We start from the raw sequence: 72,089 nt of genomic DNA, 5'->3' as shown, positions 1-72,089 counted from the left end.
AGTGCTGACAGATTCTACCTTTTGAAGCCTCATCATTTATGCATTCTAGTATAGCGTGACCACAACGAATAAACACTTTTTTTTTGTATCTGTTGAACGTGACAATGTATTTGTTGCGGTTGTTAAAAATGACCAGGATCACCTTTCAACATGCTACTGCATCACGAGTTGACTTTAAGGTTCCTTAGTCCTCATCTATCAGTATGAGTGATCACCTGCTTGTGTGCTGAATTAGCAGCAGCTACTGACGCACGCCATTGACTGATATTGATCAAAACAGCTCACTTTAGGTATAAAATGCCTTGTAGAAACACTTAAATCACGGGCGCTCATGCAGAAAAACGCCAGGGCAAGGGCGCTTTGCAAATTTTGGAGTTACATTTGTTAAACATGCTAACAATCGATCAAGTTTGCATTTTCAAGTTAATTCGATAAACTGTTATATTGCGGTTTACTATTCACACTTTGAGCGCCATTGACGTGAAAGGACGTCAATGAAAATCCTATTAAGGTGCACCATCGACGTAAATTGACGTCAACATTTCTTTTTTTTTTAAATGGAAAAAGCATGAGAAAAGTTGTGGCCAGCTCTGTCTTGATCTGACTGGGAAATTTAAAAATAAATAAAAAAATAAAAAACCTGAATCAATCTTTTAAAAAAATAATCGCTGGTATTAAAAAGACGTAAAGGTAATAGCGCACTTAGTTGAAAAAATTTTGGGGTGGCCAATGGCCCTGGATCCCACCAGACGAGAATTGAAAAATTATTACAATGAATCAACATCAAATTTACAATTATTACTATGAATCATTTTTATTCAGTGTATTGAAGAGAAATTTTTAATGTTTAGTCATCTTAGATAATTGCATATTAACCCTTGGGGAAAGTTTTGACCCAACTCTGGATTTTTTTATGTTTTTGATGCATGATATCAAAGGAAAAGCATACAAAAAACACCAAGAGGCTAAAATATTGCATAGATGATTCAAATACGATGATATCCCTTCTAAATGCTTGCAAACGGTTAGTCGAGAGGTGCACACTTCAGGTGTCAAATTTAGCCCATGTCAGGCTCATTTACTGCCATTCAAAATTGGAAATGCCAATTTTGGACATACTGAAAACACAATGTTTTATCATGCATTAACAAAAAGGTTTTCTTGGTTGTAGTAGCACCCATTTTTTAAATAGCAGACCATGAACAATACCTGAAAAATAAATAGTGTGCTGTAAATGGCCTGGACACCACTGCAAAATGGGACTGAACTTTGTTGTGAGAAATTGTGAAGAAAAAAAAAAAAAAACAGTTGTTAAATAATACAATTTTTTTTTCCAAAAGTGAAAAAATGTAACTCTCACTATCTTATTAGTTTGTGTGTATTTTCGTTGTTTGAAGGAACAAGAAAGCAAAGAATCCAAGTACACACTGGCCCCACTTCTTCACAAACGCACAGAGTGACTTCACCAAGAAAAGAATGCATCCAATACAAATCAAATGATTCAGTTTAAGTGCATTTTGCTCCTCCTATTCATCAGCTGGCGCGGTCGAAATGTCTGATACTGCTGTGCGATGCACATTGAAGGCACAGGCTAGCATTGACCCGGCGTAGGCGTCCATTTCACGCCTGCCCAGTTCAGGGGCTAATGGGTGCAGTTAGCATCTCACAAGTGGGCTAGCTTAATGATCGAACACCATTAATTCCACTGTGAATCATTATGTATCCAAATGACTGATTCGGAGTCAAATTGAGCATGTTTTAATGGCTTGATGGGGAGAAAATGCAACCTTTACCCATATGCGGTATTTTGACCATTTTGGGTCATTTTCTTCCATTCCATCTTTGCAGTATTTTAGCCAGGGGATGTCACACTCCTCGGAATGTGATCATTTAAATGGCCGTTGCCATGTTGAACTTTGACATGTTGTCACCATCTGGGTGAAATTTCAGCTTCCTAGTGTCTTCTCTCAATGTTTATGTAAAATTCGCTTGATGTGGGGATCAAAGGATTGGACAAAATACTCCAGAAATTAATTTCTGGGATGGTATATTTTGTCATTTCATTTTGGAATCGATTGAAAAATAATCAGCACTGGTTTATGTTCCTCTGAGATTTTTTTGTACCCAGCATTTTTGGATGTATCACTGAAGGGGATCCAAAATCCAGTTCTCATCAACACAAGGTTTGGATTCAGGCACTAATCAGTGAGAGAATGTTTCCTTCTAAAGGTAATTGAGCCGTGGCGCTGTGCCGTGTGGCATTTAGGATATTTCGGCTTGATTTAACGTGCATTTGAGTTTTTCACATAATCATGTCATTTAGCTCTCATTTTCTTTCTAAACTGTCATTGACAGTGGGGTTATTATTTTTGAAATTGTTGTTTGATTAGACTATATGAATTTATTTAAGATGATCTAAGACGTTTAGAACGTGCTATTTGAGAGAATTACAGCAACCATGCTGACTCGTTTTCGGCCATTTTATGAACTCAAAAAACCTATTCGATTAGTGAATGTTGTAAGTGTGTCGTTTTATTCGTGTCCTATTTCATGCTTCGAAGAAATGACTTGGGTGCAACGTCTGTGTAATATAGATCGCTCCACTTACATTTCTTGTCAGCATTTTTTTGTGCTATCTACCTACCTATGCAATAAAAAAAAAAGTAATAAATACTCACTGACATCTTTTGGTACATGTACAATTTGCACTTTGGTTTGTTTCCCGGAATATTATTACTACTTAAACACCACCAAGTGGAACCCATACTTTTTATATATATATATATATATATATATATATATATATATATATATATATATATATATATATATATATATTAGGTGCTTTCAGTGCTCACGAAATGGTTTGCACCGTTGCCCGTGCACAGGAGTGTTTGATGATATTTACGTGTTCCGTGGACCAAGCCTGCGGACATGTGGATGCGGAAAGGTCACATTACTGGCGGAAAAGGTTTTGAAATAATTTATCTTGGTCTCGTTTTCATGTCACAAAAAGCTGGCATTTGAACAGTGGTGGGTAGACTTTTTCTATCCGCTGTATACATTACCTAAGCAAAGCACAAACGCACGAGTCAAGAGGTTATGTTTTGAACACCGCCGCTTTCATGGTTAGCTCATTAGTTTGGAGTGTGCAAAAACCACAGTTGTAATTTTTATAAAACTTTCATGAGGGTAGGCTAAGCTATTTTTTTTAATTAGATGTTTAAATTCCATTATAGTTTTTTTTTGTGAAAGAATTTGTCATATCTTACTGAGATGCATGCTGTTCATTTGTGTTTGTTTTGTCTCAGCAAGACAACAAAGTTAATTGCATTCAAAACAAACATGAGAAATCATTAGAAAGGTCAAGATGTCCTCTGATGAGCACACTGGGACCTAGTAGGGTAGCTGCAATGAGTCAAAAGAACCAAAAATGTCCATATGACATAAATCACATTTAAGTATTCTCACGTATATGTTCAAATGTGTTTTAAGTACTTCTAAAATAATAAAAAATGCAAATATGTCTGAATGTACTTACCGTATTTTCCGTACTAGAAGGCGCAACTAAAAGCCTTATTTTTTTTAAAAAGCTGATGGAGCGCCTTATAATCAGGTGCGCCTTATATATGGATCAATATTGAGATTGGGATCCGTAAATGGGGAATGAAGTGATAAAGTAAACTTTACCTGTTTCTTTTGTGTGTTTACACAAGGTTGCTCATATTGACCTTGAGTTATTATGCTATTGAGAGTTTAGAGTTATTATTTGAATTATTATTGTTATTACTTTGAGTATTATTATATTGTTCTTGAAAAGTTTGAAAATATGTCAATTGAGGGTGCGCCTTATATTCTGGTGCGCCTTATATATGCAAAAAGTTTTACAATATGTCATATGTCGGTGTGCTTTATAGTGCGGAAAATACGGTAGTCCTTATCCTGTCACCGTTGGTAACAGTTTGTCACCTCATCTGGTTGAAATTGCCGTAAACATCGGAGCAAGTATAATCACAGTCTAAAAAGGCATCAATCAGGTATTATTGTTAATACTTTATTACTATATTGTGATTGAAAATGTTTGAAAATATGTCATTAATTGAGGGTACGCCTTATAGTGCGGAAAATACAGTCATCTTAAAAGTTAAAATGTAGCTCATTTTTCATACATCCAAGCGCAATGGTATGTTTGAATGTATTTTTGAATACGCTTGAAAATACTTGCAAATACGTTTGAACATATAGCCATAAGCTAAATGCTCATTTTTTCTGTAATGCTACAAGGTATGCTTGTCAACACGGTTTTTATCGTTTATTCTCGGTCGTAGTTGCAAGTTCTTTGCAAACATAGTTATATGGATGTACAAATTAATTTGTCAGTGAAAAAAGCAAGGTTACTCCACATTCAGAGCCTTCGTAGTCATACATGATTTTTTTGGGTTTTTTTCTATTTCGCTGAGAAATCATGCTGCGCAAACCGCAGCGATCACGTAAGCCGCTTCTCATCTTCGTGTCAAAACAAATCCCCGGCATGCAACAGGCTTCCCCCCCTGTCGGGGCAACAACCTTGAACAAAAACGCACCACGGAATTCCTCGATCAATTCAGCCGCGGCCTCTCGTGGATATTTCCCGGTTTGTTACAACGGCGCCATGTGCTAGTCTGAGCCCGAGCCCGCAGGATTCTGCGAGTACATTGATGCGAACGCATGTCCTCTAAGATGACAGGGATGGCACGGTGCCTCGCCCGTCAGACCCGGCGCCGCATTCCAATGGCTGTTAATTGAGCACCTGCCCATCATCTCATCCCTGATTGATGACATAATTAGAAACGGCCTGTTTGATGGAGAAGCCTGGCAAACTCTTCTGTCTGTTGGCCCTTGCGAGGTTGTGAAGCCCAGGCAGGCCCCAGGAGATTCGCTCTGTCACTAACCTTGCTTTAGCATGCGGAGGAGCGCGCCTGCATGCGCCTTCTGTTCGTGTGTGTGTGTGCATACGGAACGCTCCGGCCCTCCCCTCCTGAACAATGAACATAGTTTCAAGCTTGGGGAAGCTGATTAAATTAAAGTGCCTCGCAGGCAATCATGCCAAGGTCAAAGAGATGCTGCGCAGACCGCTTCTGGCACCAACTTTCCTCGCCGTGTTGAGACATTTATCAGCAGATGTGTGTGGTTCAAGCTAAGCGGCGACTGAGTGGCCGAGAAAGACGCGCGATTGAATTGTCATTGTTAATTTCGTTACTTGCGTTTCAGCAAGAAAATTAACTTTCAGCAATGGCTGACGTATTTGTTTTTCGCTTCTCATTTAGCAATGATACACACATATGCACACAAACACACACGCGCATTAAGTACATTTCCATCCATCCGTTTTCTACAGCCGCTTATGCTCCCTAGGGTAGCTAGCTTACTGGTGCTTATCCCAGCTGTCAACGGGCAGTAGGCGGAGTCACCCTGAACTCGTTGGCAGCCAATTGCAGGACAAACAACCCTTCATGCACCCAATCACACCTAAGGATGATTTATTATGTCCAATTCACCTACCGTGCATGTATTTGAAATGTGAGAGGAAGTGGAAGTGCTGCAGTGCACACGGGCATGGGGAGAACATGCAAATGCCACACAGGGACACTTTTGTAATTCTTTCAGACTAGATAAGTGTGGTAGAATGATATCTAGATAAGCGAATGTGCAAGACAACTACTAGTAGCTACCTTGGAATTCCACAGGCAAATAGCAATCATGAGGAGGCAACTAATATCCATTCATTCATCCATTTTTTTTATAGCCGCTTAACTGGACTTGGGTTGCAGGCTTGCTGGTGCCTATGGTCAAATATCATGGTCAAATTATAATTGAAAAAACAGGCCAATTTTTAAAGTCTACTACTCAGATGAATTATTGCTGAAACTTTTTGTTATTAATCCTGCAATGCACTTCATGGAATGAAACCTTCTCTAAACAACACTGAGCAGTCATCAAGTGGGATTTAAAACTAATTCAAAAACAGACTGCTAAGAATGTGGGAAAAACACATGACATTTTTGATTAAATAGAAACCCAGTGCATTAAACAGATTCCTCCTTGATGTCTCGCTGGTTGTAGCATTTTGAAAGGCCAAAACTAACAAGGTTACAGAATGTTGTGAGTACAGAGACACTAATTTCGGGTCTGATGAGTCCAGATGGAAATTGTGGCCAGAGTATATCAAACACTGCTATGGATGGTGTATGCCAGATAAAACACAGCATGTTGGAAACATTGCGTGTGCTGTTGTTGGGATGATTCCATATTGCAGGCAAGCCTGAGGAGATTCTGGGAAAAGGGAGTTGTATCCATTCAGCAACATACAGACCAATGAAGTTGAGCAAGTATTTACCGCAGAGGTTAAGGAGAAGATAAACATGAACGCTGAAACAGTACAGCAGCCTTCAAGAGAGATTAAAGGCAGAATTTATGGAAAAAAATGACACATTTTTTTGACTAACAAGAGCTTTGGGATTATCCAGTTATGGGATTACTTCAATTCCATGTATGTAATTTTAAAATCTTGAAATTGATGGTGAGTTGGTTAATCTTGAGCAAAGGACGGAGCTAGTTGGGAGATGGACCAATCAACAGCTGTTTTTGTTGCTCTGGGATGGATTCTCTGTTGGATTACCTCAAGCCTGAGCGCCATCACCCGCTTTGCGTCTGAACATCATCGGTGTACGCAGCATATGCTTAATTGGCAGTTTGAGTCTCCACTGGCTTGTCTGTGTTCCAAGTCATTAACATGTAATGTGCACTCAGGACACGGGCCCCAGAAGAAATAGTCTTTCCTGCATAACATTTAAACAGCTTTGGGCCACAGTTTTCCCAGCTGTGAGACAAAGGGCTTCTGCTTTGTGTCTAAGGGGTACCCCTCTCTGGTTTTGCCCAATCAACTGTCACCACCTTTTTACCATCGGCCCTTTCCTCAGCGCCATCTCTTAGGCTCTTGTTCCCGTACAAACCGCCCCTGTTTTTTGTCTTTGCTGCTTCGAGCAAAGCAGAGAGCGAGAGAGAGAGAGTGATTGGAGATGGAAAACAGGCGGCCAAATGTTGCTAACTGCTTGTATAACATACAGTAGCTGTTTCATTCAACGTCAGCCTTACCCGTTAGCATAAAGTGCCTCAGATAAGGCGTTCATCTTCTGTGATGCACTCATGTTAGCATACTATAGCACATAGGTTTCTCAAAAGGGGGTATGGGTAATCCTGGGGGCACTTGAAGGAGCTCCAGGAGCGTACCTGAGATTTGAAATCAAACAAACATTCAAAGATCCTTTAAAAAAAAAATACTGAATTAAATGTTCAGGAAAATAAAAGTTCAAAAAACAAATTTCATGTTCAGTAAGTTAGTCAATTTCATTATTTAAAAAACCTAGATTCTCCCCATACTAGAATGGTTTGACCCAATTTGTCATATGCCGCCACTCGTTACCTGTCAAGTTAATGATTTATTTTTGTGAACAGATCTTGACTGTAATCCAAATAGAGGATGCTTTCTGTTGAATATTTTTCCGTGGACAAATATTTATACACAATAATGTTATTAGGGAAAATAGGTCAGTTGTTTATTTGATTGATAATTTTATGCGGACAACTATTTATTCAGAATAATTTCTTTTTGGTAACAAATCTCTTCTATGATCAAAATAGGGCACTTGATGTTGGTTATTCTTTGTGGACCAATACAGATAAAGTTGGAAGAATTCTAAAGTTTAATAAATCAGACACTTATGGCATGTTTTAAGTATTAGGGCTCACAAGTGAATTTGTTTTTGGAACAGAGCGCTCTAACTTCGTAAGGTACTTGGATTTGTTTAATGTACATAGCGGAGGTTTATCATTTGGTCCTTTATAGGTCAGCAGAAGGATTTTAAAATCAATTCTAAACTTTACGGGAAGCCAGTAGGGCTGCGGCATTTTGGACCAGTTGGAGATTCTTTAATGAGCAGCTTGCTAAGAGAGCAGTGCAGTCATCGAACCTACAAGTCTGCAAGTCACAAACACGTTTTTCAGAATCAGCTAATGATGAGAAGTTTAGGCTAGAAATTTCGGCTATGAGATCACGGATGTGAAACTCATGAGCCCAACTAAAATCTGTTTCGAAATGTTGGTTATGAAGATTCCACTGAGAAGATCCACCTTAATTATCCATTTTTCTGCTTCATTAGAGTGTTGGCATTTCAAGTCTCAATTTACAAGCTCTCTAAGATGGGCCACTCGTAAAATATGTGCCCAGTGAAAGTCCATGAATATTTAACTGATGAGTAAAAAAAAAAAAGAATCGTTGAAAGCCCGTGCTATCACAGGCTCTCCAGTGTTGTTACGGACATGGAGGTGATGACCCTGAGAATCTCTACGCTCCTGTTCAAAGCTGGCTCTAACATGTGCACTGGGTTATTCAAATACAAGTACGTGATACACACAAGATATTAGAATGCCTCTAATGCCTTTGGGTGAAACAATGTGATTGAACTTCTAAGTTCGACGTTCACAAGAGTAGTTTGTTGAAAAATATACTATGCTGTTTTACATGTATCCCGAAGACACTCACTATTTTCAAGTTGTTTTTAAATTGACCAGACATTCAACCTTAAGTATTCATGTATATGTTTTTTTCAATTTTTTTCAGGCGGTTGACGAAAGGAAGGTCTTATGATGATTTAAGCACCAAAGTAATCAATTATCAAGGCAATCAAATACGTATTTGAAACTACATATGTGAAATTAATTGCCTTTGTCGTTGATCACTCAAAATAATCAATGATTGATGAATGTGCATTTGATAACTCGAAATAATGACTTTTGTAATCAAGTACTAGAAGTGATTGATTACTTTAGGCAATCAAAAACTAAAGTAATTGATGACAGTGTATATAGCTGCTTAAGTAATCAATTACTTGAAAAACGTTTTTGATTACCTTAACACTTCAACACCTAAAATAATCAATTACTCGCCCTAATTGTTTGGTTTTTTTTTTAGTAATATTCCCGTGTGTGGACACAGATGGACTCGGACGTTGGTTCAGCCGGCTCGCTTCTTGTTTTGAAAAAAAAATGCCGTGACAACCTCAGCAAACACAAGCTGCTAGGATGTCCTCCAATGAGCACTCTAAGACTTAGTGTGTAGCTCAAATGAGTCAAAATATGGAGACAAAACCAGAATGTCCATTACAGAGGACACAATAATGAATAGGCTATCTCAGTGATAGCAACCTTGCCCTTATCATTTCGATGTTACCAGCGCGCCAGATGCGATTTTTGAAAAATGTTCTCAAAGGCCCGTAAGAAGCCATTTTCAGGTCGTTCCTGGTCACCTGCTTCACCTTCTTGCTTTCGCTATTCATCAGCATCTTCATTCATTATAGGTCTTGCCCAGGCGGTGAGTCTTGCCCAAGGTCACAGCTGCTTCTGTCCCAACAGGAATTGTGACTCCTCTGACCCACTGGCTCAACATATGGTGGCGTGGCCAAACTCTGGAGGTCCAGGGACAGCAAGTTAAACTTTAATCTGGCCCATTTCCAGGGAATTTGCTCCAAGTCTCCCCTGTCAGGAGGCACTTTAATTAGTGAATAAGCAACTCATTTTCTTTGCTCCATGAAATACTTCCACGCTTTTTTTTTTTAAAAGAATACCTTGCAGCTACAGCCTTGGATTTATTCCAAAGTTATTTTGAGCTGCCTTTATCTCTTTGCACATGCATAAACATTTACCAGACATCTCATGCAACTTGCCTTTATGAAAAATGAGTATTTTGCCATTCTGGAAATCCACAAACTGTTTGTAGGTGCAAAAATGATTTTTAGCAAGTAAGGCTGAAGAGGTGCTATTATTTTGAAATTATAATACTTTTGGACCACATTTCACTTAATATTCTAAAAAGTCATAACTATTATTGAACATTGATTTCATTTAAACTATCCCTATCCCAGCTGTCTTTGAGCAGCAGGTGGGGTACACCCTGAGCCCCTCGCCAGCCAATCACAGGACACACAGAGTCAAACGAGCATTCACGCTCACAAACAGACCCAAGCGTAATTTGGAGTGTCCAATATACCTACCATTGTAAGAGGAAACTGGAGCACCTAGAGAAAACCGATGCAGGCATGGGGAGAACATGCAGACTCCACAAGGAAGGCAGAAGCTGGAATTGAACACACGACCTCTACTCCTGAGGCGGCTGTGCTAACCAGCAATTCAACATGCTATTCCACAAGTTTTATATATTGTTTTAATGCTGATGACAATGATGGGAAATCCAGGTCCAGAAAGTTAAAATCCTGCCATATTTTGGCTTTTGCCTAAGATGCTTGTAATCAAACGGTAGCTTTTGAGTAGAAGCATCTGTGTCTCATCTCAAAAGCTTTCCAAAAACAACTTTAAAACGTTTGTAACTATCAAATGTGAGTCCAAGTCCAAACAAATGTGTTTGTTTGGACATTTTAAATGGAAACAGTTTGGTGCGTTTATTATGTTAACACCTGTAAATGGCTTCCCGGTTTCTAAGTGTTTCAGGCAGTTATACAACAGCCTTCAGAGTAAAAGTCATTTTGTCACCAATTAAATCTAAGTACAGCTGGTGACTCATTTTTTACACATTGTAAAAGGCAAAATAGTGTTTTGGAGGCAGGTTGGGCGGAATCCAAATACAAATTTCACACACTTTGCAAAAATTAATACATTAGGGCAGTCAAATGAGAGGACTTATTGAAGCTTTATAAAGTGAAATCAACTTTCCAAATCTAACTTCAACAGCGCACAGACAGACAAAATGGGGATATACCTTTTCTGAGAGAAAAACACGCCTATTAGTACAAGTGTTTTTTTTGTTTTTTTCAGGAAAAAAGAGAAACATTTTGAATAATCCAAGAAAGCTTTTACAGCATTACAACATTCATACATAGGTCAGATGCTGGCTATTGACCCTTATTTTGCAATTACCAAAAAACTTGAATGGTTTGAGAACACTAATATATATATATATATATATATATATATATATGTGTGTGTGTGTGGCCAGGTAAGAATTACGTAAGACCGTGCACACACTTCATTTTATGTGGGCTTTATTCCCCGACTGCACACGGAATATGCACAGCATTAATTTACAAACACCGAGATTAGATTTATTACCAAATAGACAACAGTAGTGGCTTGCTGAACAAAGAAAAAAAACACAAAACAATTCAAGCCACTGAGCTTCAATGGTCACATGTATGACAAACAAATTGAACTGTTGAATACTTACTTAATATTTTCTCCAATGTTCACGGGTGCACTCAGAAGGCGACGGACAATCTCCCCTCTGAACAGTATGAACGGTGACACGTTAACTTTACACAAACCAACTGCGACTCTACACGACATTTTACGGTTTGAAATGACTTACGCTGCGCCGCGGCATACACCCACGCTCAGTAGCAAAACAGTAAACCTCTCCAGACCAGCTTCCACTGTAAAAACGTCATTTCCATAACATTCTATTTTCAAAGATTCGTCGTCTTATTGAACCTATTGTAATTGACTGTATTTGTTACCTGAAATTCTATCGAGGCACGATTGGAATCACGAGACGGAACGTCCACTTAACGTGATGCCTCCAAGACCTTCAGTCTTCGCGGGTATTTTACTCTACTTCCTGGCCTGGGTCTCATGCGCGCTACTCGTTCTCGCGGTATTTCCGTGACCGCTGTTCCCAAAGGGACAGCACCCCCTCTATTAGGCAGAGATGCTGGCTAACGGTAAAACTAAGTACTTGCACATTTGACCAAGAGTGTACTTGAAACATTTTAAACATTAATGTTGAATAAAAAAAATTAAAATAACCCCCCGCCCCACTAAAAAAAACATAACCCTTAATTGTTGAAATAGTCAATGGATCGTGACTAGAAATACACATAGTTAGCATTGCTTGCAAATGTTTTTTTTTCTTCTCCTAAACATCTTTACCATGTAAACTAGCTTTCGAAAAACCCATCGTACAATAATTGATGTATTTCAAGTAAGAAGCAAGTAAAAATCAAGGAACTCTATTCATTTAATTACGCTCCAGGAACTTTTAGCCGTTAGAGTCTAACAGAAAAGCTACTATTCATTTTTATGCAAATTGAGAGCAAGGTGATAGCGAATTGATTGACTTAATGTTCGTGGCATTTGCCTTCGGCGGCAAATGGACGCAAAAATGCGGCGACCCCGTCCTGACATCCATTAGCCCGCCGATGAAAATAGCGGCCGAGGACTCACCTGTGTTCTCCTTGTAATTAAAAGCTTCTCAGCCCGCTAAAAGACGTGACTAACAACAGAGCTGATCTTTGAAAGCAACCACTTCGCTGTTTAGTCTGCCAGATGTCGACGGTTGAGATTGTTGAATAGCATTGCGTCTTTTGATGACTTTCCCCTCCGCGTTAAAGATAAAGATAAAACCATATCGTCTTTGAGCTAACACCTGTTCACGGGATATTTCAAAAGAAGAAAATTCTCATTTGGCGACTCGGCGCGATACGGAATATGGCAAACATAGATGTTCTCGCTTGTAGATCAAACAGAACCCTCATTATGTTGAAGATAAAAAAAGTGTGCTGGCATTGCTACAGAACTAACAGATGTGCCGCTCATGATCAATTCAATCTTCGCCCGGAACGATTTAACCATCACTAAATTATAAGAGGACGCGTCCCTTTGAGAGATTACACTTGAAGTTTGGGGAAGTGAGCATGGTAATGTAAAACACAAAAAATCGTCGATACAGTGGATCCCTGGAGTTGCGGCGTCCCTGACGATTTTTTCACGTTACGAAGTGGAATACGAAGTTTTTTTGTTCCCTCTATACAGCATTTTTGCCGATTTACGGCAACAACAACTGTCATGACCTGTGGGGTTTATGTTGTTTTGCCTCCCTCTTCAGGCTTACAAGACCAACCCCAGAATGGATTAGTTTCTTATGCATCACATCTCATTAATTAGTTTTCTTATTTGCCTCCTGCTCACCCAGCAAATACTGGTTGAAACCATACTGAAAAGACATTACATGTGTACGTCCCAAAAAAAACATCCCAATTAATAAAAAGACATCTTTAAAAATACATCCTACACACACTAATTTCAGTCGAAAGTGAGGTGACGTTATCTTTTTCAAGTGGCTCAAAAAAAATGCCATTAACACAAATTCACTAAAAAGATTGTTTTTTTTGTTGAACTCAGAATTATCCTTACTTTGGCATTAACATTTCATAACAACATAACATAACATCTCCTTGTTAAATCTGAAAAATCTTTAGCAAATTTTGAAGAATATTTAAACCACATTGGATAAACACAGCTTCATTTTCAGCTAATTTTAGAAAAAAAAAACACTGGATGGACTTAAACACCACAAAAAGCACAAATTTTGGACGAAATTTGGCTGATTTTAATAACTAGCTAGCTAGCTAGCTAGCTAGCTAGCTAGCTAGCTAGATAGATAGATAGATAGATAGATAGATAGATAGATAGATAGATAGATAGATAGATAGATAGATAGATTTTATTATGATTTTTTTACATTGGGACATTTTCAGTAATTGGGGCATTAAACCAATGTTTTGATTGTAAACACAATTTAACAAAATTCATTATTAAATACTGCAAGACTTTTTTTTTTTCTTTTATATGATGAAAAGAGGCTTACTGTTGGATTTAGTTGTGCCATAAGAGTATAATGCTAGCGTGGCTTGGATTTTCTCCAGCTTTGTGCTAAAATTTAGCGGCTACACTAATATGTTTCTAGTATCCTCGGGCATAATTCTGGAACCCAAATTTAGCAGTCTGACCCATTAATTTCCAGGCATAAACAAGCACAGAAAATAATTTAAAAAAAATGGCATTTTACATGAATTACTGCGCAAATATATATATTGTCGTGAATGCTTCTCGGAATAAAACGGGAGTGAGCACTTAAATCCAATGGCTCTTTTATTTTCAAAAAAAAATAACAGGAAAAAAAAAACCTTCACTTAAGTATGTACAGTTTGTGCAAAAACATTTAAAGGTTTCAAGGACTTTACATTGTAAGTTCAACCTCAAGGCACGTACATGGAACAACATCAACATTTCATTATGAAAACAGAAATTCTTAACTTTGGTTCCGAACAAACGTCTCGTCTTCTAAACGTGATCAGTCGCCATTTTACATGCAGTGTAAATTTCGCGCCTTTTCTCAATGCTTTGTATCACAACTACTGGGTGGAGCATTTGCTGCCAAAACATCCTTTTAAAATGAACATGAATGAAAACTAATGAAGGTACCACATGCACATTTGTGTTACTTACTGAAAAATATCCGCGAGGAAAAAAATTTGGAAGCGTGGTTGCAAAAAAAAAAAAACAAAAAAAATACTCAACAGCACAAACCGACAGCGGGAGTCAGTTTGCATTCCATTTGGTTGAATTCCATCAGTCTCAGCATTATGTTAAACGCTTTAACCACATATTAAATGAGGAGTAATGCAAAACAACCACTGAAACGCTTTCCCGGCCCGGTTGACTTATTAACCGCACCGTGTACGAAGATCTGGATGAAAAGTCTCATTAGTTGCTGTTGTTCCCATTGGCACCATTTTGTGCTTTCATTCGGGCATTCTTCTCGCTGTCTCATCTGCAGTTTTTTTTCTCCATATACTCCTACCTAATCATTCCATCCTGCTTAAAAAATATAAGGCAAATATTTGTATGATGTCTCTGCGGGGGGAAAACAAAACAAAAAAAAAAAACGACGCGGAAATGGTCAGCGGGTGCAGCATGTAGAGCGCAATGAACTCTTGTTTCAGTGCTTAGTCAGCTATGTTTTACGATTGTAAAAGCAGGGCAGGTCAAGGAACACTCTTCTGGGTGTGCTGATATGTTATTAGTAGAAAAAGTCCAACATAAAGTGGAGATGCTCTGATAACCACAGAAGAAACTGGTGAAAATAAAGCAAGTCATCTAAATGTGGTTTGTGCTAGTTTAAATTTGTTGCGTAGGAATTTGCTATGAACAAATACTCTATATTTTTAATTGTGTGAGTATAAATACCATTAGTATCGAGTCGATATCGATTTTGGTATCGGACGCTTCCAATACTATCTAACTATCTAAAATATTTTGGGTATTCGTCCTATCAATAACATGTTTATTTTTTCAAATAAACTCTTGAAATTCCTACAAGTAGCATGATAACATACATTAAAAAATAAAAAAGAGGAATATGGCGGAATGGAACTGAAGCAGGACTACACTCAGATAAACCTGAAACCAAAAATATGTAAAAATAATTCAACTGTTTTCTAAAACAGTATGAAATGACACAGCACCGAACATACGAATGATTGTAGCCGTAGCACATTTGCCTGAAATTACATAAATAAATGTTAAGGATCCATACTAATTCCTTGGTATCAATGTGATACCGATATCAAATTTGGTATCGACTGATACTTGGATCGATCTGAATAGGCAGATTATGGGCAACTGATCCTAGTACTGACAGCGTTTTCAAACTAGAAATTACAAATGGGTTTTGCACGCATTAGCTAACGTGACGATTTCGCGGATTAACCGATTCATTTTGTATGGCTGGGGTCAGTTGTTGAAATTTGACATGTCAACATTTAGGTGAAATTTCAGCCCCTTAGTCTTTTTTAAATGTTTTCTCTTGGATTTTTTTGAACAAAACACCGCACAAGGATTCAAATGGATTATTGATTTACAGCTATGAATGACTGCTATGCAGGTTAAAACTGATTTTCCACGTCTAAAGCCGTCATTGGCAGTGAATGAGTTAACTCACAAACAATGAGCTGTCATTCAACTAAATAGCTTTGATTCAATTCTTATTGAGGCCTTTGCAGACAATTATCACGTTTCTATTGCTTTAGTTTAATGATGAAAAAGCAATTTTGTGTAATCCTTTTTACATAAGCGCACAAAATAATCACAAAAGTTTAATAATGGGGCAGTGGAAAAAAAAGTATATTATATATATATATATATATATATATATATATATATATATATATATATATATATATATATATATATATATATATATATATTATTATCCTATTTCTGGATTAGAATTTCCCTTCATATCTGGAATACATAGATTAGAAGCCCTTTCCTTCCACGAGTGGGTGAAGGTGTGCATCTCACAAAGAGTTAACACACTCCCCCAGCATGAGTCGGGTGCAGCCAAGCGAAAGTAACGCGTACATATTTTTCCCTTTTCTTTACCGGAGGATTATGAGGAGAAGGAGGAGGGGGTAGCGGAGAGGCCGAGGCTGGGAACTCTTTAAGCTTGGCCCCCTCAAAATAAAATGATGTCAAATCAAATAGAGTCTTCTTAAGAAGTGCATAATGAAGACCTCTCGCTGCCGCCGCAGTCCGAGAGCTGAAGGGCAGGGAAACTGCTTTAATTGAGCGCACGCTGGGATGAGAGATGCGGGGACAGGGAAGCGGGAGATGAGACTCAATCCTTCCTAAAGTGATGAAATGTGCAAATGAAAATAATCACGAATGTCATCAAACGCATCACGGGGACTTGGCGCCGTGGATTATCATTGATCGGGATGTGCACCTGCAAATTTGACTGTTTTCCACAAAACCATTTTGACAAGTGAGTTCTGATTTAACATTTTTAACTTGTGCTTCGGTCCAGTCAGGATGATTTTGGTATTTCCCGTATTTTCCGCATTGTAAGGCGTACCTAAAAGCCTTGAATTTTCACAAAAGCTGACGGTGCGCCTTATAATCCGGTGCGCCTTATACCATGCATAAACCGCGAGTTTTCATTTCTGGGGGGATGAAAAAAATAATATAATCGCCATGTAAACTCTTCTGTATGTAAATTTTTACCTCTGCATTTCAGTTATAAATGTATTTATATTAATTCACCCATGTAAATTCTTCTGTATGCAAATTTTTACCTTTGCATTTCAGTTATAAACATATTTGTCTATTTCATATTATATATTGTATTAATATTGTATTTTTTATTTATACATCATGTATTTATATTTTTTACAATTAAAATTTGTTTTTGTTTGAAATGTTGATATTTTGCTAAAATTTTGAAGCAATTAATATGGCTTTGCAATTAATATTATTTCGTAAAAAAAAAAGCACACATTTATAAAATAAATGAATCCAGAAATGGTTTTTAAATCAACTGGAATGAACATCTAACATCCAAAAATGTAATTCAAAAGGCATATTTTATTTTTTAAGAGCCAAGAAAGAAAATCCCAGGTACTTTTTATTTTATTTACATATTTTTCAAGCATCTGGCTAAAGGAGGCTCTAAAAATTGGTACTCAATTAAGGGCTTATGCCAATTAATTCTGAAGTAATCAATGATTTTAGTATATAATCGCAGGTGATAAATTAATTCAGTAATCAATTAGTTATCTAAAATAATCAATTAGTGCATAATATCAGTTGATAAATTACTTTAGTACTCAGTAATCAGTTACTTAGTGATGCAAAGTAATTAATTACTTTAGTACTTCTTTATCTTAGGTGATTGATCACTTTAGTACTTAAATATCTAGTACTACTTATCAAATGTTATCACCTTAGTGGTAAATTATGTACTTAAAATAGTAGTACTTGTACATGACTTTAGCCAAACACTTGAAAAAGTACGTATGAATAAAAAGATGGGATCAAATATTTGGACTCTTAAAAAAACGTTAAAATATGTATTTGGGATTAAATGAGTAAATCTTACTGAAGTACTACAATCCCCACGTTTATGGTTCCATTTAGAAAGCCAACAAATGACTGTAATCTAAATTTTAAAGACCATTTATTTTTCCAAAGTCACAGATAGACCTGCCATAGATCAGTGCAGTGTTCTGCTGAGAGATTTGGTGCTTTCAAATTCATTGAAAAATGTCATCAATTCAGCATAAATGAGGGAATTATTTTGTATTTTCTTTGGAATGCTCATTACATTGAAAAAAAAAAGCCCACAATGGTGAAAATCCATATCCGTTCGACACAAAGCACGGTCAATTAGTTTGAAGTGATTCCACATCATTAAAGACACTCGATGAGCAATAATATTATAACAATGGCGTTTGAGCAGAGAAATGTCATTTGGGTTATGGAGTTTTAGGAGACGAAAGCTTTGTTCCACCCTCCCTGTCTGCCTCAGAAAAACCGAGAAAAACTGCCCCCTTGTGGTCACACTTAGTAAAACCGCCTGAAAAAAAATGACCTATATGAGTGTCGGCACATTCACGCACTGCAATCACCTTTCCTTGCTTTTTTTTTTTTTTACGTGATTAATTGTGTAGAGAAAATGACAAATCCCATTTCAGAGTTTTCCAAAAAGTGTCTCTTAACCAAGACTCATCTTGGCTCGCCGGTAAACAAATAGAGCAAAGATGATTTTAGCGTTTAAAGGCACTTTTGGGATTTCTCTGCGAGGAAACAATCCAATCACACCTCTTGCGCAATGGCGCAAGTGCCACTATTGTTTCCATGAATAGGAAAGTGCACTTGAGTTTCTTTAACAGCAAGCGACTAGTGCTGCTCTGTTCCGCCATGTGCCAATCGCCGCCATTTCCGCATTCATGACAAATTTAATATACTTGGGACTTATTTTTTCTCGTTTTTTTTCCGCTTCTGTGGTTAGCAAAGGATCCCGGCCCTCAAAGCGCCCAACATTTTCCAGAAGCTACACCCAGGTTGCTGTGATTGTACAAATCTGTGTTCATGTCCAGTTGACCATGAAAACAACTTTCAAAACCCTGCTGTTTATAAAAAAAACAAACAACCGGATCTCAATTTTTTTCCTATGAATAAAAAAGATAGCAGAGAATCCCACATTATTATCCACAGTATAAATTACATCATAGACAGAACTTGGAAATATATATGTATATATATATATTGTACAGTTATATGTTACTAGAACTTTTTTTTTTTTTTTTTACATTTTTTCTGTTATTGTCTACAGAAAGCGTGTAAGTGTGTATTGTACGGATTGTAAAGCGTCTGTGGAGTTTGTGGGTGCGGTATTTGCCACAGCATCACGTGTGGCAAAATTCTGTACTGGGAACGTTGCTGCTTTTGCAGTAGGCTAAGCTATTGTTACTGAGGTGACAGTCTCTAAATCCGATCCCCCCGTTGGGCGTGTAGATAGGCTGAATCCGGAAATCTCCCTTGAGCAGCTGCTCGTTGTTCAGCGCTACGATCTGGAAACTGGTTTCGGTCATTTCAAGAATGGAGTTATCCTTCTTGGTCCCGGCCTCGCAGTAGTCGTCTTTTCTGCGGCCCCGGTTGTATTTCCACTTGGTCGAAGACGACCGGCTCTTGCGGTGCATGTGCCAACAAAACAAACCGAGTAGCGTCACTAAGACGACGAGCACGGCCCCGCCGATGATGCCGGCCATCAGAAAAGTGGAATTAACGCTCTCCTTCGGAGTTTGTCCGGAACCGGGGGACTTAGTCGGCGAGGCGGACTTGGTCCTGGCCTCGGAGCATATGGTATCCTCTCCGGGCCTGTAGGAGTTATGCGTGTCCAAAACGTGGACGCAGATCCTGTACACGGAGCGGGGTTCCAGATCGGCGAGGCTGATGCGGCGTTGGCCCCCGCTCACCGTCCGTTCCTTCATCCCTTCGTTGATGTGGTTCTGGCCCCGTTTGACCCAGGTGACTTTATAGGCCGTGACGGTGAAATAGGAAGCCCAGCTCACCTCGATACTGGAGGAGTTCACCACGTGGAAGGAAATCCTCAGGGGGTCCTCGTAAGGAGGCATGGGCCCGGGAGGGTTGTGATAGATCGGGGGAACGGGCGGGGACGGTGAGTCAAAGTAGTCCGGACCCGACGCGGTCATCGCGGAGGTGGCGGTGGTGAGCGGGGCGGTGGTGGGCGGGGGAGGGGGCGTGGAGCGGAGGGTGGGCCACGGCGGTTGGTCGGCCTCCACCGGGCATTCGATAATATCCAAGGTGAGCTCGCGGATGGCCATGCCGCGCACCCTGTCGGGACTCTGGCACACGAAACCCCGGGCGTTTACGGAGGAAGGCAAGGACTTGAGCCACACCACCACCCATTTCACCGCGCAGTCACAGCGCCACGGGTTGTTCCGCACAATCAGGTGCCTCAAGCTGGACAGGCTGTCAAACACGCCCTGCGTGAGAGTCTGAAGCTGGTTGCTGGAAATATCCAACTTCTCCAGTCTGCTCAAGTCCGCGAAAGCCGCGACGGGCACCTGGTCGATCTGGTTCTCCTGCAGGCTGAGCTTGACCAGAGACTGGCTCGGTAAAAGGGGAGGGGGGAAGGTGAGGGAATTCCGGGCCAGCGCCAGTTCTCGGAGGCTGGCCAGTTCCTGGAAGGTCCCCGGCGCGATGCCCTCATCCGTCAGCAGGTTCCCGTCCAGCAGGAGGCGCTGCAGACGCGTCACGTTCTGGAAGGCCTCCTCGGCGATGTTGGCGATGCGATTCTCGTCCAACCGGAGCTCTTTCAAGTCCTCCGGGAGGCCGATGGGAACGCTGCTTAAGTGGTTCTTGGTGAGGAAGAGGAGTTTGAGGCTCAGCGCCTCCCGAAAGGCCCCTTCTTCCACCCCCACCGTGGAGATGGAGTTGTCATCCAGGTGCAGCTCCTCTAATCGAGTCAACTGCGCTAGCGCTGCCCTGGAGATCGTTTGAATATTGTTCTCCTGCAGATGCAGTACTCTGGTGTTTTTGGGCAGATTGATGGGAAACTCATCCAGCTGGTTGCCATAGAGATACACGGTCTCCACAGAGGCCAGGTTGTGAAGTTCCGCCGGAAAACCGGCGTTGGCGATCTGGTTGTTATGCAGGTAAAGGACCTTGTAGCCCTCCTGTATCCCCAGAGGCACGGACGTCAGGCTGCGTTCGTTGCAGTACACAAATAATTTGTCGCAACGACACTCTTCTGGGCAAGAGGCACCTGGGCTGAATTGCATTTGAAGGCTTAGGATTACAGTCAACCAAAATTGTAAGAACGAAGTCCAATCCTTATTCCAGGGTCCGGCCAGAAACTCCATAGTTGAAAATAAAAAGGAAAGAAAAATAACAAGGAAGTAAAGCGACTAGAAAAAACAAACAGGCGGGAGTAAAACAACGAAAAAACTACATAAATAACGGAGTAATCCAACAAATATTAACGTCAAAAAAAAGTCCGGCGCGGAGAGTCCGGTCATAAGCGATCAGCAAAACTTGAGGGTAATCCTGCGGGTGCTAGTCCTCGACTGAAGAGCGACGGTCTCATTAGCGGCGGCCGGTCCTTTGACTGACTCCATCCATGCTGAGACGTCAGACCATAGCGGGACTTTTTACTGCTTGCGCCACGCGGAGCTCATCCGGGGCTCGTTTGAAGCCACCCAGCAGAGAGCCACCGCGGGCTCCGTCCGCCTGTCCGTCACGCACTGCTGCCGCTCCCCGACCGGGGCGCAATCCAAGGAGGGTGACATTTGGAAGCGGAGACCTGTGGGAAAACAAAGAAACGCTAGTATTTTCAGGGTGGCCCTCTCGCTCCGCCGCCCTCCCACCGGCGCCCCCAAATCTCCATTTTCTTCACAGTGCCAAACAACGTGAGAATACCCACTGTACCTCCCTTGTTATGATTCGGAACAGAACGGCGCGGGCCGGCCACGCATTGTTCACCCCGACGTCAATTTATGAGCTGACTGATTGCAAAACAAAGTGAAACCATCTGATAAATATTCAAAACGGCTCTCGCATATCCGGTATCGCAGACATAAAGGAGGCTTTTGTCCCTTCGCGCTCTGTCAAGAGAGGGGGATCAACAACGGCGCGCACGCACTTCCATTTCTACAAGTTGGATGTGATACAGGTTTTTAAACGTGACATTTACAGATTATGTGTCTTGCACGTACCGGCGGTGTCCAAAATGTAGTCCGAGGGCCATTTGCGGTCCAAAGTTCGTTTTTGAGTGGCCCAAGGGATCCAACTAAAATTGGCATTTGCTTGATAAGAAATTTGTTTACTAGCTGCAATGATTAATCAAGAACTAATAATAGTGCAGTCATTTTCTGACTAATTAATCGCAATTTTTTTTTTCCATACTTAATCGTGATTAATCAAACTTCAAACAACTGATTTAGGAACGATCAAAGATAGGCATTACAAGAATCTTTAAAACTAAACATGATGATTTAAAAATCATTTCGGTAGTTAATTGTAATGCCTTTCTTTGATCGTTTAGTACGATTCTTTTCTTGTAACACACAAATATTTAACAGAGCTACCAAATCTGAACACATGATCTTTTCATAGAAACATTTCTCAAAATTACTTCCTTAAAGGGACACTGTGCAAGATTTAGACCGTTTTTCATTAAAAAATGATTAATTAAACAAGAAGTCATGATGGTGCAGTCATTTTCTAACTAATTAATCGCAATTTTTTTCCCATACTTAATCGTGATTAATCAGACTTTAAACAACGGAACTAGGAATGATCAAAAAAAGACATTACAACAATTTTTTAAACTAAACATGATGATTTCCCAATAATTCCTATGATTCATTGTAATGCCTTTCTTTGATTGTTTAATACGATTTTCTTATAACACACAAATATTGAACAAAGATACCAAATCTTAACTCATGACCTTTTTATAGAAACTATTCTCAAAATTACTTAAAGGGACACTGTGTGAGATTTAGACCGTCTTTCATTAAAAAGAAATACGTTAAATGATTATACATTTCACAAACTTGCAAATAAATGTGTTTTTAATGGCCAATAGTATGTTCTAAATATTGTCATGCGTCTAGTTATCGTTAAATGATATTACATGGCGGCCATGTTTGTTCTAGCAACGGACAATGATAAATGCAGCACCTGGAGCACCCCCTGCTGACCGTAATGAAAAACTGTCCAAATCTTACACAGTGTCCCTTTAAAGGTCAACATCCTCAGAATTTCACCACTCAGCAGTAAATAGCCACAGATCTTTTTTTTTTTTTTTTTGTCCTCTAGTAAAGCAGAGTATCATAAATACAACCTTAGAAATGTGTGCTTTAATTTGAAAAGCACAAATCAACATTTTAGCCCATTTAGTGTCATGTCAACAAAACCAGTAAAAGAATAAAATAATTTTTAGAGCATTTTCTGTACAGACTGTCAAATTGAAAAAGAAAAACAACTTTGCTTTTGAATAAAATTAACAGTTTTAAAAATCAACAACAAATCAACAAAACAATTGTCAGAATCGATTATTGAAATAATTAAGAGATGCAGCTGGCAATGTGTGAGTATCAGGCCGATACTTGGTAATCATAATACTTGTTAGTCATGATGCTGTTTTATGATCATGAGCTAGAAATGAAAAACTAAAAGAATAACAAATTGCCATTTCATTGAAAATTCTTTATGAAAATGAATTGGACTTTCTTTAAAATGATCAGTCGTTTTTTTGTTTTTTTTTGAGGCGGGGTATCAAAAGTACTATTGATATCAGTACTTGGTATCAGTGACTACACAAGAGTTGAGTAGTCGTAATGGGATTATACTGAAAAAAAAAAGTGGTATTGAACATCCCTACTGTAGAAAATATTCTAATTAAATCTAAGGTGCTTCTTAACAATACTGTGGAAATGAAAGCTAATTCATTTTTATGAGCTAAAATGGTTCCCTCCACTTTCTGGTCCAAATTATGAACATTGCATATGAACGTTTTTCAAGTCACTGCTTTCAAAATGCTCACTTTTCAACAGAATTGTCCTGTTTTGCTTCTTCTGAAGAGACGGGATTCAGCTTCTTTTCATTGCAGGGGCAGATCTTTTTTAGTAGGTTACGGGGTCACGGACCAGCCCCAATAATCCCAAAACTATTTTCCTCATAGAAACCTGTGAAAATGAATATGTTTAAAAAAACAATATGGAATTGCTTGATTGACTTTTTGGTGTGCTTGATGAATTAAAAATAAAAGACTTGTGATCTGTATATGGCCTTGAATGGGAAAAACCTTTGGACCTTTCTGCTAGCTATAAATGGGCAGCAAAATAGGCCAGATGAATTAACACATTTGCACAGCTTTGTTAGTATCTTAAGAGGACCTTCTTCTTAGTCTTTACTTCACCTTCATTCCACTCTGAATTTAAGGGCATGAATAATGGAATTGCAGGTGAGGAGCAAACAAAGAGCGACGAGGAACACACACACACACACATTCAACCTCTCGAACCATCCGCACACACAAGTTGTCAAATGGAATTGGACTGCAAAATAATTTAGACTTACCACCTGCGATAAATGATCAAAGCGGGCTATTTTTCACAGCGGAGAGCTTTCTCGTCAAGCACAAGGCCACCGCATTACCGAGGACCCACACATCCATTATTCGAAGTTTTATGACCCATCAAACATTCTCTTTCCCCGTACATGATTGAAAGATTCTGCTTGTCATCGGTTTGCTTTGAGCCTTACCGAAGCTCCACCCACAACCATTGATGGATAACACGCAATTAATGCAAATACGGGGTGAATGTTAACACACGGGAATAACCAAGAGTTGCATTATGTTGCATTTGAGGTTATGCAATGCAGACAAAATAATATTACTCTTATTTTATGCATGGTATGCAAAGTAGAAACGATGTTGAAATGTTGTAAAAGAGACGCTGTTTTGAGGGATGGAATGTAGCTGCAAACAATCCTCAGAGGCGCATCTGTGATCTACTTTTCTAAATTGAAAGCTCTACTACATTTAATCAAATAAGCGGCGGGGAGAGGAAGCAACCACGGGAGGCGATAAAACGTGCTACCACGGCAGCACACGCAGCAGCACCAGGCAATTGCATCCATATTATCGAAGCAATCATGAAAAAAAAAAATCCCACTTGCAACCGACTATTTTTTTTTCAAAGGAAAAGTTGGTGCTATGCGAGCATAACTTTAAGAGGTGAACGGATGAAATAATGGGCGAGAAAAAAAATACGAAATAACTACTTTCCCTTCCTTCGGCGTTCTAGCCCTCTCTTATTAAATTTCCAGGCGAGTGAGCACATATTCTCACCTCCAGATGAACGCTCTGATACGTGGCCAGGACAATCGGATTAAGAAGTGGATTTGCCGGGAGAAACGCAATTAAAAGTTGAAAACGGTGAAGGCATTTAAGAGGCGATAAGAGGAGGATCAGCCATACTTCAAAGGTTGCCCGGTGAGTGCTGTTCATTCGGATGGAATATTTCGAAGAGCGGTTGAAAGGCGTGAGGTGCATAGAGAGTGAAATCTCCGTGCGCCTGCGCTTTCGAGGGGGGGGGGGGGGGGTAGTCTTCAATTCGGTTAAATTGAAAGAGGGAATTAAAAAAATGCATTGAAATAAATTAGTTTTATCTATGAGTTTGTTTTGATGATCATTTTTTTTTTACTCATTTCAATTTCAAACGTCAATTTTCCACGCGATGATAATGAAAGATACCTTTGCAGAGCGTTCAACTTTTCTCCCTTTTGCCAATATCCTTCATGCGGGATGATCATGCGTAAAGGTCCGTCTGGTACCGCTGGCTCCAGGACTTTCCGATCGAGCGCCGTAGCATCATATTTTAATTCTTCTTCTATCCTTGACTTTTTTTTTTTTTTTAACTAAGCACCGCCTGTACCACAGAGCAAGGGCGGCGGAATCCAGGTTGGCAGCTCCGATCTCTCCCCATCCTCTCGTGCACAACTGCGAGGAGCCGCTCGTGGAAGTGTCCGCCGCCTGCTTTGTCACGGGCCATGACAGCTGGCTTGGTCCAAAGATCAACTTCCAACTCTCTGGCACAACAAGACTTCCCCGGAGTTGTTTTCTGAGATGGATCCAGTTGATAGTGCGACGTGTGCGCTCCTTGCTCCTCTCTCTCCTCCCTTTCTCCCCCCGCCCCCTCTCTCTCTCTCTCCCTCTCTCGTCCGTCCCTCCCCTCCTCAGAATAAAGAATGCATATCCCCCAACTGCTCAGTAATAGCTGTGAGCCACCTCCCGGCTGCCCTCACACTGCAGAAAATAGTTGTCTTTCAACACATTTACCCTGCGTATAATACAAAGCGTTTTAATTGACCTTTCTCATACAAAACTCCTCGGCAGGGCTTTTTCTTTCCATCAATTGATCGCACCAATAAGGTTTGTGCATTTTTTTCCCCCCCAGGGATAGAATTAGCACAGGGGTGCTAAAAAAAAATCCTTCAAAATAAAGGTGGAGCAAGCCCTTAGTGTCATTGAGATAAGGGCTGCACAATTAAACATTTTAGCGTGTTAGCTAAGCTATATTCAAATGCCCCTCCCTCTTTCTACCTTTCTACCTTAATACAGTGGGCCCCCGTGTTACGAGATTAATCCGTTCCGCGGTTGGGCTCGTAAAGTGGTATGTTAAATAGCTAATGTGTTGAGAAAAAAAATAAAAACATGTTAAAAATTGGTACCCAAATAGTATAGTAAGTGCTACGTGTATATATAATATAAATGCATACAATCAGAAAATATCATAACTAAAAAATATAGATAGGACTTTTTACCGTTGAGTGGAGCTTGTTATGCCCATATTTCCAAGTAAGGGTAGCCTAGGCTAAGCTAGCTTCGTATTTCTTAATTATCTCCAGCTTCGTTTCCATATAAATTTCTTGTTTGTCTTTTAATTCTAGTGAATTAAGCAGTTAAATGCACTCTAAATACGGTTTTGTAACCACTCGCCATAGAACAAAGTTTTATCATTCTGCCATTTTGAAATGAGTGAGGCCAACCAACAGCAGACCAGGATCTCCATCATGTAAGAGAAATTACCTAAAAACGCCTGCAGATGGAGACAAAACAACACAAATACAGCCAACCTCCTAGGGTCATGACAGTTGTTTTTGTCGCAAAGCGGGAAAAATACCGTAAAGGGGGACGAGTATTCCACATCGGAACATGAAAAACACTTAAGCCAGGGACGCTGCAACAAGGAAGTCCACTGTACTTGGAAAAAGTGCAGTAAATATCCTTGATTAAATGTCTAGACTCAATAAAGACGGATAAATACACCTTTGGCATTGAATGAGTTAATCGGAATGCTCTGTTTACATTAGTGAGGAAGCTTGGAGGATATTTTACACCAAAGAAGACAAATTTGCTTTACATATAAAATTCCGTGGCTGCATGTGTTAAACTAACCGTAAATTATTGTCAAATGAAACCCAGTAATGTTTAGACTAAATAACAGTTCAAAAGACAATAAAAGTCTCAAGTTCTCAACAATAATTATTATTTGAAAACATGCATGCAGGCACACACTGCACTTCAAACTTTAAATGCTTGACATAACATTCCAAATGCAAGACAAGACTCATCCTTTATTTTGTTTGGGCAATTCATCAAATTGACATTTGGCATGAAAATGTTTAGATTTGTGATTATTTCAAATGCAATTTTTCCTTGTAGCATTTACTATTGGCTAAAAAGACAACACTTATGTGAAAACGTTTTATTTTTTAAGGAGAATATAATCTAAGCAACTTGTAATCTTTCAGCCAAAAGCTGTAAAAGTCAACTGGCGGGCATGTGTGGCTTTTGTGTGTGCGCCATTCAGCCATTCATCATCTTTGCTCCGTGAGAAATGAAGTTGCGCATCTATGCGCAGAATGAAAGGGTTCAGGGTCAGTTCATGGACATGAAAAACTTCTTTAATGTCATTTTATCACATATGTGACGTCAACGATGGTAAACTTTTTGGTTCCCGTGTTATTATAGATGGTAAACATGTACTATTCTGTGTTAGTGACCTTAATGGTGAACTCTTTAGTTTGTGATGTGAAAGTGGCTAAAGTCTTTCGAGTGAGTTTTACAAATCAACTGTTTGATTTTAATTTTTTTTTTTTATGGTTTGAACCAGCAATTTCTGGATTGTTTCATTCATGTCTGATTGAATAGCAACATGAATAGATAAAATGCCCAATAAAAATTTCAAACTTAAGTTTTACGAAGTTTTGTCACTATGACACAATTTATCGATAAGTTGCCTCATGTTCCAGTTTCTTTGCTCTTAATTTGAAAAGAAAATTGTACTGTTTCTGTCATGGCATTTAAATTTGAATAATTGGAAATCCCTTTAAAATCTCACTTATCTTCTGAAGTGCCAACCCTCAAGTATACTCACACCCCTATTTCAGAGCTGCTATAGGATAATAGCATATACGCGTACTGAATTTTCGTGAAAAATCCTCAACCAAGTTCTTTTTAAAATTTTTAACGTAACCAAATTGCATTCAAAAGGATCCTTGCTATTGCTCGCTTCATTGGCATAATTGTTGCGATTGTTAGCTGTGGCTAAAGTCGCAGCTGGGTGCTTTGCACTCATGCGGTAGGCTAAAATTAAGCTGCCTCTGCTCTAACCAAGCTCATTTAAATTAAGAATGCATATCATGTTACCTTTATAAGTCTTCATTTTCGAAAGTGAAATTTGCCATCCATTCGACTGATAACTCAAATACTCGTCCATTTTATGACTTCTGCTCACAACAGGCAGCCAATCAGTGTCCGCTTCACAGTTAGCTAGACTATTGTTTTCCAACTCCCAACAACTCAAGCCCAGCGCATGGAAACAGATCTAATCAGCATACAGAAAACATAAATTTATCATAGTCCGCTAATATGACACCCTAGTATACAAACTTCATGCAGACATTAGTCGTGCTAAATTAGGTCAGTTTAGATTATAAATTGGCCATAGGTGTGAATGTGAGCGTGGGCGTTTGTTTATCTACACATGCAGTGCTATTGACTAGCATGAGTCATATGTAACATCCTCATTAGAAATAAAAATCAAATTTATACAGTAAATATCTTGCAGTATCATTAGTGACATTCTCCTCCTTAAACTGACATATCCTGTGCTAATAATGTAGCCGAGTAATATTTGCAGGGTCAGATATGCGCACGAGCACCACATGATCCTTGCAGGTCAACAGGTGCACACTTCTGATATTTGTTGTTAGTTCACGAAGACTATTGACACAACAATTTGTCTTTCCGCGACCTGTTTCACTGTATCTAACGTCTGTATGGCTGCGGAGCCTGTCGTCTAATCCTCCGTAAAAAAAAAAAAAGAGCTTCTGCTCACCGCATGAATTATTGATAGCGTAAATTTAGAAGAAACTGTCTATTTTTATTTTTGCCTTGATGGGCATGTTTGCAGTGGGTCACTAGGAATGTGATGCTGTATCATTGTTGTTTTTCTTTGGCGTGTGAAAAAAAATGGGCCTCGAACGTCAATCTTTGGTAAACATGCGAAAGCAATTACCCGTTGTGTAACTAACACGCGTATCATTCATAATATCCTGAGAATAGTTCTATTTAAATCCATAACAATGAGTAGACTGATAAGTTTTTTTGAAAAACACCTTATTTCCATAATAGTGTTGACAGGTTTTAAAGAATAGCCCCCATTCTGTTTCAGATATTAAACACATTCATGGAATTTGAACTCATTTACAGTCAAGTGTTGCTGAGTTTTGCAGTATTTACAAAGTCAAACTCCTCAACCAATACAACTATGCCGTATCTAACGTTTGTTTTTGTCTGTTACATAATGTTGTTGATATTTGTGTGCAGCTGGTAAAGAAAATAAAAGAAAAATTACATTAAAAGAATAGGCACTCATTTATAAATAGGTACTAGATTCCATCCCAATTGTATGTCCATATATACCAAATTGTAAAATGACTTTCAATAATAAAGTATAATATGCAACACATGCAGAGTTTAGAATCCATTTGAAGTTTACAAAAAACATATTTGACCAACTTCAAGACATTTTGGACCTGCTTGCAGCTAGTCCAAAATCTAGTCTACCTTTGGTCATCAAATTGCCAGATGCACGGAATACATCAGAAAACATTTCGAGGTGTAGCACAAATGACCAATTACACAAACACGCTTATAAGTTAATACCAAATTAATCTTGATTCCTATTATGGGTGGAACAAAAAATAGGTCTGAATTGGAAAATCAATTTTGATTTATAGGATGCCATTTCGAACAAGTATCAAAATATGTATTGGATCGTTTTTACATCCATACAGTACAAACAAATTCATCCACGCATATGTAAAACGGACAAGCATGTCATTGCCTCATACCATATTGAATCAAATTGTAACCTAATGAATCCAATCGTTCCATTTTCAGATCAAACAGTCGTTGAACCGTTGGAACCTCGAATATGGAAAAGTGTCTCCAATCATTTTTGCAGAGAGGTGGACACCCTCGAGTTATATAAGCAGTTGTTAAAAAAAAAAAAAAAAAAAAATACACAAGCTGTTTTTGACAACAGTGTGAAGTGTGAGAACCATACCTTATAAACCCCCAGTCAGCAGCCACTATGTAATTTCGCTGGAAATTCCCTTTCTTTCCTGTGCCCGGAGAGCTTTGGTGTGGCATATTTACTTTGCATGCTTCTGCACCTTGATAAAATTGCAGATACCCAAAAAAACCCTACGCACATGAAAAGCTGACGTCTGTCTGTTCCAGTCCAAGCTCTGCGTTAACGGAGGGCAGAGAAAGAGGGGAAAAGTCATCTTAGATGCACAGATATGTTTATCCCTTGGTAAAATTCATTACTTTCCCTAGAGACATCATTAGCTTATCACATTCCTCTCTGCATTCATTTACATCTGGACATCGCAAAGCACTTCAAAAGGTGCCAACCAAATTAGTGTTACAAGAAAAGTAGCAAGAATTTCACATATTTTTTACTGAGAACTCTGTGAGAAACCTTGGAAGGATTGCATGCGGCTGAAGAATATGGTACAGAATAGATAGATACTTTACATTTGTCGTTATTTTTTTTGGACCACAAGGTGCACCGAATTATGATTTTCAGTCTCATTGAGAACGTCACTTTTTAGAAATTTCCATGGATGAGGTGTTGCGGGTTATAACGCGCACCGTTTATAAGACGCGCCGGGTTACAAGGCACAGTTTCGATGAACAGGCCAAAATTTGGAAAGGTTTCTATATATCGTATGGGGTTATAAGGCGCGTTGAGTTATATGGCACAATGGGTTATAAGGCACAGTCTCAAGAAACAGCTGGAAATTTCCATACATAGGGCATACCGGGTTATAAGGAGCAATAGGTTATAAGGTGCACCGTCTTATAAGGTGCAGGCTCAACAAACATGTCTGTTTTGGGGAATTTCCATAATTGGGTGCACTGGGTTATAAGGCTCACCTGTTGCAAGGTGCACCTCTACTTTAGGAAAATTTCACATGACTCACTGGGTTATAAGGTGTGCTGTGTTATCAGGTGCAGTCTCAATGAACATGTTTTTTTTTCTTTAATTTATACGTACATAGGGGATAATACTGGGTTATAAAATTTTTAACGTGTGCGGTGTTATTAGGTGGTCTCCATGAACGAGTCTATTTTTGGAAATGTACACATACGAGGACGTGCTGGTTTATAAGATGCGTGGTGTTATAAGGCACATTACAGCAAACATTTTTCAACTTCAGTTCTAAATTCAGCCCTATATAGATTTTTTTAATTATATTTATCAGTTAGATGTAAAGTGTAATATTTTTAATTATCATATTTTTTTGACCGCAAGGTAAATTCTAAGTAATTAAACCTTATAAGGCAGAATGTTAATTTCTTTTTAAATGTGCCTTATCGTCCAAATAATGTGTTAGGTCTGAGGTGGCATGTTGGACTAGCAAATATCTTGCACCAGCTTTCCTATTTTTTCTTCGATATTTCAGCTTCTTACCACATTTTAAAAGCATGCATGCATTGAAGATTCCAAAACTGCCTAAAGGTGTTTTTTGCCTGCATTTGCTTCGCTGATGATCACTGCCAGGAAGGACCCCGCCTCTCACCTTAGTCAGCTGGGATAAGCTCTACCTATCTGTGGATAAGCAGTATAGAAAATGAATGGTTTAGATCTCCGATCAATACCTTCATTAATTTCTAAGGCGATGTAATTACGCTCACCCCCAACGATTATCAATATTCATGCATCTAATGTCACAGCATGTTACCCCAGAAGGCACCACGGTATTTTCTGCTCATGGAACACGCCCACTGAGTTTATTGCACCAGCAGCGCACTGATAGTCAGGATCCAAATATTCCTGCAATGTTGTGCAATTTCTTACAAAACTCTCTTATGAAGACACTTACACAAAGCTGTATTCATAGGAGCACAATTATTTGTTGGCCCTTGTTTGAAGACTGCATCTGGGTCAATGATATAGGGAAGCCAGACCGTGAGTTATAAAGCACGATAAAGTCTTGACAGAATTCTGCCCTATGCTGAAGCCAGCCTGTAAAAACACTTGACAACAAGTAAGCCCCTGTAGTTCAGTAGCGCGGGGGGGCGGGGTTAGGGATGGGAGGGTTACACACTGGGGGATGTGTTGGTGTGGTAGTTTGGAAGCAAAAGGCAATAGAGCTGAAATGGCTTAAAAGAGGACAGGAAGAGAGGATTGCGGATTACTGGCATTTTTGACATGAGGCGCCAAAGTCATCCTTGTCTTCCTAAGATTTAATGCCTAAGCTGGCTGCTTAGCAACGCACGCGGTAATTGTCAGGCACCTCAGATGCATCGGCCGTTTGCCGCTGAGTTTTACATCTCTGTAAACAAAATAAACCTCAAAGGATCCACCGACATCAGCTTGAGTCTCCCCGATTGGAGTCGACTTTATGGCTCTCGTGTCGGACTGTTACGGCCGGCGTACGACATGGATGAAACACATGATGGAACGCTTTCATATTTTAGATTTTAATGGTAATTGGGGGGTAAACTATATTTGAAATTGCCTTCGGATTTTTGGCATAAAAAAAAACGTTCCTGGTTGGATGTTTAAAGTAACCTTGAAACAACAACGGCACAATTTCTCAATTCTTTACTGCGCAGATCTTCTGAGTTCCAAATATGTTTTGCAAACTAGCTCACTAGCAATTCCAAACTGCAAAGTAAAAGTTACAGATGTTATTAGTACATACAATCAGTGATTATCTAGCTAGCTTAGCCAGAGATTCCAAAACAGAAAAATATAGACACATTATGTTACGAGTACACACAATGGGCAGTTATCTAGCTAGCGATTATAAAAAACAAAAAAAAAAAACATAAAATCATAATGACAGACACGGAATGTAACTAGTACGTGCCTGTTAGCTAGATATCTTAGCTAGCTAGCTAGTGATTCCAAAATAAAAAAAAAATAACAGACAATGGGTGTTATTACTACACAAAATAAGTGGTTATCTAGCTAGCTTAGCTAGTTAAAGTTGCTATTTTGCCAGCTCTAGCGAGCTCACGAGCTAGCATGCTAGTCCTAACTACATAACTACCTACTGCATGTACTTGTAAGTTCCTGTGTCTATAATTGATTGATTTTGGAATATTATTGCCTGATTTTCAAAGCAGACCTTATTATTGACTCATTCAGTCCCAACGATTATTATTATTATTTTTTTTTTTAATAGTCCTGACATTCAACCCTAGTTACTGATTTTTTTCCCGTTTTTTCAAGTATTAGTACAAAAGGTCTAAAACTGTCTGATCCTTAATGAGTTACAAAAATGAACTCAAGGTGCAATATATTTTATTATAATAATTCCCAGCTCCATTTTCATCTATTCAAGACATATTAATTGGATAAATGTGTTTTAATCTGGTAATAGCATACTTTGAGAGGATGAGTCTGGCATGGTGTTTGGATTACATGTCGAGAGTTGCTGTTTGATTTTTTTTTTTTCCCCAATCATGAGCCAAGACTGCTTGACAGACTTCACAGTGGGGGATCTGTTTGCTCCTGCAAAAGTTTCTTTTGAGGTTCTTTTTGAACACCATTTAAGGGGAGTGAGTCAAAGAGGCATCATGGGCGGACTTAAGCGGGGGTCAGGGGTGGCCAAAGCCACCATAGCTTACTATCACACCATAACATTACCCTATGGTACGTATACGCATGAGCACAACAGTACCCTCAAAAAAAAAAAAAAAAGTTTTCCTGCTTGCTTTAACCAGATCTTTTTTTTATATATATTCTTGGCAGACTTTTTTTTTTTTAATTCCAAAGTGAATAATACATTTTTAATCACTTTAATCAGTGAGAAATAGCACATCACTGAGACTATGGTGCAGTCTTCATTTTAAGTAGCGGGGCTTGTCATCATTGCAGAAACTCGCAATCTGGATTCCCAAGATGCAAATATGGAGACGATCATAATAAAAGTCTGTTTTGACTACCTGGATGAAAAAGCGCTCCATTTCCGATGCTAAAAATAAGATTTATGGACCTATTCTTGGTCTGGGTGAAAACATTGTCAGAAGAACCGGTGTAAAACAAAACAGGAACTTCCAAACATTGCGCAACACCTGGAAGGGAAAAAGTCCCTCAAGTGCTCTGTTGCGAAGACCAAAACGCGATTTAAGAGCGGAACGAGCAATTTTTCATCATTCCTCTTTTCCGTTCCGTTTCGGATGATTCTTAATGGCTCAACATTTTTCGAGCGTCTAATCACATCGCTGATGTGAAATGTCGTCATTTTCTCTATATTTAGCAGCTGAAGAAAGAAAAAAACATGCTGCACAAGACTGAAAAATGGAAGATTCTTTGGGGGCTCTTCCTTATTTGGTGAAAGTGCGGATGATGCAGATTGTTAACCAAGAAAAGCACCCGATGGACTTCAACTCACAATAGACAATCTAGAAGAGGAGGAGGTAAATAGACAGATGCCAGGAAGGAGCGGGTCTGCGGGTCACCAGAAAGATGGGCCTGATCCCACCTCCTATCCCTGTAGCTTTTCTTTTGTTTGAAGTCACATCTGGGCTCAATTTCCTCTCCTGACTCTAGCGGAGGAAGTCTTCTGGGTGGGTGGAAGGGCGACTGCTGCCTTCCAGGCTTTACTGTACAAAAAGTGTAATCCGTGAGTCATTTCACTCAAAAGCTGAAGAAACGCAGCATCCAGATTGGGACTCGCTTGTATTTATCAAATTGCATTCATAATGAGGTTAGGGAAGAAAATCAGGGCTCATTTGCTATGCGTTTTCAAAAAGTTGTATGTTCAAATGTAATGGTTGAATATAATTTATCCCGCTGGTTCGCAACATTTTACAACAATGTACCGGATTTTCCACACTATAAGGCGCACCGGAATATAAGGCGCACCCTCAATTAATGACATATTTTAAAACATTTTCCACATATAAGGCGCACCGGATTATAAAGCATGCCCTCAATTAATGAAATATTTTAAAAGTTTTTCAATCACAATATAGTAAAACTCAAAGTAATAACAATAATAACTCAAATAGTAACTCTAAACTCTCAATAGCATAATAAGTCAATGTCAATATGAGCAACCTTGTTCAAGCATAAACACTCACCAAAAAAAACAGGTAAAGCTTACTTTATCACTTCATTCCCCATCTACGAATCTCAATATTGATCCATATATAAGGCGCACCTGATTACAGGGCGCACCATCAGCTTTTTAAAAAAATTAAGGCTTTTAGGTGCGCCTTATAGTGCGGAAAATACGGTACACCCTGTGAAATTGATTTTTTTTTCCAGCCATGTAAAACCTAAGCAGCACAAAACATATCTGAATGAATACTGAAAAGTTGTTGTGCCATGCGTTTCTGATTTATGAAACTTTGTGATCTCTCCAGATGTATTATATTCAGCACCTCCAGAGGATATATCTTCATCTGTTTTATTTCTGGCTGGTGTGCCAGAAAACTGTATCCCTAAACATAAATTTATAGATAAATGTAGGCGCATGATGCTCCAATTAATTTGCTCTTATTTTGAAAGGTAAAACCATACTTTTCCTTTCAAGGCATTTAAAACATTAAACTTGCAGCTACCTGCAGATAGACTGCTAAAATCTTGCGTCCTCTCGAAACGCTTGCTTCGCACCCCCTTTTGAAACCACTGTTCTACACCAATCAGCATCACATGCTTGATCTGTTCTCATCTGGACTGCCCAGTCGGTGCACCCGGAGTAACAACCCAACGATGCATACGAACAACGGCGAGTTTCCGAAAATCCGCGGTGACCCGGTGCCCCGCGTAAATGTCAGCGGAACTAAAACATTACCGCAAAGAAATTTGTGATGGATTACCAATAAAAACACATAACAAGATTGGCTTTCAATCGCGTGGAACGTTCCATCCCAGCCTGGAACAAACAGTACTTTTACCAGTTGAAACAAATGACTGACACGTGCAGATCTGATGTTGCAACAAATAACTGGATCACATGTGAATAAGTTAAAAGTCCCCTTCTATCACTAAAACGATTGTTTGAAGTCTGCCGAGGCGACACGATGGTGCAAGAGCACCGGCTGATTTCGTGGCGCTGCAGGCAGCTGTTGGAAGGCCCGGCCTGTGCTTTGCACGCCAATCTATGTTTATCATCAGCTTTCCCCTCCAGCTAATTAACTGAGGCCCGAAACAGCAACCACCACAACCCCTTCAACCTTTTCTCTTCTGACACCTTCTCCTCACTGTTGATTTATTATTGCGTGTTTTCAAATTAGTTCTGAGTGGAGAACCGCTCACAGCAATTTACACTCGCATGACTCGAGAGGCTTATTAATCGCTGTATTTTAATTAGTAAAAATTACTAGCCGCTGCAAATAATGGGATTTAAAACTGGTTGTTTATTTTTAATTCGGAGTCTTGCATTTATAAAGCGCGTGGTTAATGCTTGTGTCGTTGTTATAATCATAGTTGTGGTTGGATTATCCGTTACAGACTGAGCTGCTGAGGTCATTCTCTTTATTATGCTCTAAAAGAATGTGGGATTAATTAATTATGAGCTGCGATTAATTAATCAAGCTGACAGCTTTTTAATCTCACCTACAGAAAAAATTAAGTGTTTTTTTTATTTAGATAGATAGTAGTATTATAGCAGATCAAAAATAACTATACACAACAAAATAAAGGTGATTTTGGTTGTTTATTTTCTTTAAGAAATAGTTGTACCCTTTTACTTTCATTTGTATTTGAGACTTGTACCAACTACTGCCTGTAACCTTTATTTTCGACCATCAGAAAGAATAGTTGTCTTTACTTTTTTCAGTTGGCAAATAATTAAAAATCAATGTAAAAATATTTGTTCTTACCAAAGGCCTTTGGTATGACTCACTATATTAGAGTCTTTGTTGCTATTGTTAGCTGTGACTGCAGTCACAAATGGGTGCTTTGCATTTATGCAATAGGCTAAACTTAAGATGTTTCTGTGGGAAGCAAACTTCTTACATAGAATGCATAAGACTATATCTTCATCAAAAGTGCCCTTGGGGCATTTTTTTTTTCTTTGCTATGTCGCACTATATCAGAGTCTTTGTTGCTATTGTTAGCTGTGGCTGCAGTCACAACTGGGTGCTTTGCATTTATGCGATAAGCTAAACTTAAGATGCTTCTGTGGGAATCAAACTCCTTACATTGAATGCATATCCATCAAAGGTGCCATGGTGGCATTTTTTAGGTTAAATTTACCATTTACCATTTACCATAAATTTATCATTCATTGGACTGACAATGCTCTTCCATTTTCACGTCTTCCTTCTGCCCTCCCACCCACAACAGGAGCCTATCAGGTTATGTCAACCACAAAGTCAGCCAATCGGCGTTGACTTATTATGACTTCTTTTGACACCTCTAAAAAACTTCCAGCTTTAGAGTTGCTGTGTTGCGAGTAGCAATTTGTAGCAGGGCTGCATTAACCATCTAAGTCCCCGCGTTGACGCTCAGATTGAAAAATCCCCTGTTGCAAGATGAGACAGGAAGTCGGATGAAACCAGATTACATCAGCAAGCAGGTGAAAGCGCTTCCCAACAGACAGCTACGAACACAATTATTCTTTCAGACATGGCTAAGCTATAGTGTTTAATCCTTTTCTATGGCGATGGCACTACTTGTCTTTTCCTTTGGGGTGTCATAATTCAAAAGCCTGATCTCAGGCTCCGTTTTCTTTCCCGTCGTTAATTCGTCATCATCATCGTGATTTCTTTTGTTATTTCTTCTGGTCACAATCAGCTCCACAGCATTAAACCTGGCGGGTTTTCAGTAACTTAATGCTTTGCGGTATTACAACTTGGCGTGCGTACTTTAGCCCGTTTGGGATTGTGCTCACACTTCGAAATATAACTCCTCGTCAACGGAATGCCCTGCAGACACGCAGATGCGGAAGAAGCTGCTGGAATTTCTTCTTTTAACTTTAGATTTTGTATACAGGGTCCTCCGGTCCATTTTACCATGAAAAAAAAAAAGATTTTCTAAATGGCACTTTTGACCCATATGGTTTTGCTGAGGCAGTTAGCCCCCTTGCAACAATCTGCGGTTCCATCTGGTCATTGTGGTTACTTTGAGACCCCCCCCCCCCCACTCCCCACCGCCACTACTTTTGTTTTCAGCACACCACAGCACGTCACCCCAGTTTGGAAATAGTCTGACAAAACATCCTCAGGGTGTCTCTTGGTGGACGCCTGCGTGAGAATTAGCGCTCCTCTCGGGGTGCCTCTGATGAATCGAGACTTGCTACTCGCCTTGTCTCTTCTCTTGCGAGGAGGAAGAACAAAGAGGACAAGGAGGGGAGGCAAGGGGATGACTTCGGTGTGAGCGACAATGTAAAAGCAAATCGATCGAAAAGGCGTCTCCTTTCGATGCTCGTATCCCGGAGGAGAAGAAGACGGCTCTTTCCGTCACGATCAGGTGGCACCGGGCCAGAATCAGATGTCTGCAACGGTGTGCGCATTCATTGAAAGGCACTTTTTGGAAACGAAGCGCATATGGGTATTATCTTCCCACTGGATTGGAGTAATGACTCTGCATTAGGGGATTGGTTCTGCAGATGCCATTGTTTTTCTTTCTTTCCAAAGGTATTTTATTTTTAATATAGAGAAGAGGTTCTATTTCACAATCCTCGTAATCCGCTGTGTTTGGAGCACGTTCTTTAGTGTTAGGTCTCGGTTCCTTTTCTACGTGATCCTTCAGTCTGGTTCATACGGCAGGATAATCAACCTGATTTTAGCCCTGGTTCTTCGACCCCGGGGATCTTAAAGGGTCGTGAGGTAATTCTTTTTCACTCAATATGGATTAGTTTTGTTAGAATAATTGCATATAGGTTATTCCATATTTGTGATGCAATCAGTTAGTAAGTTTGTTATGTGATCAGGATGATTGTTTTCTGTTACTGTTGGTTGTGAAGAAGAGGAATTGATACGTCTCATGCATTTGCAAGAAAGACGGCTTGGTGACACGACCACAGGGCAAAAGGAGAATGGGGAAGCACTTGATGTCCTGAAGAAGAAGGTAGCACTATGGACTCTAAACTGCATTCCTCAACATCGTAAGATAATTGTTTACATTGTTGCTAAATGTCTCCCCCGATACTTCAGGGCAGCAATGACTTTTGTACTTTGGGAACTCTTGAATTAATAAAAAAAGAGGGTGCCGATAGACTGTTTCAGAGGAAGAAGAATTGTACCTGTGCAGTCCTCCTCTGTTCTCCTCATGCATGAGAAAGAAAAAAAAAGCCTTTTCTCATTTTTTGTGTATAATTTCTCACAAATTTCTTACAGGTGAAGTGACAATTTTTGACCTAAATGTTTGGAGTTTAATCTCAATTATACTAAACCATAAAATATTGATTCCATGTGTTTATTTTGTTTACAAAAGAAACGATTGGTGGTTTCACTAACGCATGTTTTTATTTATTTTCATAACTCTTTCTATTACTTGTGACTTACTTCTTACCAGGCGGTGATCACTCAGATATAAAACATTCATAACAGGTGGGAACAAGTCCATATCAAATTTAAATGAACCTGTAACTTGTGTAAACTTGAAGCATGACGGTTTCTCTACTTAAGCAGTGGCGTTGCTTGTTTTTCAAGACCGAAATAAAACAGAACAGATTAAGAGGTAGAACTTTGGTGACATCATTTGTGGTATTACGATGAACACACAAGTGTTCAAATTACAAACTGGGTTATAGGCAGGGACAAATTAATCATTGCTCTGGGCCATTTACATGAGATCTTGGAGGGATCAAAGTTTGCCGGTCTGTAAAATTGTGTTTAGCCTGGGCGTGTACAACTCCTGACTAACCAAAACAATAGTGCTGGTTTTATAGCTGCGTTTAACTTTAAGCCAACACGACCACATTTTGGACCAAATTCCTAGTTATAGCACATACATTTCAACAGAGTGCCTTCAAAAAGCAGTCTTCGTCCGGGAGGAAAAACATTTAGTGTGCCTTGTGTTTCTTGACATAGTGACGACTCCAAAATTACATGCTTTGTCTTTTTGTAGATCGCCAAGATAGTAAATGATCCGACAACATTATTGTCTGTATATGTAACAATCAGAAACCCAAAAAGGAACAAAAAAAACTGTGTTATTATGAAGTCTGCATGAATGTCAAATATTACAATTATCACTCAATGTCACTTATATGAAGATAAATAGTAAATATATGATTTTCTAACAAACAAAATATGGGCACGCAGTCAATTGCGAGAAAAACGAAAAGTTTAAATGTAAAATAAATACCACAATTCCCCAAACATAAGACACACTTTTTTTTCTCTAAAATGAAAGCCAAAAGTATGGGTGAGTCTTATAAACGGCTTATATTTAGTTTTGATGCACAGATGTGCATTTTTATGTCAGCCATATTTTTACTTACGATAATTACCGTAATGGGATGAGCAAGATGGTGGACACCAGTTCGCTGTTAGCGGCTAGGGCCTGTAGCTAACAGCAGCTTGTGTTTCGGCATTATTTTCAATAAAAACAAGCAAGCAGACTGAACCAACGTCCGAGTTCATTCCTGCTCACTCAAAGGAATCTTACTAAAAACGAGAGAATCATGTAAAATTTATGATGTCTCCGGTTAGAGAACAGGGAAAGATATTCCATTTGACACATTTACTAATTGCGGTCTTTTGGCATATACACATAATAAAAAACTCGGATGATGCGCAACTTTGATCCCTTTCGAAAACTTTCAGAGCTCCACAGAGTCATGAATAATCCACCGTCACAACATGGATCAGGATGCATTGGAATACTCGGCAAGGCACTTGATTGAGTGGTTGGACCCAAAAGTGGTAGTTCTATTGGATTTTGATATATCATCATGTGGTCGTCTACGGCAACCAATTCATTTGTAAAACCAAACCCGTCCTTTGTTTGAATGAATCTTTGCATTTGTCACTTCGAATTTACTCGTGCAAAGCTTTTAAAACGGGGTAATGTCGGAACTCACGCTTTGGTGGTGGCTGCTATGATCCACATCAGAGAGGAATCCAACAAGTCCTCGCCGTCTTTCATGCTCTTTAAATGCAGCTTCTTGAATTACCATGTAATGTCTGAGACTAAGGGGAAGGTTACTGAAATCAGTTTAGTCGGACAGGCCCCCAAACAGGACGATACTTCCCGTCCTACTGCAGTTAACTTAAACCTTGTCTAATATTGCGGTTTTGTCATCCGGAATGCCCCTTTCCTGATCTTTCCCTGAAAACAGATGTGAAGCATCTATACATTACCCCCCTATTTACCGTGTGGCCGTCCTGTTTTATATTAAACGCAATCATGATGTATGTAATTTCGACACTAAACATTTGTCATAGCGAGTCACTTGTTTGACACAACCTTGGTTTGGAGCATGTGGTACTGTCAAAAAATGAGAACACGGGCCAGTTATGCTGCTCGAAACTGACATCCACGCTGACGTGTGACGGTTAAACAAATAGACCGGGGGCAGAACATTGCACACGCTGTAACAGACGGGTTTGTATCTCACCCTCTGAGAACGGCGTTTTTCCTCACACACAGAACCTCTTTGTTCTCCTGCCGACCTTCATCCAGACGCTTTTATTTGACAGCGAGGTGTGCCCTGCAACAGCCCATTGGAGCCGATGTCCCTATGCAGCCGCCAGGGATGGTGATTACGACCGTCATAAAGAAGCCCTGACTCCATCTCCTTGGTGCATAACACAAAACAATCACCGGCACCAGCGCAAAAATATGCAACGGGAATTGCAAACATTTTCCAGTCCTGTTATTCGCCGCTTATCCTCCTGAGACAATATGTTTTCTGTAATCTGTATCGTGTATGTGTATTTGTCTGTATTTTATACACACAGCATCCACTTCGACCTGTTGAGCCTGGAAGGGGGCTCCTCCCACCGGTGGTCCCTCCTGAAGGTTTCTGATTTTCCCCAAATTGGGGTTTTGGAGTTTTTCCTTCCCCTTCTGGGAGCTTTGGGCAGGGGATGCGATTGCGTACCTACAATGAAAAGATGTCCCTGTATGACTTCTTTTTTCAAAGGAAGTCTGCATAAGACCTCTTTTCACCTGTGAAGCCCTTTGAGACTTCTGTGATTCAAGGCTATACAAAAAAATTTGATTGATCGCTTGAGACCGAGCCCATGCGTTTGTGTCCTCCGCGGTGTCCATTTTGTCCCAGCAAAGTTAATTGCATCCCAGCTGAACACGTGAGACACCATTGGAAAGGCCAGGATGTCCTCTACTGAGGACAATGTGACTTCATACTGACATAAAAGTCCACTACGGTGGACACAAATGACTAGGTCTCAGGAGGTTTGAGCAACATTGAGCTATTCGCTATTTCCCATGACTATCTACTGTCCCCTGGGAATCTGATATCTTTGAGGGAAGTCTTGAAATGCCTCCGAGAGGTAGTCGGAATGCGCAGGCCGCACATGGAAGCATTTTAAACGCCTGCAATCGGTTGGCCGCTAGAGAGTTGCAAGATGAAACATTGCTCACTGTCCTCTTCAATGTATCTCTTGGAAGGAGAGTGTTAACACATGTTCCATTCCTAGGCTATCTCGACAGGCGCGTGCGTGTATTGTAAGTGCCGCGTCATGGCAATGGGTTGCGTGGAAATGCGCCCCTGAGACTTCAGGGCTGGCTTACGTCCAAATTTGCTGATACGTTAACAAGAAGAACTTGTTCTTATCAATGGAGAGCTTTATTTCGGCTGTCCGCATTCACGCAGGTACACACACGCGCTTAGAAACATCAACACACATAGCAGGTTGATATCAATCGATTTGATGATGTCACAAACATGTCTACACATACGTGAGTCACCTAGAAGGAAATACGGCAAAAAAACAGCAAAAAAAATAAAACAATACAACAATAGTACAATATTTTACAGTAGGTAGAGAGTAATCTATTATTTTTTTGTATGGTGTTCCGACTTACACTGAAATTAGGGTTTCACCGCAGCTTAAGAACGGATCCACGTCGTAAGCGGTTAGTCTAGGTGAGTGATAAAAGATGTACGTTTTTTTTCGTACTTTATTTTTCCTAATATAAACCGCAACTTTTTTCTTATGATTTGAGCCAAGCGGCTTATCTCCTTTTTTTTTTTTTTTTTGGAAGGGTAAGTACTGGATGCACACAGTCAGATGTACATATATATTTGGGACTTTTTTGGAGGAGGCACAATTCTTTTTCAGGATCTCCAATTTGAGTCATTTTTTGGCTTTTTTTATTCATCCTGCCATTATATCCACATATACAAACTGTGCCACTTGGGAGAGGAAAAAAAAAAACCTTACACGGGCCAAGTGTTTGTGTGTCATCTCATGGATTACGATGTGGCACCTGTTGAGCCTGATAAAACAAAGCAGCACTGCCACGATGCAAAACATTTGACAAAATTCCCATATTTGAGAGAGAATAAAACCGTGATTTATATAGTCTGCACAATATTTTGGTCCCACAGTGAAAAAGTCAACAACTGGAACAGCAACATTCAGATACGCACTCCATAGATAACTGCCAGGGGAAGAAGATTTCCTGAATGCCTCGACCTAAGCTCGCTCTGATTCAGTCTAAGCAAGACAGTGATTAAGGGGTTGGAGGTTTCCAATATTAGTCACATTGTTGTTGGATTCTTAACAATGTGGCTACCAAAACACGACACCACTAGGCTGAAGAGGGAGAACCATTAAGGAGGAATTGATATTATGCCATTTGGGTGGGAATGCATGGATGACTCCAATCACAACACAACAGGGAACAATGAATACATCATCATAGAAATATTTAGCATAGGGCTGGGTAATACACGAAAATGATCAGATTGATTTGTCATTTAAAAAAAGGAAGATTTAAAAAAGAGCAGAATCAAGCAGAAATGGTAAAACTAATGGATACATATTTTTGGAAATATTTTCATCGTTTAGAAACCTAAAATTGTCCAACTGTTCGAAAATACAGCCTCTCGAATGGAAATGTTTTGACATTTCTTTTGTGAACACCGGCTTTTATTCTGAAAAGCAACAATGACAGTTTTGCTGATTATCTGACTTTTAATTGACAGGCCAGGCAACCAAATCATAAAAAGAATTTGCATTGTCAATCAAAAACAATCTTATTATTCAATAGCGGGATGTAAATAATGCTTCGGATTCACCCAAATAATCAACAGCATAATACATTATAGATTTGATCATTAATTTCAGATCAATCTAGAAAAAAGGTTAACCAAGTTGGGTAAGTCAACTTTAACAATAAGTCGACTAAAACTATCCACCTCGAAGTTCCACCGGAATAATTTTTTCACTGTTTTATGCACTGAAATTTTACGTTTTGATTAAATCGCTTACCTATTAGTATTAGTATCCTCTTAAAATTATTTTCATACGCTAAAACCTTTCCTTGTAAATCTATCTCTGCCATAATCATTTATTTACAGGAAAACAATTCTTTATAAATTAGCTCATTATCATTGGGAGAAGTTACATCATTCTATTGTCTTATAATGAGGTATACAGCACTCCATAAAGAGCTACTGTAGCTTTACTAGATTTCTATAAATTCATAAAGTGGCAGCAGTATTTTTAGCAAGGTTGTTGTGATCCTCCACGATCGTGGTTTTGAGCAAGATCAGTGCAGATTATCTTAACCACAAAGTTATCTGCCCATCAGCGTGCTTCTCCCTCCGGCTCTTAAATGTCGCCGGTTTACTGATGTGCTTTGCTGTGTTTGCTCAGTATTTGCATGCATGGGATTACACAGCTTGTCTTTTTTCATCATTTTTTACCGTATGAGCGACGGTTGGTGACGGTGACAGCAAATAAAAGGTGCCGTTCAATGGGCTGTAAACTTTCGGTACAAAACGGCTCTGCCATGAATTTGACTTTTATGAACCTTATAATTTTCCTTTCTTTGGTCACTGTTGACACTCTCAGAAAGGCAATAAGCTTATTTATGGTTATCACAAGGCTTGTAGAGGGGTACTTTGTTTTATTGATGGGCGTTATATGACATATGCTTAGATTTCGCAACTGTTGTGTACCTGAAGAGGAAAATGCCCACAAAAAAACATAGTAATGAACTAGTTTATAACATGTAAACTGACAGTTTTATATCGCTGGCCAGGTGGGATAATTGCCCAAGTCTTATTTCTCTTTTTTTTTTTTTTTTTAAATCTCAGTTTTTTGGATGCACATTGGCTTTTTAAAATTGGCACGTATTACTTCAACTCGATGTGTGAATAAGTAAGAAAAATGAAAAAAAAAAACACCCGAAATTTAAAAATATCTTAAAAAAAAAGGATACTTTTATACATATAATGAATTTAAGAAACTATTCTTTTAAATGCTGGGACCAAAATCAACATCACGCTACATTAAAGCAGTTAGAAAATTTGGGCACGGGCCCGTTGAATCCCTCCTTTGTTAGCTTAGCGCTGAGCTAGCTAGTACGACGGTGGTGACTGTGCTTGATTTGAAATTTCAACGCAAAAAAAATAAAAATAAAAAATAGGTCTAGGAGGTTCAGGAAAGTGATTTTGAATTACAAATACAAAAATTTGTCAGCCTAGCATGCTAGCTGGTTGGTGTTACTATACTTACTAGTATTTAGTATGGCTCCAAATATATATATATATATATATATATATATATATATATATATATATATATATATATATATATTCAATGCATTATTTAATCCACCCATATTGATTAGTGTGCAAAACCTCCTGCCTCAGCATCAAATTCATATGAAAAAGCTTGCTTACAGAATGTCATCTCAGAATAAAATCTTCTCATGTGTAGCAAATGCAACATTTTCTGGATGGATGAGAGATTAATTGGGTATGTATATGTGGCGAATAATAAGTGGTGGAGGTGGTGGTGGTGGTTGGGGGGTAAAGAGAGGCAAAGAGATAAATAATGATCACAATAGATTACATTATTCACAGCCATGGATGGTGAAGCAATCCTCTTAGCCCGAGTTAACACTGCGTGTGCACTTTATGAAAAATGTCGTTCCCGCTCTTTAGTAGCACAGAGGCCAAATGCCGCATTGCTCATGGTGTGTGTCATAATAACACAGAGGCAGGTCCCCGCGGAGGCAAGGTGTTAAATGTTTTTCTTCAAACAGATCTTTATTCTCGGAAAAGCGTAAACGCTTGTAGCATCACTTCAGAATACTTTTTTTTTTTTTCTTTCAGATAAGATGTGATTACATCCAGAAGTCAAATAGTCATTTTCTTTTGTATTATTTTTTCCCGATTCATAGAAATCACAGCATTTATCCTGATAGATATGTGATTGTTATTTTAAAATGTGTAAGCTTGGCTGTAACAGGAACACGAAACATAATCGGAGTAGCACGTTCCTCCTCTGCTAATCTCTGCTCATTTATTGAACAAAATATCTTGCTAGAAACAAACCCCGTTGGACCTCTGACTTAAGTAACTAGGCACATAACTGCAGCTTATTTTTTATGAGAAGATGAAGCCGTTGGATATTGTTGCATAAATCAGGATGGCGTTGAGTAGTGCTATTAACATCATCATCAGTGTAACATTCGTGCTTATGTATTCATTTCCTATAATTGAGCAAAGAGGCTTTAAATCTAGCGATATGGTGAAGGTACAATATCTTTAGGATCAGTGATGTAATGTCCTTCCATTTAGTTATGAGTGGGATTTCAACGTAATCCTCCACATTTGGCTGGATTGCTCCAAAGTGGACAAGGCTTATTGAATATTGCACTATACAGAGCGGAGGAGAGATTATGTAGGAGAGGAATGGAGCTGTGGAGAACCGTTTGCCTCAGCCCACAGGCCCCATACCTGCAGTTAAAAATGCAAGGGAATGATGTGACTACGATAAAAGCACACTTTTTTCAATTTGATATATATATGTGTGTGTGTGTGTGTGTGTGTGTGTGTGATGCACTGACTACAAATAAGATTATTATCTATAAAAATTGTATAAGTATACCGAAACCAGTGTTCTTTTAAATATTAAAAAAAAAAAAAAAAGGTGTTTGGGTTACAGCTTAGTCTAAAACTGAAAAAAAGTGCATCAAAGTGCCTGAAATACACTTCACATGACATATATATATATATATATATATATATATATATATATATATATATATATATATATATATAGATATATGTATATATATATATATATATATATATATATATATATATATATATATGTATGTCATGTGAAAAAAATATACATATATATTATTCAATAACGACATATAAAAAAATTAAAATGTTGCAGAACTGTTCCTATCACAAGCACAATGTGCGCAAGGTTGTACTTTAATATTTCTCTTCAGAGCTTTGCTGTGGTTAATGATGTGAAAAATAAAATGTACTAACATTGAGACAACAAGAGACTGACCGTCAATAGTCGAACAGGAATTGGACCAAAAGAGGAATAAAAGCGAAAGCAGAGCAGAAGAGAGAGTGCCTTTGTGTCAGACTTTATACACAACAAACTCTAGAGTGAGGATGGAAAACGCCGCAAGGTTCACCTAGACGACCTTCCGATCATCAAAGTACAGAAAAAAGTTACATTACATTACAATTAGATTTAATCTGCCACCATAAGGAACACAAAAATATGTATTACACTCAAACACAAAAATGAAAGCGAGAGCGATCTAAATTCAATCTAAATTATACCTCATTAACTGCAGGGTGATATCGGGACAAAAAATAAATCATTTATCTTTGGTGGTGCTATTTAAGTTACGTTCAGGGACATCCTGTGCTGAGATAACTTACTGCTAAGTGAGGGAAACCAAAAAAGGGAAATAATGACCATAATGAGAGGTTAAGTACATTTGCAATAGAAATCTTCTCTCCATAGTGTGTTCAGGCTTTTATGAAGGCTAATTGTCACCCCTTCAATGTGTGCGCCACTTCTGGGAGAAAAAAACCCCCAAAAAACTCCCGGAACTTCATGGGACTGGAAATTTAGTGATCTAATGCGAGCAAGTGACAAAATAGGGACACTATGGACCCCCCCCCACGCACGGCCTTGGCAGCATCTACCCGTCCTGTGTGCACGCTCCAATTTCGGCGCGACAGAGGTGATCGTTCCTCTGACTTCTTTGAGATGGAGACCGCTGGGTCGTTTACACTGCAGAGTGCGAATGAGGGATTTCAAACGGCTCCGCTCTCTGATCGCCTTCCAGTCGTGGCCGAGGCCTCTCGCCAAGGACCTTCCAAATCGGCGCAACTACTCATCAAGTGGGCCCGTAATTCTGGGGCAAGAGCCTCTGAAACAGGGAAGCCAAGTTATGCGAAATGTTAGCAGATGGAGTTTGCGCTGCTTTTTTTTTAGCTATTATTTTATGATGGAAGCATGCATTTCTTTATCAAACACATTATCTTGATTGCAGTTTGGAGATGAATATTTATGAAGGCATGTTTTTCGACTAAAAACAGCAAGGGAAAGCTTTTGTAAAAATTCTTCATGTTTTGTCTTTTGTTCATGCAAATTCACCCAATTTACCGCCAGCAGTTGGGCTACAAGTTAGCCAAAAGTCACCAAAACAACGCAGCATAAAATACACGCAAATTGGAAATAACATTAGCCTAGTCTCAAAATATCTTTGAAATTGATTAATCAAAATAGCACGACCTAACTTTAGTGGAACCTCTACTTTCAAATGCCACTTATTACTTATTAAAAATATTTTCGCTAATAAAGAGAGAAAATTCAAGATACAAAAGGCGACATTGTTGACATATGAGACACTAGCCAAACTGTAATACGTTATCACAACTCTGATGTATACCATATTTGTTACATTTGTATTGCATTTTAATAATTTATTAATATGCAGGCTTTCCCACAAATTCGACATTTTTTTTAATCATTGATGTTTACAACGGTCTTCCACTTTTTATCTTTACTCGTTTCATCCACAGTTCCCACCAACTATTTACACCACAGAACCAACAAACATAAAAGTGACATTAGCTTGGGCAAACATTGTACATATTTACAAAAAAAAAAAAACATGTAACATTTCATTTTGGGCTGTCGCGTCTGATGTTTGCATTGTTAGCATGTCGTTAGCACTTTAGCGGTGACATCACATAGGCAGCATGACCCCAAACTAAACTTAAGTTTAACTTCAACTACATACTCAAAATAATAAATATTGTTGCTCCTGTGCACTTGTAAATGATTCCTGGATCACTGGAAATGTAAAATAAAAACATACATATTAAACATCCTAAAAAGGTGTCCCTCTCTCTCTGCACTCGTCACCAATACACCAGCACCATCTCAAAGCAACCTAGTGAACCACTCATATTATCTACTACAATTCATTTAATTAATTTAAAGGGTTTAGGAGTGTTTTGAATTGTTCTTTACATCACATATATTTATTATCATGCACTAATGTAATAATATGTATTTGTAACTGTTTTTCATGTATTTTTACAATTTAATAATATTCATTGAAAAGGTTTAAGATCATTTTGGGGGGCTTGGAATGGATTAGTCTATTTACATGTAAAAAGTGGCTCCACTTATGAAAAATCCACGTTACAAAATTACATCCGGAACAAATTAATTTTTTAGGTAGAAGTACCGCTATACTGTAACAGTTGTATTTGCCATTTACAGTGTTAAATGTCATGTGATCAACCAATACTACTTTCTCGATTGACTGAGTAACATTCAATTTGGTTGAAGTCTGATTTTACGGCCTTCTGATTCGGTTTTTGCTAGCTCGCCCCCTTTGTACAGAACTCATGTTTGTTTCCAAAAGAAGCTTCTTCTGCTGCTGCTGCTTTTTCGTCGCAGTTCCAACTGACTGTTCGCATTAAGAGAAACGCTCCCCAAGAGTAAGGCGTAATTTTTCCGTGCACTCAAACACAGCGCTGTTGTCATACCATGTTTGTTTCATCAGACCTAGAATAGTACACTTTAAAGCCAAGTTTCTTAAGTAATTATTTTAACATTAATATAAAGCTACACGCCTCCAAGCGTGCAGTAAAATGTCGATTGGGGCTACATGTCGCAACGTGGGGCTGAGGCGACGGCGTAATGAGCAAAATTAAAAGAAAGGTCATGTCTGAAAAGTAAATTGGGGTTTTATCGTAGCGGGACGGTTGGGCCGCAAATCTGCAAATCGACTCAAATTTTCTTTTTGCAGTATTAAAAGCTTTTCCCCAGAACCTGAATTGGCTGCATCGCAAATTGTCATTGAACCAAGTTCATCACCTCCATCAATACTGCTCATCCTTTCTGAAATGGAAACAACTCACAACAACACACCATCATTGAAGCACAATGCTGCATTCTTCCTTTTATGGCGCAACGCTATTGAAATTTCAGTAAAGGAAAACTGAGCTAGTTTACAACGCTCGCACTCAAATCGAGACCGATATAAAATTCCTCTGATAATAAATACTTTGACATAAAAGGGAGTGTAACTCATGGTTCTGCTGTAAACGAGGCCGTTTAAAAAAATTGTAGCGCATTTTAATTCGATTTGCATGCTAAGTTAAAAGACAATTTAAGTCATTACTGCGATTAAGTAATTTTTAAAAATTAATTGCAAAATTACCCATGATTAATCACAATCAAATTTTTCAACAACTGATTTCCTCAAAGCTTTTTTAACACTATAAAACAGGAAAAAACAGGAGAAAAAAAGCAAAAACAGAGCAGAAGAGAGACTGCCTTTGTGTCGTGATATACTCGACAAACTCGAGAGTGGTTCACCTTGACGACCTATCCATCATCAAGGCCCAAAAAAATATCAATCCAATCCCAAAAACACAAAAGGTAACGGCAAAACTAATACAAAGCGCTTACACGAAAATACAAATTAAATCTGCCACTATAAGCAACATAAAAATATGTATTACACTCAAACACAAAAATTCAAACAAGAGTAATATATATATATATATATATATATATATATATATATATATATATATATATATATATATATATATAAATAAGACTTACCAATTTTAGGGAAAAAAATAAGTTCATATATGTATATATATTAGAGCCAGCAAACATGTCCCAAATTTAAAATCAAAGTAATAAAACCAGCCAACATTTATTGAAAGAATGTTAGATTTATTCTAACACAACGCCTTTGCTCCTGATATACTAAAGTAATTGATCCGTAGTTCTTATTTACCTCGCATAATTATTTAAGTTCATAAGACACTTTCATATCAGACATTTTTTAGCCAAACACTTGAATATAAAACTATATGAGATTGAATGAGTTAATTCAAGCACTAATATATATATATATATATATATATATATATATATATATATATGGTCAGAATATTGTGTCTGCTTATCGAAAGCCATAGAAAGAACGTACAGCAATGACAGTGAAGGATGAAGTGAAAGCAATCTATCAGCTTTACTCGATGCTACGCTTTGTTCCCATCCATAGCTTTCGTCAGCGTACTTTCAAAGAAAAACCTGGAGGTGGGTCGTCCGATAGAACCATTGCAATCCACTTTTCATTGGAAAAAGACGGAACGCTAAGCTTTTCAAGCCCGCACGCGGGCGTGTGTAAAGAGCCCCGCGACAAAACCTTCTCACAGACCCGACGCGAAATGACCCACGCCTCGGAATCTTCCAATTGGCTGCGAACAAATGGCGGTCGGAAGCAAATTCGTTTCTGATGTGCCCGCGGGGTTGAAATGGAAACCTGTGCCGGAATAGTGGCACACACTCAAAGAGACACATTGTGTAGCCTTGCATTTGATTAGGTAAAGCAATGGAAACAATGTTTGATTTTTGTATCTCTCCTTCTCACACGTCCTCAGGGCCATAGCGAGTGCTTGTCAGGCGGAGCACGCACAAGCAGATATGTCTCTACTTCAGTGTGTCAAGTTGCTTACTCATCTCGCATATTTTCTCACGGTTAGCGAAATATGGAAAAAAATAAAAACGCGTGTCAACGTCGCGCTACACGGATGGTCGTCTGAGTGGAGTCCTTCAGCTACACCGAGCACAGCACATCCCTTGAAGTATTTTGACCCAGATTTAGGGTAAAATATATTTTCTAAAGTCACATAAAACTACCTGTATGCTCTCATGCATGTGGTAATGTTTTTGCGGTTCATTTATCACTCTAATTCCAAAGGCTTCAAATGTTTTATGCATGTTAGCCCAGATGTTAGCTTATTGCGCAACAACACCACGGCATAGCTCAGTTGGCAAGCACGAGTGGACAATCTCAGCATGAGTGTTTTGCTTTTTTTTTTTTTATTTTGAGAATCAACGTGCGAACCCGGCAATAAAACGACTTTGACACCTGGTGAGTGTTTTTGTTTGGACGTCTTGTAGTCTGAAAATGTTTACCACAGTCACAGAAGCGATAACTCTCTCTATCCATTCTTTATCTTCGCGTCTTATCTTCCTGAGCGTCGTGGGCATGGAGGAGTTTTTCTCAGCTTGAGCAGTAGGTGCGGTAAATACTGAACCGGTTGTCAGCCAAATACTAACAAACATTCACACCCGCAAACACTCATAAGGACAATTTAGAGTCTCAAATTCACCTATCATGGATGACTTTGGAGTGTGTGAGGAAACTGGAGTACCCGGAGAAAACCCACACGGGCACGGGGAGAACATGCAAACTCCACAACAACAAATACGTGGGTCAAAAGTGAATGGAAATTGAGAATAAATATATATATATATATATATATATATATATATATATATATATATATATATATATATATATATATATATATATATATATATATATATATTCTCTATGGGGCACAGTGATCAATTGATGTAACCCAGATTGCTTCTAAATCAATTTTGGATGCATTTAGTTGCGATCTGAGGAGCGACAAGCCTGTTTGAACTCACTGCAGGTGGCATCAGGGACATCGGTTCCCCTCGGCGTCACAACAGAAGCGCAAATGCGAGCGCTGCTTCCAGACATAACTGGATAAAGACCGCCCGGGGAGGGGGTTGTTCGGGTGGGCTCAACCGGGCCGCAAGTGGAAACGCAGACTGGATCTAATGAGATTCCTCGCCGCAGCAATGTTGACTGTAGCAAAATAAGGCCTCCGCACATGATCACTTTTAAAGGTAATTCGCTCTCTGTCGGGCCTAAATTGATATTAAGTTACATTCCCTCACGTTCCTAATCCTGTAATGGTTTGGGTCATTGCTTTACCAGAAGAAAATAGACATTCACTGACTTAAAATATTGCATTCTCTCACTAAAAGGTGTACAGACTGCACCGAGAGCTAATTTCAAAAATTTAATATCCTGACTCGGTTCCAAGGCACGCTAGCCTTGTAAGGGAGGAAAAACAAACCGTAAGAGACAGAAAGAGAGATGTAAAAAAAAATGGGCTTTACTTGTTGAATTTTTGGCTATCACATAACAGTGTGCATGTTTTATTGGGTGATGGACAAATAAAGAATAGCGGGGCAACGTGTGGGAAGGCAGACAGTTATCTCAAAACCTTCATGCATCCCTGAGTCATGTTTCAGCAAGAAGCGTCAGGTCTGCTCTTAATGTGCACCAGATGCCCTTACAAGGAAAAAAAAAAAAAAAAAAACCTTCCTGCACCTCCACTGAAGAAAAGAACACCAAGCCCTGATAAAATAATGGATTTTAGAGTTGTGTATGCATTTTGTTCTGTTTGCCATCTTTTATATCTACACGGAGCTTTGATCAAAAGCCTCTCAGCTCATCAGCTCTCAATGTGCGCCTGTTTTTTTTTTTTCCTCTTTCTTTGGGATGCAAAGTACAAGGGGAGATCTATGCATAAACCTCGGCTGACACGTCGTCGTGTCTGATGTGGCATTTTTCAAACGGATGTCTGCCCCGTCTTCCCATTGTTGTTGGCTCATATTAAATTTCCACGTGTCTCTTCCTGACTTCTCGACACAAAAACATACCACGGTATGATATCCTCATTTATTTTCCATACGTGGAGCCTACCCGCTGCTGTCTGATTTGATATTCGACATTTTTTGACATGGTCGTACCTTGTGTTTGTTAATGCATTTTCAGTGTACTGCATCATTGTTAATGAATAAAAATCTCAGGTATCAAGCTCACACAGCAATAAAGATATAATTTTGCCTCATATGGGATTACAGAGGCACTAAACACCACATATATATATATATATATATATATATATATATATATATATTTATGTTTTCAGTAGAGGACATTCTGGCCTTTTTGATGATGTCTCATCATTGTATCAGATTCAATTTACTTACTGGGTAGTTGTCTTTCTGAGACAAACTGGACACAAGAGTAGATGCAAATAAAATGGCTGGGTCTCAGGAGGATATTGTGCACGAGCGTCTTATTTTACATTATTTTCAAATACTGCACGTGAAATAATCCACGTATATGGTTGATTCAAAGGATAATGCAGTTTTGGATAATGTGTCTGTTTTTGTATCATTTAACTACCGTATTTTCCGCACTATAAGGCGCACCTGATTATAAGGCGCACCCTCAATTAATAACATATTCTAAAACCTTTTCCATACATAAGGCGCACCCTCAATTAAAGACATTTTAAAACTTTTTCAATCACAATATAGTCATACTCAAAGTAATAACAATAAAAACTCAAATAATAACTCCATAATTCTCAATAGCATAATAACTCAATGTCAATATGAGCAACCTTTTATAACTGTAAGCACACAAAACAAACAGGTAAAGCTTACTTTATCAGTTCATTCCCCATCTACCAATCCCAAACCATATATAAGGCGCGCTTGATTATAAGGCGCACCATCAGCTTTTTAAAAAAATTAAGGCTTTTAGGTACGCCTTATAGTGCGCAAAATACGGTAATTGGAATTTAACTGACAGCCCCATGTGCACTGTGCACGATCAATCGATGTTAATAGAAAGTGCGAGAGGGCAAATACAGTGACAAGTTCCACTGCGCCCTTGTCAACAATGTACAAGAAACTTTTCTCATTAGGTATTCCTTTTCCCAGTGTTGCAACAAGAATATAATGATTACTTAGCGTTAACATAATGAAGACAAACATAATAAATGTGCATGTATTAGTGCAGCTTTAAGTGATTAATTGGTATTTGCCAGAGTTTGGGCATGACCTGATTAATTCCCGTCATTAACCCTGACCAAACACAGGACATGCTCATGCACAAACTGTATTCATCTTATGAGAGAAAACACATCGCCCGACGCTACCATGCATTCCAAAGGCCCGCATCGACCGGAGACGTTTCTGCCCTTGTAAATACAGCCGTAAATGCACATAAATGAAATTGACAAGCCAATAGCTTTCCTGGCGGAATAGAGTGGAGCTTGTAAACGGTGAGGAGGCAGAAGAACAAAACAATAGGTCTTAAATTATCTGGGCCGGTCAAGTGGGAAGTGGGTGTGGCCAAAAACAATAACAAAAAAAAAAAATGAACGGCGCAGCTCTCGCTTCAGGCCAGGTCTGTTGGAAGGTCATGTGAAAGTGGAATGTGGTTCAGCTGGATACTTGCCTGTGGCTATGTTCAGTCAAGAAAGCTTATTTTTCCTAAAACAAAGAGAAAACTGTATACCACCTGGGAGAGATTACTCCTTTCTGCATCAATATAGCCATGATTATTTTGAATAATCCCGTCTTGAAACGTGTCGTGAACTGCCACCGGGCAGAATATATTTTCATTTGAACTCGTATTGTTTCAGCCAAGCTCAGTATGTACAAAGAGACCGGGTGGGCATGGAGACCGGACAAGCAATTACTGTATAATTACCGTGAATCTTTCGAGACAGAAGGAATGCATCATTCAGCGTGCGCCTAATAGCAAGCAAATAAGCCAGTGACACGTGATGAAATTATGGAAACGGCCACACGCAGAAGTGTCACTTTGATTGACAGTTTCATCGGGTATAATTAAAGTACCACTTTGTTCTAAAGCGTTACATAATAAATACGATTCTATTTGACTCCATATGAAGGCTATTTCACTTTTTGTTATCATCCCGCGGGTAAGGTTTTGTTAAAGCTTAAGCAAAAACAGGAAGTCCGGCCAGGGAGTTGCATAATGCCATTGTGGCATTTGGTTAAGAAGTTGCTGTCGTTTTTGTTTGGATATTGCAACAGTAACTAAAAACGATGATGTCATACTGTCTGGTAAGGAAGAGAGTGTCAAACAAAGGCTAAATGCAGGCAGGCGGCGTGGATTAACAGGAGGAAATGGCAAAAAATGACAAATATTTCTTATGTTTACACTGACAAAACAGATTTTGGCTGATCGAGATTGGAATCAGACCCTTTTTAATCAAGTGCGATGGCAAGAAATAACTGTGAGTTATGCTGTAGGTGGTGTGAAATCTGATTCAAATCAAATTTCCGAGTTAGCCTACATATCTAAATCTGATTTCCAACTGTCATTTACGTCACTCGCAATATAACGCAGAACACATGACAGTGAAATCATAGCTAACTGCTGCTTAAAGAAGAAAATTTCCTCCAGATCGGATTATACATTTTTTTGGGCCCCTTGTGAGTGGAACAAAGAAGTTCATTCTTTTCCTTAGTTCAGTATCATATCCAATCTTTTGATGAGAAAGCATTGAAAAAAGTACACAAGGGAGCTGAAATTTCACCCAGATGGTGACAACATGGCACAATCACTTAGTTATCAGACTACCGGGAGTACGCCAGATGTCACAATCGTTGGATTTTAAAATTTTACATGTTTTAATCATCTGCTGGAAATTTCAGCTCCCCAATGTTTTTTCCCCATTGATTCTTTTATTCTTTTCAAAATAAAATCTAAGAAATTCCCCAAATTTGTAACATAATACCACAGGGGTTAAATACGTTCAAACATACTTGTAAACACACATTGTAACATATTTAAATACCATGTCTTCCGCACTATAAGGCACACCGGATTATAAGGCGCACCCTCAATTAATGACATATTTCACAACTCTTTTCCATATATAAGGCGCACCGGATTATAAGGCGCACCCTCAATTAATGACATATTTTAAAACTTTTTCAATCACAATATAGTAATGCGCAAAGTAATAACAATAATAACTCAAATAATAACTTTAAACTCTCAGTAGCATCATAACTCAATATGAGCAACCTTGTTCAACTGTAAACACACAAAAGAAACAAGTAAAGCTTACTTTATCACTTCATTCCCCATCTACGAATCCCAATCTCAATTGATCCACATATAAGGCGCATCCAATTATAAGGCGCACCGGATGATAAGGCGCACCGTCAGCTTTTTAAAAATAATTAAGGCTTTTAGCTGCGCCTTATAGTGCAGAAAATACGGTACATTGGAAATAGTGTGTAAACACATCTAAACACTTGACTATGTTGAAACGTTCTCGCAAATGCATTCAAACATACTCGCAAATAAGCCTGAATGAGCCTGCCTAGCAAAAACAGTGAGCAGTAATACACAGTCGTGTAGATCTGCGCTTTACCGAGTTTCACTTTCGTCTCTAACAGCGTTTTCGTCGAAGGAAAGGCAACTAAATTTGCGCGTTTAGAATCTCACAAAAGAAACATCTCTCAGGTAACTGGAAGCCTCGCCGGACAAAAATTCTGCCAAGCAAAATAGTGAAAACTGCAAGTAAAGACCTTGAACATAAACAGTTCGCTCCGCCGCTGCCACATGAAACATGTCTGTACATATTAATCCTCCTCGTCTCCGAGGCATCCTTCACTTTGATGCGAAAGTGTGAGAGGATACATCTTCAATCTTCTTCTAATCCAATCAATGTCGTCTGTTAGTTCTGTTCTGGAAACATGTAACGTGAGTCACCGAATGCATTAGTCGCACGGCAGTAATGCTGATGGGCTTCGAACCTTGCTTGTAAATGACAATTTGAAAAAAGGACTAGCTGCAAAAAGATTAGATTCCAGAGACAAATTGTGTTTTTATGAGGTGTGAAGGAGACGGGGAAGATGAGGACAGGAGGCCTGCGTGGAATCGAAAATGCGCCGGCATCGTGGAGTCGGCTAAAAGTTCAGTGTGGTTGGAGCAGAAAAAAAAAAAAAAATCAAGGAGTTGGGCTCCAAGTCGTGTGCTGTGCTCCTGCTGGCAGCTGGTCTGGATGGAGTTCAGTAGGAGCGTCTTTCAGAAGATTCCAAAGCAAACATGAACGGCCTCGCTCACAGCCAATAAAACTTGCGTGTCGAACCTACATCGTCAGACAGAGCGCAGAACCTCGCGAAATGGAGAATTCTGAGGCTTACCTAAAATTGTACTTCATGTTTTTTCTGCAGGACGATTTGTGGAATTACAACTTCCGGTATGCCTCCATTCAAGGTCGTCTCACGGCAACGGTCTGACGGTTCAACCCCAAAAGATGATTGAAAAGACCACGCCTGTTAAATCATTCTAGAATCCCAGCTTTCTGTTTGATAAATAACTTATCGGTTTGCGAAGAACCTAAAGCTCGCTTGAGTCAGCTGTCTCCGGCCAGTCTTAGAACTTGCACGGTATGCAGGGCGTGGCTTGCCAAGAATAGCAGTGGGATCCATAATAAGCCCTCTTTCATAGTCCAGATGTGATGGCAAATGACCAGATTGTTCAAACTCAGAGGCGACCGCTAGTCCTCGCCGTTCATACAATACCCCATAATTTCCACCGCGCCGTCGGGCCTCACAGACACGGAGACGTGAGGAATAACTGACTGAGTGCTCACCTACGGGTTAATCATGTCAGTAAAGTCCCTTGCGTCGAGGCTAAAATGATCCCCAAGCCAAACAGTTTAACTTCAATCTAATTGCGGCACTTTAAGCAGAACTTTTGAGTCTACCGAGAGGAATTATGACATACCGCGTTACATGGTTAAACTAGCCAGTGAAACAGATTCAGTTAAAAGATTATTGTTGACAGGGTAAGAGGACCTCTTTCATACCGTGTCCAGTATGCAAGATTCGTTTCGTGTTTTTTGGAATATTCTGTGTTTTGTAGCATTAGACGTTTTGTCCAAGTAAGACAGCAAAGTTAACGTATTTTCCAGACTATAAGCTGTACTGCTATATAAGCCGCAGCAGCAAAAATTGAGCAAAAAATAACATCTTTTGCCACAGATAAGCCGCACTGGACTATAAGCCGCAGGCATATGGTGGTAATGTTAAACTTAAATGTATTTTATATATTTTTTTTAATGTTCTACCAACTGATACATCATCTCTTTACCAGACTGAACATGTCTGCATATTTAGTCCCAATATTATATTTATAGAAAATAGGTGGATGGATGTTACCAACAGAATACCTACCCTTAAACATAACCCAGTTAAAAAGCAGTTCAAACTCGAAATCAATACTTTGATAGCATTCTGTCTCCTGTTGTTTAATTGATAGATTATTTTAGTGTACATTGCACACACACTGCACATAAATAATATACACAGTTATAAATTTATAAATACAATCATATATATTGTATACAGTATATCAAATTTATACGTTGCAAACTATTATACAAGATCTTATTCAATTTAGACTTTTTTGTTATATTTCGAATATATATATATTTTAAAATGAATATATTATATTTTAAAACTCAATTGATTCACATCTTTTCAATTCCATTTCATTATTGTTCCATAAAATGACCCCTTGAACACACTATAGCTTGACCGGTAAATAAGACGCACTGGACTATAAGCCGCAGGGCTCAAATCATGAGGAAAAAGTCGCGGCTTATAGTCTGAAAAATACGGTTACATCCCTACAAAACACACGACATCATGGGAAAGATAAGGATATCCTATACCAGGAAGTTAGCTTGGATTCTCGCGCCGAGAGACAATCACGTGTCTTATAGAAGTGCCAATCTTCCTCTTGAAATCAGGTTTAATTGTCCAGCAAGACACCCGATTGGCTCCTGGCGTAACCATCGACCAATGAGGAGTTGTAATCTACTCCTGCCCCAACTCCTGCTTCTTTCACAGAGAACGATGGATAGACGTATGTGAGAGGAGCAAAGACGTTCACCACACCATTGGAAATCTTTTACCTAGATTTCTTCTATAATAAAACGATATTTCAACTATAAACTCTCATTATTATCATGTATGTACACATATATATATATATATATATATATATATATATATATATATATATATATATATATATATATATATATATGCATGATTTGATTAGTCTTTTGAGACTGAAAGTATACGCTTGAGTTGATTTGAAAAGAATCTGATGTCTCAGCTAATATGTGGGATTATTTTCTGTAGCCAACCAGTCAAAAATGTGATTCAGACAATCCCACGAATGACCAACGCAGCAAATATTGTCATCTAATCGTTTTAGAGAGCAACACAAACACGCGCTCACACTGAAACAGGGCACGGACGGTCACGAGCGGGAGATTATGATTATTGGATGAAAACAGCAGGCGGTGGAATTCATCATCTAAGGGGAGGGCGGGTGTTAGATTTCATGTTTTTCGTCCTCGTCTCACGTTAAAGTTGACTATAATCTAATGATTGCACCTCAAATAGGCTGGTATTACCTTCCAAAAAATATACACTTAAAGCATTCTTTCGGAACTACTGAATTATGTGTTTGTTTTAAAAGCAGCGGTAGGAATTCTGCTGCCTCGGCACCGCCGGCAAAACGGAGCTTTGCCCCGCATACATTTATATATGCACATAAAATATCAGCTCTTTTTCTTACAGACACTTACCTCCAATTAACCCTTATTCTTACATTTGCCTATAATTACATTAGTGCTGGTATTTCATTCTTATTTTCTTCTGGGTCCTTGTGGTACAAGTGGAGCAAAAAAACCAGAACAAGCTTCTCCTTGTGCCGGATCCCCCAGTTGGCCTGGGACCAGTTTCTACTCCAGTCAGTCACCCCCGCCTCCCCGTCGTATTACTCCTCTGCCTGTTCACCGCTTCTCCTGTTCCCGCGCTACATATCTGAGCTCAGACTTCGGGTCATGTCCAGCTCCAGACAATGTCTGATTCATGCATTCAGACCTCAAACTGAGTCCGTACTATTTCAGCTTTGGGCATCTTGGAAGGAGGCTGATCGATTCCCGTCGACGGGCAGGATATTCAAGTTATAACAGACATTTTTTTTTTTTTATTTAGCCACTGAAGATTAAGTGGATGGCTGCTCTCCTTGAACTCTGAATAATTTCACAGTTTGATTTTGAGTCGTTAGCAAATAACATGATGGACAAAAAAAGTGCGGTTTTTATGATATCTTTTTATTCCACCATATTTTCTTTTTTATTCTGTGACTGATTCAAACCATGCCAACTTCAACATGTTAAAAAAAAAGCATTCTTCCTGGGCTATTGTTTTTTTCATTCCGAACTTTTACAGTTTTTCCACAATTCAAGATTTTTCACCCCCAAAATGCCCATTCATTCCCAATGGGGGAATTAAAAAATGCGACACTATTCAAAATGATCTTAAAAAATTGTGATTTTCAAAATTTCCACAATTCCTGCATACTAAAAAGCCGTAATTTTTCACCAACAACATTCTTCAGCCATCTGAGGATATGGGACCACAATAGAGTTAATTTAAAGCAGTGCTTCGACGCGCTGACTATAAATAACATTTTTAAAAATTGTATAAGTACACCAAAACTTGTATCCTTTTTAATATTAACAAAAAAGAAATAAAAATCAAATTTCAACAACTGTTAAGTATTTTTGACAGTGTTTATATGGCTTACATCATAGTCCAAAAGTAAATATATCCCAGTTCATCAAAGATAAAAAATATATATATTTTTTGCAATTATATTTCACATTACAAAAACAAAGCCTTTTCATTCACGTCCCCCCCAACATCACCAACCCCCCCGCCCCGCCCTTTAGAAGAACTATTTTAAATGTTCTAAATCCTGCACACAAAAACAACCAATCAGTGTCCACTTCAGGGTGTCTTTTGTTTTCCAACCTCCAATCACGATGCATGAAAACGGATCCAATCGGCATCGAGAAAGCAAAAAGTCAGCGAGCAGAATTAACGCAACAATAATAACAATAACGATTTAACTACGACTGTAATTAAATGATCGCATACTTGTAATATCAGATTCCAAATGAGCACCGAGTTAAAAACATGCCCGCCTGAAACAAATTGCATATTCTTTTTCATCGGAGCAGGTCTTTAAAATTAGATTAGCATTTTCACTAAATTGGCTAATTAGTGAAAAATAATGACTTCATAAATGAGACTCTGGACTCTGATTACCCCCCACAATTGGTTGCACTCCAGTATATAAATTTCAATAAAGCTACCGAAACATTGATTAATGACACAATCCACTTCCGCGGTCAACAAAAACAAACACGTTTTGCAAACACTCGGCCGGCTTAGCTCCGTTAGCGACTCCTTGATCTCATTTCACGGGAATATCCTCGCTTTTCCGCTGATGATATATCCTTGTCCTAATAATGTTTTCCAATTATTTTTCATTGCGTTTTTATGAGAATCTCCAGTATTAATCAGGTACCAGCCAAAGGCATGCCCGTTAAAAGTCCTTGATGAACTCAATGAATTTATTATAAATGGTTATGCGTTGCTATCTTTTGTACACTGTAATGTTTATCCATTAATCATGTATATTTGGCAGTAGCGGTTTGCTGCTTGTGTGTTAAGTCAATAGGCTTTGTAAATAGAGGTTATTGGGGCACCTCCCCTGGCAAAGAAAAAAACAAAAAAAAAACAAAGAAGAGCTTTTGATCGCGTCGTTATTTCCCCAGAAGAATTGTGTGTTTACCTGCAAGAGCAATGGAGCACTTCACCCCCATTTAAATAATGAGACCGTCGCAAGATAATTGCAGCTGTTTCACCGCCGACATTTTTTTTAACGTTATGGCGTGAAAATGCCGGCAATTACTCGAAATTGTTTTTCACGCTGAGAGAGGAAACGCCGTTGACAGATTTATGAATCTAAACCCACCGAAAAAAATCACTTTTTTTGTTTGTTTATAACCACCATGAAAGGATGTGAATATTTTCTTATGTCTTGTTAAAAAAAAAAAAGATGTGAGTTCAAGGTTTTTATATTTCGGGCCGTTTATTAAAATCATCAGTAGGTGTTTTAAAGCGAGCTTCAGAGAGACGTCAGGCAGAAGGTTGACAAGACAAGTGCGGCGGGTCACTAACAACATGCAAGAAGCATAAAAAAAAAAAACAAAGCAATCATGAATAATGCATCAAATAAAAAGGTCCCGCTTTGAAGCATTCAGCCGAGCTTTGGGTTTTCCTCCCTCGCTTTCTTTCAACTTTGCGCACTTTCTTCAGACATCCTCTAAACTCAGCAGGAGAGTGAGACTGATTGGTTTAATTATGGGCGCGGTGATTAAGCGGGAGAACTCATCAATACAGATCCTGAGATGTAACACGATGAGGATTTGAAAGATTCAGCTACCGGAAAAGTTTCATCGGCGCTCAATTCATTCGCATTGCGTGCAAGTTGGACGCTGACTGTCGGTTCCAATCGCGGTTTTGATTGACGTGATTAGAAAGGAATCGAGCAGGGGCGTCAAAGTCATTTTTTTCCGCGGGTAGGATTGTAGTTAGGGTTCCTCTCAGAGGCGATATGACTGGAAATCAAATCAACACAGGCCGGGAAAAAAAATGTTCAAAAGACAAATTGGGAGCAAACTGCGTTTTTAAAAAATGGAGGCAACTTGCAAATTTGGTATTTTAAGTAGAAAAATGCAGTGGAATTAGAATTTTGCAGGCCACATAAAATATTGAGACGGGCCATAATTGGGATATTTTTAGTCCAACTGTTTTCAGAGCGTATTTAAAATATTTGTCAAAAATCTCAAGGGTATCTCTAGGGTATTTTTGTCTACTTTTGAGAATGTATTTGAATCCCAGCACTCCAAATGACTTTTTTTTTTATTTTAAATTTTGTATAATATTTTGAATTTGAATGTATTTGATAAATGTTTTCATTGTATGTCTTGTTAAGATGTGTGTTAACATACCATGATTAGTGTTTTTTTTTCCATTCAAATAACAAAACAACAAAAACAAAAAAAATTAAAAACACAATCTTGAGGTCAACTGACATTGATGGACCCCTCTCAGTCTGATCTCCATTGACGTCCTTTGACGTCAATGGTGTTCAAAGTATTAACAAAATTACACCAACATCCACTTCAAAATGAGTTTGCAGACTCTTACCATTTTTATAAAAATTACGATGCAAAACACTAGCTAGACTAGGTTTAAATTAAAGCTATGGCGCCACTGAAAAGCTAACACCAAAAATGCAACAATTAAAATTGACGTCCTTTGACGTCAATGGTGTTCAGGGTATGAACAAAATTACACCAATATCAACTCTGCTTCAAAATGAGTTTGCAGACTCTTGCCATTTTTATAAAAATTAGGATGCGAAACACTAGCTAGTTTTAAATTAAAGCTATGGCGCCATTGAAATGCTAACACCAAAAATGCAACAATTAAAATCCATTTAAAAGTACAAAACTAATATATATATATATATATATATATATATATATATATATATATATATATATATATATATATATATATATATATATATATACATATATTTATATATATATATACACATATACATATATTTATGGGACTTTGAACGCATCATGCCCACATGGTATTGGAAATGTGCAAGTGGTGGTACTTGTTTAAAACACATTGCAAGGAATTTTAAAGAGGGACACTTACCGTGTTTGAGGTCATAGCAAGCTCCCAGAGTCACCCTCGCATCCCATGAGGGCTCCTTCATATGAGGTCGTTAAAATTTAAGCACATACGGGAGGGCGGCCAGCTAGCTAGCTCGCGTGCGTCAGGAGGAAAATGAAGGTAGAAGTCAGTCATTCCCCGGGAGGAAAAAGAGACAGACAACAAGAGAAGACGGCGTCTTCCCCTTCCTCTTCGCTGTCTCTCATGTAACTTAACCCCTGAGGTGCCTTGGCAAGGAGACACAAACAGAACCAGTTCCAGACCTGTCCTACACTTGCGGATGCCTCTCCCCTTTTTTTTTTTTCTCCCTCTCCTTGTTTTCTCTTCCTTCTACATTTTTTTTTGGTATCATTTAACTCCTGAAAACGTGCGGGCTAGCGATGAGCTCACCGTAGGATCCGGTTTCACAGCCGTACTGGAATGCAAGGGCGGTCGCACAAAGAGGCAGAGGTGCTGCGGGGGTCAAAGGTTAGCTGGCTAGCGCGGAGGAACACAGTCGAGAGGGCTCCGTCTCATGGGGCGTCAGACTTGTAGAGAGGTTTGAGGTCTAAAACGAGCGGGGGGCTGAGAACAAAACAGGACTTAAAGGGGTCACAGACAGCGGATGTCGGGGGCCGAAGAACATTTGACGGCGCTTGGGACCTGAGGAATATTTAGGTACTTGGAATTCCCCTAAGTGTCAGATTTATTGCTCGCTCGGCGTTTCGGGTCTTCGCCTCGAGGAATAATATAACATACTTTGTTCTGGCTGCGCAAACACGTGTGCCATACAACGTCTTAAGTGGAATGTTCCTCATGTCGTATTGTTATGAGTCTAGTTTGCATTATTATCGGATGGCTCAATGTGTTTTCAATGATGTATACGCTCCGTGAATATTTTTTTTTTTTCAAACAAGTACCCACTAAATACACAGGTGTCAAACTTGAGGCCCGGGGGCCAAATCCGGCCCGCCACATCATTTTATCCGGCCCGCCACATGACTTCAAGATTCTGACAATATCAAGTTTCTTCTAAAACTTTAAATACGTTTTTGGGGGAACCACAAGCCTTTTTTGTTACCAATCTTTCTTTGGAACAGTTTTTACTGGCCTCTGTTCTCAAAACTAGGTAAATATGTGACGATCGTATTTAAAATTGACAGAAACTACGAGTGGAACTCGGCCCGATTAAACTGGGTTTGACACCCCTGCCCATCAGTACAAAGTATTTTTGGACGCAAAAGAAAAAAAAAATAAAAGATAAATCGAGTGCTGTACCATATGGGTACGGGTCAAGAAGAGGGGTCCACTTGGTGAAAATGGAAATTTTACATGGAAGCAAGAACAGAATGAAAACTCAAGAAGCGATATCAAAGACAGTGAAGCGGTATCATTTTTTTCAAGCTATTTTCTACAAAATTCACTGTTTTGTAGCATTAGATACATATATATGGATTTAATACATGCATATGGATTTTAAAATTTCGTGGGAAAACCCAAAAGAACTGATTTTTCAAACTCAGTTTTCAGTTTATTGTTAAGGCCCCCACCCATATATGTTGCATTCAATGAATTTTTGTCGCTACATTTGTAGTGTTCTCTCTAAACCTATTTTATACAGCAAATCAAAAATGATACCTTGTGCTAGCTCATCTTCCAGGAAATAAATGAAAAATTACAACATGCAAACTTAGCAAAAAAGCATCATAAAATAAACACAAAAAAAAATGCAAAAAGGTCACTGTAGCATATTTAGTAATGCGAGGCTCCATATTCCAACTAATTTTCTCTTAATTTGAAATAGAATGTCTTCCTAATGTTCAAGTCTTGATTTTATGAGTCTAGTTTCCGAGTCTAGTTAGCTTGGGTTACATTGGATTTTAAGTCTACAGAGACTGTGTCCCATCTGCTTCTGGGTGCAAATTGTGCTCCTCGAGTGACAGTAACAATTCCCGAATATTAGCTGCTGTCATGCATGGCATCACACAAAGACTTTGCCATATATTGTATGAGACATCAGCCTACTTCAGTTCAGTGAGCATTTAAGGATTAACTGAATGTCTGTTTTGCCTTTTCTTTGGCTCTTTCTGCGACAGTTATTCCAAAAGAAGGTCCAGTCTCAACAAGAGATGTTATGAGAAGAACATGAGAAGGGATGAATCAACCCCCACCAGTAATGGCAGATAGCCGCAAATAGCATGAATGAACTTCAAGTAATTGACACCCAGCCCGAAAATGTTTATACGCGCAAGAATATACGGTTCAACACTTTACTATCGCTTCAAACTCATCTTATTTTACCTTTAACAACCAATGGACTATGGAAGATTTTATTGTGAAAATAAAATGCATCACAAGCGCCCGTCTATGACGCCTTAACAAGCGTAAAATTACCATTTGTCAAGAAACAATTATCACATCTTTGTTTCATAGCTTACGCTTTTTAATAGTGACTCTACAAAAGCAACACCACTGAGCTTGGAAGGAATTTAGTTTCCTCGACCAGGATGTCCTAAACTGAGCACAGTTGCTCCAATGAATCAAAAGATATTGGTCACAAACATGTCCAAAGGGGACATGAATTCATAGGCTACTTCCTAGGATATGAAACCTTCATGTTCAGGTTCTCGTAATGTTGACTTAAAAAGTCTACATACCCCACTATATTTGGCAAGAACAGCATATTTATTTGTGTCTATTGTTGTCTCCATTTTGTCTCTGCAAGACGCTACGTGCGCGTCACCGACTGACTGCTTTCAAAAACCGCATCATCCTTCTCAGTATGTAATATCAATAGTGGCCAGAAGCGGCGCTAAAAACAAACAACAAATCAAATCAAAATCAACAAACAAATCAAACCAAACAAAGCACAAATGAATGAACTGTTTAACTAAATCAGTTCCAAAACATTATTTCCGGTACCAGTTAATCCACGGACCGGTACGGGGCCGCGGACCTGAGTTTTGGAGGCCGCTGCTCAACTGAATCCATTAGTCTTAGTAGGGTCGCTCCAGTGAGTCAAAAAAATAGCCCCTAAAAAAACGTCCACTTTGAAGGACACAAATGAATAAGATTGTCGGGCATTAGAAGGATATTAAAGCTAGCTAGCTTTTTACCTTTACATTATGTATAAAATGATTTAGCTGACTTAATATAAAATAATTTTAAAAAGGCTCATGTTCATAGGGAAAAAAATGTGGTGGTGACTGTGTGACTGACAGGAGCCTGAGAAAATTGATCTTTTTTTTTTTTTTTTTCCATCCGACATGGTCCCAAATCTCTGACAGTGTCTTTGCACACATTATCCCCCTCAAATTGAATATCTTTTTTTTTTTTTTTCAGTTGTGACGCCAAACAAAGATTTGCCTCTTTTCCTGATCATCGCTATCAGCCTCTATGATGACTGGAAAGGGCTTAAAAAAAAAAAAAATCCCTATGTACTTTCAACTGAATCTGCAATCAGGCTGTTTTTGCAGGGTTCTATTATCGAATCAGACAAAGCAATATTATCCTCCGCACACTGAAACCTTCTCTGTTCACTAGTGGTTTGAATCCAGCACAAAAAGGATCTCTTATATAAACATTGACAAACATTAGCTATTTGCTGAAACTAAAAGGAGTGCCAAAACACAATGTGGAAAAAGAAAGACGGTACAAGTTAAAATAAGTGTGCAATGGTTTGAGAAAATGGTAGGTATTACGTTGGTTTCCAAGAGAGATGAAATAAATATACTTAATGTCTTTGTAATGACAATACATTTATAGGTAAAAATATACGAACAAAAAAAGACTACTCAAAAATTGCGATGGTATCAAAAGATTTTACACTGACGTGCGTTCAAATTTGAATGCTGTAGGGACATCTCAAATTATTCTCAAATATCTGCTTTCATTTGAAACAAAATGCAATTCTATTCATTAATTTGCACAACATATACTGTACAGCTTGAGACATCAATTACAAATCTAATTTCTCCCATTGCTTTTAACTCTTTCAGTGCCATGGACGAGAATTCTTGTTTTTCAAAGTAGTAATAACAATAATAAATAATAAAATCCTCATCAAATCCTCAACAAATTTTTTTATGGAGGGCTGCTGACACCCTTGACTAATGCTTACCTAATAGAAGCCAATTGAGCGCTGCAGTATTAACTGAGACCATTGGATGGCAGTGTTTCCACACATATAACAAAGCTATTACCTACATGCAATTTTAAGTAAGAAGTGGAAGCATTCTTTTTTTTCTTTTGACAAAGCACATAATATTCTGCTGGCCTTGAAAGATGAGTGAAGATGCTAAATATACTAGCCTTCTAGGTTTCATTTTCCGATAACAATTGGCGCTGAAAGAGTTAACCTTTGTGCAGTATTTTGTCATTTTATCTTCACAACAAAGGCATTTCAAAGCATATAGAAAACATTGAAATAAGGCAATATGGAGCTGAAATTTCACCATCATGGAGACATAGGGTTAGGATTAGCAGCGTGTCAGCGTTAGCATTAGCAGCAGGTCGCAAACTGTCAATGCATCCCGATTCCAACACCTAATTAGAGGACAGCTTACAGCTGCACACGGACGCACTTAAATACAGCCACGCCCACCCCGTATGCACAAACCTGAAAACAATGATTTGCAATCAACCCTACACAAAATCGCAACGTATAATCTTCATCCGGGTCAGCGGTCTCCGTTAACACAAAATGATCACAATAACAAAATCACTTTAAGTTCCGTCAGCACAATACAAAAACACAAAACTTGCATTAGATTTGATTGTTCGGACATGAAACATCCTTACACACATGTTCAATGAGACACAGATAAACAATCGATAAAAAACAACTTGATCAATTGATAGCAGTAGTTAAACTGACATTCCCTCCTGCACACCGCCATAAAATAAAAAAAAGGAGTGTAGTGAAGACAACTCAAATGTGTTTAGTTTCATGCCGGTCTATTTTCCTCTCAGTGGGCCTCAATCATTTTTCACTGATATGCCCCCTTGTGAAATATTTTTTCCAAGAACTAAGAGCCAAGAACCTCCTAACCGGAACCTAAGCATAAAATTAGATTTGTTGATACCTGAAGAAACCCTGTTAAAATCTCACATACCCCTTGAATTGCCTTCACCCAGCCCAGTGCTTCTCAATTATTATTCTCAAAGCCCCCAGTGGGAAAGAGAAAACCTTTCGCGTCCCCCACTCGCCGCACCGACTATAAATAAGATTAGCTATAAAAATCATATAATATAGCCAAAACTGTATCCCATTTAACAACAAAAAAAAGCAATGTAAATCAGTAATGAATGGCCTATTTTTAAAGCTATTTTCATACATAAGGCTCACCACATTATAAGGCACATAGAATAGAAGCTACAGTAGTGGCTGGGGTTGCGTAAGGCATCCACTAGATGGAGCTGCGCTAATGGGAATGTGAACAAAACAATCTGCTCGAGTCAGTCAAACTTTATGAATAGAATATAAGCGTTCTCAAAACCCCGTTCACTCCTGTTTTATTTTTGTACTATCTTAAGAATGAGAAAACGTACCTCTTAATGATATTAAAAGACCGCTTAGACATATGCCGAGACCAATCAAGAGTTTAAAAGAATATAATCACGATTCAATTAAATATTAAACTTAATTTTTCATGAAATTGCCACCAAAAACCTTAAACTATATTGTTTTGTCGGTTTAGAAACAGTTTATGGATTTATTTATAAAGATTCGCTTACTTTTAAACAAAACGTGTTTTTTTTGCACCTTTTCCTCATATAAATCGCTTCAAAATTGGAGCACAGTATAAAATAGAAAAATTTTCAAACAGGGTGTTATAAGCATGGATAATGCAGTGCAATAAAATGCAGTGGTGAAAATGGAAGAATTTAAATTTTTATTTTATTTTTTTCTTCCCCCTAAACAAAAACTTGCAGTTCATGTGCTATATAAGGCGCACGGTGCACCGTCAGCTTTTTGGGAAAATTGAAGGCATTTTGGTGTGCCTTATAATTCGGAAAATGTGGTACTTTTATTTTATCATGTTTACACAGGTTACAGATTAGTCTAAAGCTGAAAAAAGTGCCTCAAAGTGCCTGTTATAAAACAAAAATGACCCCAATCCTTATTTTCTTGCAATTACACTTCACACGGCAAAAACAAAGCCTTTTCCACTGAGTCACCCGCCCCTCCGCTCTCACCGACCACCCTTCTTTTAAAGCGCACAACGGCGCACATGCCGTCGGGCATGTGTGCTCTTTATTAATACAGGAAGTGAGAGAACGAGCCAAATCTCAGGAATCCCGATCCTTTTCCCCCTTGTGGCACTTTTGGCAATTGGTGCCAACTCATCATTCACACCGATAACGGGGTTCTGCACGAGGCCTTGGTTTGCCGAGAAAAAAAGAAAAAAAAGAGGTATGCTAACTAACCCTCTGAAGGCTTGTTCCCATGAGAACAGCGGTAACAGCAAACAGCTTGTTTTTGTGATTTTTTTTTTCTTTTTTTGGGCCAATGTTGCCGCTCCTGGAAGCGTGACAGGCACTGGGCTGGTCTGATATGCAAAATCCTTGCCAGGTAGGCTTCAAGAAGACGCCATATTTTCCCTTTTTTTTTTTTTTTTTTCTTTCCCCCTCTGGTTATTTGTTCATATAACTGCTGCGGAATTCCTCGCGTTCAGATGGAGTTCTTGTTACGTACCGTGAACTGACAGGCTGAACTTGTTCTTGAGGTTTCCAGAAGTCTCAGGTGGATCGTGAGATCCGCTCCGGTCCAGAGACCGCAGGTTACTGTTACACGGCTCCGCACGCCGGGCCCACCAACGCTTGGTTCTGGTATTGACCTTTGGGGTCTCATGGGGATGTGAACGCCATCTAAAGGGGAGGAATTTTGCACAAAGTGTGAGTGATAAGATCTTTCTGCTGGATAGCTAACATCATTAGCATATTGCTAATTGAATCCAGTCGGAAAATACAGTAAATCACTTGTGAAGGTGCCATTGTGAATTTATTAGCGCCGAGTGAAATAGCGATGCCAAATGAGAGC

General features: G+C 38.9%; 1 protein-coding gene and 1 long non-coding RNA gene across 4 annotated transcripts; both read right to left on the bottom strand.

Moving 5' to 3' along the window:
• Nucleotides 1-7,627: 7,627 nt before the first annotated feature.
• On the bottom strand, nucleotides 7,628-11,644 carry LOC148407072 (uncharacterized). The gene is made up of 4 exons (XR_015863844.1): nucleotides 11,565-11,644; nucleotides 11,417-11,480; nucleotides 11,276-11,332; nucleotides 7,628-9,573 (listed from the first exon to the last, which is right to left on the bottom strand). It is a non-coding gene; the product is annotated as an uncharacterized LOC148407072 (long non-coding RNA).
• Nucleotides 11,645-16,045: 4,401 nt separating this feature from the next.
• flrt2 (fibronectin leucine rich transmembrane protein 2) lies at nucleotides 16,046-71,804 on the bottom strand. 3 transcript variants are annotated; one of them, XM_088403999.1, is made up of 2 exons: nucleotides 71,745-71,804; nucleotides 16,046-21,496 (listed from the first exon to the last, which is right to left on the bottom strand). In XM_088403999.1, the coding sequence occupies exon 2, from the start codon at nucleotides 21,054-21,056 to the stop codon at nucleotides 19,077-19,079; it is 1,980 nt and encodes a 659-aa protein (XP_088260125.1). In that variant the 5' UTR covers nucleotides 21,057-21,496; nucleotides 71,745-71,804; the 3' UTR covers nucleotides 16,046-19,076. The 3 variants fall into 3 exon arrangements, with proteins under 3 accessions (XP_088260125.1, XP_088260124.1, XP_088260123.1); XM_088403998.1 differs by lacking the exon at nucleotides 71,745-71,804 and adding an exon at nucleotides 65,051-65,192; XM_088403997.1 differs by lacking the exon at nucleotides 71,745-71,804 and adding an exon at nucleotides 25,460-25,866.
• Nucleotides 71,805-72,089: the final 285 nt, after the last annotated feature.

The sequence above is a fragment of the Hippichthys cyanospilos genome, chromosome 20 (assembly GCF_059441005.1).
Source record: "Hippichthys cyanospilos isolate Australia breed blue-spotted pipefish chromosome 20, RoL_Hcya_1.0, whole genome shotgun sequence".
Classification (NCBI taxonomy): Eukaryota; Metazoa; Chordata; class Actinopteri; order Syngnathiformes; family Syngnathidae; genus Hippichthys; species Hippichthys cyanospilos.
The sequence above is the reverse complement of the archived record's forward strand: the minus strand, read 5'-3'. Positions and strand labels throughout refer to the sequence as shown.

What these genes read in the sequence shown, in the direction of transcription:
- flrt2 (XM_088403999.1), bottom strand. Translation starts at nt 21,056, where the DNA reads ATGGAGTTTCTGGCCGGACCCTGGAATAAGGATTGGACTTCGTTCTTA.